The following is a 72,089-nucleotide window of genomic DNA, read 5'->3' on the forward strand; positions in this document are numbered from 1 at the left end:
AACATGTAACATAATTGGTTTTCTAGTGTCATCCTGTCATAGCACCACTGCAAATGTGCATTTTTCCACACTGAAAATACAGTATGCCCTCTGGCTTGCCTTACATGGATTTGATCCTATACGTAAAGCTTTCTGCGGAGAACTGCATATAGGAAAGGGCCACAGTAATCTGTTAATGACCCCCTTTCTCACTACCAAACAATAGTTCACTTTTCTTCAGTGAAAACACCATTAGTGGCTAGGACATGGGCGGAATGTGAGGGTGACCAACTTATTCCTCTCTCAAATATTCCCCAGGAGATCTATGCAGGGAATCCATAGATCTGTGCTGCTGCTTGCTAGTGAAGTGTTTTAATGTTTTAGCTTCACAATTTAACAGCTTCATGGAAGTTTCCACTTGGACAGTGCATTACTAATCTATGAGTTGATTTGTTTTTTTCAAGCATTCATGCCAGGGCAATGGCAGAGGTACACTGGAGAATACAAGATGACACTACTATACACAAGGCAAAACACACACAGTCATGCATTTCACACACAAAAAAATGGCACAGTTGAAAAGTCAAGGCAGTTCCATCTACACAAAATGGGGGAAATGGCAGAGGGTAGCATGGCTACCTTCTTTTTCTGTTTGACTTCTCAAAAGAAAAGGTCTTGCCTGTTACCATGATGTTGTAATGTCACAAAGCCACAATAGAACAAAAAAACTCAAACACCAATTTTGAAGTAAAAGGTGGGATAAGGGAGGAGGCTATGACACCAGGACTGTGGAAGAGAAATCCATTTGTTAAGCATGCTGATGGTGAGATTACTCCAGAAAGGTAGCAAGGTCTAGTACAGTTCATCTACAATCAGCAACCCTGCCACAAATGACTATTTTTCTACATTGAATCCAGGTAAAACAGAGGTACTTGTAATAGGGACTCTAATCCGGGAATGGAGTTAGGTCAGCCAGTTCTGGATGGGGTCACATTTCCCCTTAAAGAGCAGTTTGGAGGTGCTCCTTGACTCATCTCTTCAGCTGACAGCTCAGGTAGATGCGACAGTAAGGAGCACTTGCTTTCAGCTTCGGCTGATACACCAGCTACTCCCCTTCCTGGAGCAGGGAGACCTTGAAACAGTAGTACATGCACTGGTAACCTCTCAACTCAGCTTCTGTAACATGCTCTACATGGGGCTACCCTCATGCCAAGTTACTTCAGTTGGTACAAAATATGGCAGCCAGGCTTGTCACAGGCACATCCAGAACTGCCCGTATTACACTGGTTCTAAAATCTCTCCACTGGCTGCCTATCAGTTTCTGGGCAAGGAACAAAGTGTTGATTCTAACCTTTAAAGCCCTACATGGCTTGGGTCCTGACTACTTGTGGGAGCGCCTACTTCCACACAATCCACCCCACACACTTCTGTCCTCTGGGAAGAATCTGCTACAACCTAAGAAGACCAGACGTTCAGCGGTGACTCAGAGGACCTTCTCATCAGCCTCTCCCAGGATCTGGAACAACCTGCCAGATGAGATCTGCCATATTACCACTTTGGAAGCCTTTATAAAGGCTATTAAGACTGCTCTCTTCCAGCAGTCCTTTCCAGACTAGGTTAGATTCATTAGATCCATTAGACTTGCCTCTCCCTCTATTGATACTGATATAAAAATTGATTGATACCATCGCCCCATCCCCCCCTCCTCTAGAGGAAGACTCATTTCTAGCACTAATCTGCCAAAAATTTTAGTGTATTCGTATTGGACAGTTTTAAATTTTTTGATGTTTAATCTTTTGTTTAGGGATTGATCACTGTTTTTATGATTGGAGGAGGGTTGGGGTTTTTAAATTGTAATTTTTAATTGTTTGATGTTTTAATTATACTGTTGGAATCTGCTTCAATTCATTTGTGAAAAAGCGGAATACAACAACAACAACAACAACAATAATATCTGACCTCACTATTAGCAGTAGCTCTTTAAGTGCCTTCTGACCTGGGAGTCTCATCTTCTGGCAACATCTCTTGTTTCATTTTGGATTGTCTGATCATAGGATTTTCAAGGTAGACAGCTTCAGGAGTGATTGTTCTATTGCCTCCTTCAATAGTACACTAACAAGTGTTAGATATGGTGCCACTGCCATTATTTCTAAGAGGTCCTCTGCCAGTGCCACCTTGCACTACTCCTGTTGCCTAGTAGCAGTTTGGCATGTTGAGTCTGGCTCCCCAGCAAATGTCTGTCTGACATGGAAGAGTCTACCAGCAGCCCTTCTACTGTCAACATAATGTCTTGCCTCACAGGAACATGTAATCCTACCACCTTTTTGATAGTTGCTTACGGAAGACTTCCCATTTAACTCAATGAGCAGGTAATGGAGCATTAATCAGATATGTAACCCAGAGTCCAATGATAACTCTGGAGGAGCTCAAGAAATATTTAGATGGAATGGGGGAAATCATCCATAAACGTTCCATAAAGCTGGACATGGCAGAATGGTGAGAGGAAAGCCATTGCTAAATCTGATAAAAATCGAAAAGCAGATCTTTAACACACTCTAGATGAGAGAATCAAAGCTTAAGGGATACTACAAATAACACATTGTCTGAAGTTTTTAAAACTTGCTGTTAGCCCTATAAATGAAAGGAACCTCCTACGTTCCACATTCTCTGTGTGCCAAGGAATTAAGGAGATTAAAAATCAATGTCATCATTATACAACTGATGTCAGAGTTCATGCGTCAATTACAGATACAGTAAAATGCTTACGCCTTAAATAAGAAAACCCACAGGGGTCCTTTCTTTTCTTTCCAAATTGCATAATTTTAATCAGCTATGAATAATTGGATTGGTGCAGGTTTGATCTAAAATGTAAGTAGAACTTGGACATTTTTTAAAATGGCAAATAGTTATGGTCACATCACTTCCAAAAATGACAAGTCAATGCACAGTCATAAATATCAACAAATTGTTTGTCATTAACTTCAATGTGATAGAGATTGCAACTGTTACTCTTTATTGGAGAACCAGTGTAGTGTAGAAGTTTGAGTGGTGCACTGTCACTCTGGAGATCAGGGTTCGAATCCTTGCTGAGCTGTGGAAAACCACTGGGTCTTAGAAGAAAGCAAAGGCAAACACCCTCTGAATAAATCTTGCCAAGAAAACCTCATAATAGGTTTGCCTTGGGATCACCATAAACTGGCAATGATTTGAAGGCAAAGAACAACAACAAAATTAACGTAAATGCAAGATAAATTCCTCAAAAAGTGCAGCCAAGGGCCATTGATTGCCTCTTGAAAACATTATAAAAATGAAATGCTCTTCCTGTGCAGATTGAACAACAGGACCTTGGTTTGTAACTGATTCTGATTTTAAAGTAAAATTTTACAAACTAAGTAACACTTTCCCAATCACAGGCTATTTCTGGTCTGGGTTCTGCTGAGCAACGATAAAGCTAAATTAATGACATACTCACTTTTCTTAGCAATTTATTGCCACACTTGCTGAGCAGAAATACCCTCTGTGATATACATACCAGACTGACTAGCATGTTTGCATTTTTAAAAGCTTTGGACATTACAAATGCTTCAATTAATTAATACATTTTATGATTGTGGGCTGGCATTAACTGGACAATTACTGATCCCACGCATTGGCTCAGATGCAGCAGCCTTCACCACTGTTCCATTTAAACGGCTGGAAAGATAAAAAGATGTTGATGCAATTAGAAAATGTCTATTCTGTTTATGCTTAGCAAATTAATGGAACACTAAATATTATGTACAATATGACAGCTTTGAACAATGCAGCTCTTTAATTATTTATATTCAGAGACTTGGTTTGATGCTGTGGTCCTTTTTTTGACAATTTTCCAGTAATGCAGAAATGTTGGAAAATTTTTCTTGGCTAATATTTTGTTTCAAAAAACATATTAAACAACTACAAAGCCAACCAGTCTGATCAGTTCTTCTCTTGCTTGCTTTTCTGTCTCTGCCATGCAATGACCACCCATAATTTAAATCTCTGTTGTTTAACATTTTGAGATTAATCTGTTTTCTGGGTGTCCCCTTACCTCCCACTTTAAATTATATTTAATTTGCATTCATATGCAAATGTTTCCATGTCCTCTAGGTAATTCTAGAATATGGTTTTGTGTTTTGGTTTTAGGGGTAACCTGTGATCCAATTAACCTTTCAGAAAAAGCCTACTGTGAATCATAGAATGGGACAGAAAATCAATTCAACAAAACTAAATTTAAGTATGGTAATGCAGTTGTATTCCATTAGCATTATATGTGTGTGTGTGTGTGTGTGTGTGTGTATGGGTTTCAATTATGTCAATGCACAATTTCCAGCAGTAGCATTCCAGGAAAGATGTTTCCTTAATTAAAGCAATTCAGGAAAGCCCTAAATGGGACAGCATGATTAACAGCCTGATGCTCCTCACTTTTCATTCTTAAAAAGGATGTTTCCTGAACCTGGGAATTTCTTAAAGGAAACATGAAACCCCAACTGAAGGAAAGTTAATCAGACATCATACCTCCTGGTTCCATTTTGCATCACTCATACCTCCATTACAACTCCATTGCTGGTAAACATAGTGGCTGGCACCTAGGTCAGTAGTTATGAGATCATAAACCAGACTAAGGCTTCATCTCACGAGCCAACATGACCTAGTGATCTCAGTGTTGGATTACAACTCTAGAGACGGGCCATGAAATGAAGTGGGTGATCTTGGACAAGTCAATGCTTTCAATCTCAGGGAAAGACAATGGGAAACTTCCTCTAAACAATTCTTACCAAGAAAACCCATGATAGGGTCGCCATAAAGTGGAAACAACCTGAAGGCATACAACAACAAAAATGCTGCATCTGCACTGCAGCAATAATGCAATTTGATACTGCTTTAAGTGCCATGGTTCAAAGCTAAGGGATATTGTGATTTGTGGTTTGTTGTGGCACCAGAGCTCTCTGTCAGAGAAGGCTAAATATCAGAATTCCATAGCATTGAGCCATGGCAGTTAAAGGTGCCCTAGTCGTTAAAGCTGTGTCGAACTGACTTAATTTTGCAGTGAAGATGCAGCCTAAGTCACAAATGTGAACACACTTTCCACAATCAAAATGTCATCCCAGGCTACTTTCCTGGGCTTCAAATGCATGGGGAGAAGGAGGTCCATCTTGCTGATCAGGGAATGGTTGTTTCCCTCAGGTTTGGGGGAAGGGATTGGGCCAGAAGAGATTACCTACTTAGTACATACCTAACAAAGCAGCTGATATAGAATATTTTATTATTTGTTAGAGCTGTTTTTTATTATTTGAATTATATGCTCTGAACAACTGTGGCTAATGCTTAATGCATCATGCTTAATGACATCACAGACACACCTTTTGTGATATCACAGACCACATCCCTAAACTTCAGGTCTGGTCTCTGAAATCTCAGGATCCTGGCCTGATAGCTTCCATCATTTTTGATAGATGTGAATGAGTGAGTTAGTGTTTCATGCAAAGAATAGGTAATGTGTGTGTGTACCATCAAGTCACCTGTTGATTTATGGTGACCCCATAGATTTCAAATGGTTTTCTTTGGCAAGTGAACCAGCATGGTGTGGTGATTTGAGCACTGGATTATGACTCTGGAAAACAGGGTTCAAATCCCCACTTGGCCAAGAAAACACACTGAGTGACCTTAGGCAGGTCACACCCTCTCAAGCTCAGAGGATGGCAATAGTAAATCCCCTCTGAAGAAACTTGCCAAGAAAACCCTGTGATGGGTTCACCTTAGGGTCATCATAAGTCAGAAATGACTTGAAGGCACATGGCACACAAACATTTCTTAGGCAAGGAATACTCGGAGGAAGTTTTGCCAGTTCTTGCCTCTGAAATATAGCCTACAGCACCAGTCTCCCATTCAACTAGTAACCAGGGCTGATCCTGTTTAGCTTTCAAAATCAGACAGGATCTAGTGCCTTTAGGATATTTCGGCTTACACTGAGATAAACCAGCTGTCCTAATACAAAGGGAAGAATGTAGCTGGGAGAGGCATTTTTAGAACTGAAAAGCAGGTCATAAATTCCATTCCGTTTATAATTGTTCATATGGCAGCTACATTTTAAAAAGGAGGTGACATTACCAAAGCACAGGATCACAGGAAGCTGTATTATTACAAGACAGACTTTAGGGCCCATCTGTTTCAGTTTTATTGACACAGAAGGTTGGCTGCTCTCCATGATTTAGATGATGTTTGCCTCTCCCTTTATACTACCAGGGGATGTCGATGACTGAACCTGCATCATTTTTTACATTCAAGATAGAATCTCTGCCAATGAACTGTAGGCTTGGACCACAATGACTGCTGCATATTTTTCTTTAGATAAGCCCTTTGGTTTAGACAGAGAGACTGAGGCCACAATAACATCTATTTGCACAATCAAAATTCTTCTTCAGGTCCTGCCCAGCTTTCGACCTGGGATGCATTATACAGGAATGAGCTAACAAGTACGCCTAACAAGTAATCTGGTCCTGTTTGACATTATGTAAAGCTTAATTGGTATAGCTGAGTTCAATTATAGCTACTAAATGTACGAGTCACCCTCTGACCTATAAGCTTTAATCCAGGTTTCTCTGTGTTCTGCCACTGAAGTAGGTTACACCAATGCCATTAATTCTTGGAAGTTGCTCTTAATGCCCATTGAGTGGTGACCCAATCATCTCTATCAAATGGATCAAGGTAGTGTTGCTATTGGTCTGTGTGCTTTGTATATATACAGTCTCAGTTAATGCCACGCTGAGAGCTCCAGTGAAAAACTGCAAAGTGTTGTGAATGAAACTTGGAAAGTGCTCCTGTTGCTTAAAAGAGGGAATTTCAGCAAGTCTTCCTTGTCATGCAGCCAGGTAACAAACAACACCTTCTGAAATTCCCTCTTCTGCACAACCATTAAAAGTAAAGGAGTCCTCTCCAGTTTTCATTCTGGTATCCTAAGCTGTGGGTATGTCTAATCCTCTTCTCAACCCTAATTTTTCCATCAGTGTCCTTTTGTAAAGACTCCTTTGGAATCCTTGAGCTCATCTTTTTTCTAAAAGCACTTGTTAATTTTTAAATTTTAAAAAACTCCCTAGACTATTAATGCTAAGATAAGGAAGGAAGGAAGGAAGGAAGGAAGGAAGGAAGGAAGGAAATCCCTTGCTGTGTCCCTTTCATACTACACAAGTATAGAGCTATATTCTACTTTGACTGCCATGGCAACTTTATGGGATCCTGAGGTTTGTAGTTTCTGAGGCACCAAATCTGTCAGATTTCTAAATATCCCATCCTAAACTGGAAACCCTAAGATTCCAATGGATGGAAACTGAAGTGGAATCATAGTACTAGAACTGAATAGTGTGAAAGAGATCTCTTAGTGCTTCTACTTCAGCCTGTTCCCCACCATGCCCTTACCCCCTCTCATATAGCTAACTTGGGATTCTCCCCACCTCTAATATCTCTTTGTTTTTGTTTTTTTAAAAAAAACACTCCATATTAAGTTTTTTGTGGGTTTTTCGGGCTGTGTGGCCATGTTCTAGAAGAGTTTCTTCCTGACATTTCACCAGCATCTGTGGCTGGCACCTTCAGAGAATACTGGAATGGAAAAGAGAGAGAGAGAGAGAGAGAGAGAGAGAGAGAGAGAGAGAGAGAGAGTGTATACACACACACACACACACACACACACACACACACACACACACTATGTGACCCTGGGTAGGGAGGAGTGATTCCCATATTAATCTGTGTATTGTTCTGTTGTTGATGGCAGGGCCTCAGGGTAGAAGGATATGCAAAAGAGAATTAGTATCTGCTAATTGGTGATCATTGTCTGCTGGCAAAGCCCCTGACCCTGGGTGGTTTCTCATTTGCATTTGTTGAGTGCTGAGTTTGCTATTTTGCAGAACTGGTAACCAAACTTTGTTTACTTTAAGGTTTTTTTCTTTCTTGTTGAAGTTGTCCAAATGTTTGTGGATTTCGATGGCTTCCCTGTGCATTCTGACCTGATAGTTGTTGGCATGGTCCAGACTTTCAGTGTCTTCAAACAGCATTTTATGCCCAGGATGGTTTATAACTTCTTCTGCTACTGCTGATATTTCTGGCTGACCCGGAAACGTCAGGAAGAAACTCTTCTAGAACATGGCCACACTGCCTGAAAAACCCACAAAAAACTATGGATGCCAGCCACGAAAGCCTTCGACTTCACACTTCATATTAACACTAGATCACTAAGCAGAAATGATGAGATGGTAAAACATTGGCCATGTCCACATTGATAGGAAAACCTGGTTTACTGTTGGGATATGCAGGGAGAGTGAGCTGTCCACACAACTGGCACCCACAACAGACAACAACAGCACTGTACATACATTCCCCTGCATCAGTAAGTTACCCAGCCCAGGGTGCCTGCTCTTGACCTCTTCTGCCCACCTGACACTTCACCCAAACCCTGCACTGACATGCAGTCCACACAGCCAGAGTTTTGGGCCTGATTTGGAGCAAACGGGTGACTCTTTTTACTCTGAAGAATTGCCTTGGAGTGCTGATTGGACCCATATCCCACCCATTTTGGTTCCGTGCATTGTCTAAACAGGTCAGTGCAGGAACAGGTCAAGAATATTTCTTTTCCTCCATGCAGAAATAGCCAGGGAAATGGGAGGGAGGGAGCAGAGCTTGTGATCTAGTGCTTACTATCAAGGGTCCTAATCTGGGGCTGGAGGTATGTCAGCCAGTTCTGGGTGGGGTTACACTTGCCCTGAATGACTGTGTTAGCAGTTTGGGAATGCTCTTGAGTACTTCCCTCCAAATGTCAGCTCAGATAGATGTGATGGTCAGGAGTACTTGTCAGTTTTGGCTAACACACCAACTGCACCCCTTTCTAGGATCGGAGAACCTAAAGATGGGAATGCATTCACTGGTAACCTCAAGGCTAGACTTCTGCAATGTGCTCTACACTGAACTACTTTTGAACTAAGTCCAGAACCTCCACCTGGTTCAGAATATGGCAGCCAGACTGATTACAGGTACATCTAGGCGTGATCATATCACACCGATCTTAAAATCACTCCACTGGATGCCTTTTAGTCTCCGGGCAAAGTATAAAGTGGGTTCAGGTGGGTCCAAGTTACCTACAGGATTGCCTTCTCTCATACATTCCACCCTATAAACTGAGGTCCCTTGGGAAATATTTGTTCTAACCAGCATGGGCTAGACTGGCAATGGTTTACTAAGGGACTTTTTCATTTGCTGCCCCCAGACTGTGGAATGACCTGCCTGAAAAGATATGACAGCTGAAAATGCTGACTACTTTTAAAACAACATTAAAGACATATTTCTTCTGGCAGGCCTATCCAGTCAATTTTAAAATCATAACTTTTTAAATGTATATGTACTCTGAGTGGATTTTAATGATTTTATAGTGTTGCATTTTGACTGTGGGTTTATGTGTTGTTAATTGTGTTTTGTATTTTCATATGATGTAACCCACCTCAAGCCTTGAGGAAAGACAATAAATAAATAAATAATATAGAGAGGAGATTTTTAAAAAGAAGAAGCTATATTGGGAAACATTGATGGCAGTATGAGTGGAAACATGAGCAAGGAAACAAGTATAAACAGTGGTGTCCCCTTTCCTCGTTTCACTGTTTCACCATTTCATGATTTTAGCTTGCTGATTTAGCACAATACATATAATATTTAAAGAAGAGCCAATGGTGAGGGGATGCACAGCATCTGAGGTTTTAACAAAATTCGGAGGGGGGGGGATGTAGCAGCATTCGGAAGAGGAAGTAACAAGAACTGGCAACATAAAATGTCAGAGAAGAGTGCAGCAAAAATAATTCAAAATGACCCCATCTGGATGAACAGTGCCTTCAACCACAGGATTGTGTCAAGACCAGTCAGGCAAGGAAAATGCGATGAGTGCCATCAGAAATGAACTGTAAAGAGAAAATAGTGCATGTGTTAATGTTTTGCCAATTAATCAACTGTAACATTAATTTGCGCTTGCTGCCATTGGGGGAGTTGTCCACTGACCTTAAAATGGGAAATCAGTATCAGTCATAATCTTGTGAAGCAGCACTTGAAATGTCAGCTGAGGACAAATGAATTCTATGAACAGCTGGTCTGTGAACGCTACACTAGTCGCTTATTACTAGCGCTAAACCCTCAGAGCTTTTCTACTTTCCTTTTGGTGTGTTTTAGTGGCACGTGCCTTGGGCAATGGCTTGTTGCTGAAAAACAAACTCAAACAGCGTGAGAGCTGATTTAATCTGGATAGATTTCATCCCACAACAAATCATTACATTCTAATGGCATAGCTCTGTAGATGAAAAATCTCATTTCTATCATACCCAGATGGATTGATTATTTTCCTGCGTTTTTTGGACATTGTAATTGTCATCTTCCTTTTGTGTGTGTGTGGTTGTTCTTTCATAAGGAAAGGAATATAGAAAAGATTAGTAATCGGTGGGATCTTTGCCAGAAAATGTAAAACCTATTATTACTAATAGAATGATTATCAGACTGTGTCATAATGAGACATCATCTCCCTTTTGTATTGAAAACCAGCCTATGCTATATGCTCACCTCAGAACTCTATTTATTTCGGATATCACACCACACTGTTATAGCATTGTTATTCCACTTTTACTACTATGGCTGCCTCCTGTGAAATCCTAGGATTTGCAGTTTAGGGAAGGGCATTTAGAATTATCAGCCAGAGGGCTCTTGGTGGTTTTAGGGTTGCCGTAAATCAGAAACAACCAGAAGGCACACAACAACAAAAATGTAGAGAGATCTTGTAGCACTTTTGAGACTAACTAAAAGAAAGAAGTTGGCAGTATGGGCTTTTGTAGACTAAAGTCTACTTCATCAGATATATTTGGACCTACTGAGGAAGTAGACTTTAGTCTGCGAAAGCTCAAGCTGCCAACTTCTTTCTTTCAGTTAGTCTCAAAGGTGCAACAAGATCTCTCTGCATACTGATTCTACAGACTAAAATGGCTATATCTTTGAATTCAACAACAACAACTATTATTAGTAACTTTAGTAGGATTATTTAGTAATTCTGTAATGGTAGAACAATGTTTTTTTCCTTTTCCTTTTCATTACAGTAAGGACTGAGAGGTCAGAGCCCAACTGTGTATTGGTTGCATTCATTTATTCTTCTTTTTCTCTTTTTCTTCTTTCTGTTTTTAAATCTTTGATTATATATTACTTTGATTGTAAATTAGATTTTTCATGCCAAAAATTAATTAAAAATAATATTTTTTAAAAGGGAGGACTCTTTATTGTATGTTTGCTTGGTTTTTTAAAATTTTACAATCGTGAAGGCACACAACATACACATACACAAAGCTAAATGGATTATGGTCTTTTTTTCAGATGGAGAAGAGAAATAAAGAATTAGTAATATTTAGAGTGTATTGGAAAGCTTGCTTTTCTTTCTTTAAAATGTCTTTGCAAGCTAAAATCTAAACTCAGTGGGAAAGCAACTTTAGACAAAAGGCCCTGTAGCCACATCTCCTGCTCTTTGTGCTTGGACTACTTAGCTTCAACCCTCCTGCTGCAGTCCTATAGAAAAACAACCACCTGATTCACTGCTATACATAGCTGCCTCCAGGAGTAAATTACTACTTAGGAAAAGCTGTTCAAATAATAATTCAGCTTTCAAATCTCAGGAACAAAATGCCCCTTTGGCATGCTCTGGAGTAGAAGGAGAAATTATTTTTAGTTTATGTTTATGTTTATTTTTAGGTTATTAACTGGGATGGCTCATTGTGCAAGGAAGTACCAGATATCTCCTTCCAACATGATCACAAAAAGACATCCACTGGCATAATTATGCCAGCACATGTCATCAGGATTCAAATCTGTAGTAGCCTGGACAGTGTGGTGCAGTTGTGCTTCTGCCAATTCATAGGCATCGATGTTACTGATCCAGGCCTGAATAACACTGGGCAAAGTATCCTCTGCCTCCAATGCCACCCTGTACCTCCTTCCCATAAGAGTGAAAGACCAGACCTCCTCTGTCACATACTTCCCTCCAGAGCTGGAAGGAATAAGTTGCAAGTAATTGAATCCTTTGTACTCAATTTGGGGGTAAATTAAATTGCAGCAAAGCCACATTTCAAAGGTCACTTTATTTAACAAGGGGGTATACAGATGGGTGGCATGCAGCCACACCCTGGATCGGTGCCACTGCGACCACACACAGTTGCACCGATCCACTTCCTGCAAGGAGCAAAAAGAAGCTGCCTTAAGAAGCTCCCTGGAAGGATTGTCATAAGCACTGTGGCATGCCATGATGATGCCCCCTCCGTGCTGCACAGTTTGGGTACTGTGCTGGAGGTGCATCATTATGGCGTGCACCATGTAAATGGTCACATGCTAAAATGGTGCCCCGCAGGCAGTGGTAGGGCTTGGAGCATGCAGATGCTCAGCCCTCATCCCGGGCACAGACTGGCACAAAGTGCTAATCTGTATAGCCACAATGTTACTTTATTAATGTAATGAAATGATTAATGGTATCTAGTTGTTTTTTTTCAAAAGTTACTTTTAAAGGGCATTTTCACATAAATTTTTCAAGCTTTATGCCATCTTCTAAATCCTAAGGGTTTCAGTCCACCTCAGAAAAATAATAAAAAAGAATGGAAAAGGAATGAGTAGAGCAACACGTAATGTTACAAGCTAGTTGTTTTAATTATTGCAATGAATAAGAGCATGGACTTATATTTTAAAAAACAAATACAGCAGGCCGTCCGTATCCACAGATTCTGCACTCATGGATTCAACCATCCACAGCTCAAAAATATTCCAAAAGATATAAAATCCAAAAAGTAAACCTTGATTTCATCATTTTATTTCAAGGACACCATGTTACTATGCCTTTGTATATAATGGGACGTGAGCATCCATGGATTTTGGTATCCATGGGGGTCCTGGAACCAAACCCCAGAGGATACCAAGGGCCCACTGTAGTGGAAAAAGTTGTTGTTGTTGACATTACATATACTTATGTCCCATTTTCCTCCTAAAACCAGGAATCAAGGTGGCTTTTAAAAAATAACTTGCCAATATCTGATTCCCACCAGTGGAAGCCATGTCCAGTTAATCATAGTCACCTCACCACTGTCCACTACTGGGAAATAGACTGGGGTTTCTGTAAAAAGGCATCTGAAGAATTCACACTGTCCTTCAAAGCCAACCTAGGTTCATGTTTACATAAGGATATAATTAGCTGTAACCTTTTAAATCAACAGAAGAGCTGAGGGAAGCAACATTTCATGATGGCTCCATTTTACAAAACTGAGTTATACTATTCTGTGTGGGTGATGAGGGAGTAAATTAACAAAAGGATGGATATCCATGCCTATAGTGGCTACACTACCTCTCATATGTTTTTCCTAAGGTGTCAAATCCTCAACTCCTGGACTGTCAAGTCCCTTGCTTCCAGTGGTGTAGCAGTAAATTTTGAAGTGCTGGAACACTCACAATCCCCACAGCTATTCCCCCAAGAAGAATCCATAAATTCAGGCAGTATTGTTGTTGGTGTTTTTAACTTTAGTTATACCTCACATTGCCCCCCCCAAAAAAAAGGGACTCAAAGAAGTGTGCAGATTAAAAGGAGTACAGTATAGATAAAAATGTGCAAAAGATCCACATTAAAATAGAATAATAGGCGCGTTACAGACCGCCCCTTTGGGGCGGCCTGTAGGTGCGCCTTTCCCCGGTGTATTGGGGCCTCAGCTGCCAGACTGGCAGCCTCCGAGGCCCTGATCCGCCGCTTTGCAGGCTGCGGGGAAGCGGCAAAAGGCCGCTTCCCCGCAGCCTGGAAAGGGGTGTGCTTGGGGCTTCAAGCCCCAAGGACACCCCGCGGCGGCGGGGAGGAGGAGAAAGGGGCCACTTGGCCCCTTTCTCCCTTGTGTTGCTGGGCACAGCCGTCTGAAGGCTGCGCCCAGCGACGCAAACTAGGAAGAGCTCCAAAACGGAGCTCCTTCCTGCTCCGCGCAAAGGGCGCATTAAGCGCCCTCGAGTGGAGCGATGGCGGCGCGTTCGTCACGCCATCATGGCGGCGGCCGTGTGGAATGGCTGCCGCCATTTTGTACGTGCAGAGCACGTACTAGGGTTGGGGGGGTGCGGAAGCACCGCCCCTTCCTAACCCTAGTACGTGCTCTGCGCGTACTTTCATGGCGGTCTGTAACCCGCCATACTAAACATTGGAACAATTTAAAATATACAATTGAAAGTAATAGAAAAACAATTTCAAAACAGTACAGTTAAAGGAATACCACCTTCTCTTAAAAGCCCTTTCTTTGAAAACCTTCATTTTTAAAATCCTGTTAGAATTGAGATGGCTTGTATGTTCCTGCTGATAAAATGATAGCAAAGAAGGTACATTTTGATCTATTTGGGAAGTATGTTCCTGAGGCTAGGAGCAGCCACCAGGAAGGCCCTGTATTGTATCCCCACACCAGTGGATTTGAAAGTGGTGGAATTCATAGAAGGGCCTCATCTGAGGATTTCATGGCCTAGGCAGACACGTCTGGGGTGATATGGTCTGCCAGAGAGTCTGGACCTACATAACCAGCACTTTGAATTGTGCCCAGAAACAGAGCAGCAGCCATTGGAGCTGTTGTAGAGGTGAGTAGTATAGTCCCTGTAAAGAGCCCCAGTTAACACTCTGGCTGCAGTTCTTTCTACCAACAAATTGAATTTTTAGGAACTCCATCAAGATCCGGTCTTTTATAAAGCTACTGTGTCTTAATTGCCTGTTCAAGATCAAGCCACCCTAGAATACTTTGGATCACAACAGAGATGGGCCAAAACAATGGCCAGAATCCTATTGGTGACACAGGCAGATGTAATTTCAAGTTCTGTCTGTGTGTGCAGATGCGCACATACCAGCACCTTCAATTTGCTTGTTGACCTATGGTGATTCCATGAATTTCATAGGGGGTTTAGAGAAAAAATACTCAGAGGTGGTTTTCCTGGTTCCTCTGCTATGTTCCTTTTTTGGTTACCGCAGATGAAAGTATTAAATACCTCAATCTGGGAGCCCCTGCTTATCTGCTGTTTGGGTGCAATCCCCATACCATTTAGTGGCTGGGAAAAGGCAGGGATAGTCAAGTGGCACCTAATTGTGTTTCTATGCTTCTACTGCTGGGTGTGCAAACAAACAGGCATCCCCCCTAGACCTTCCAGAGTCTGCAAAGCACCCCTAAGAAGTCCAAGAGGAAGATATCATCTTTGTGCAGGAACAATGCCTGATGTAGCTTGAACATCTCTGTCTTCTCACACCCATGGAATGGTTGAAGGAAGGTGTTGCACACAGACAGTAGGGAGAGAGGTGGTCCACCCCTGGAACAGAGAGAGCAGAACTATACCTGATGGAGTTTTATACTCTACTAGGGTCATTCACACTACAGAATTATAGTGCTGCTATTCCACTTTAACAGCCATGGTACCATCCTATGGAGGGCTGAGCTGATTGCTTGTAGACATCTTTTAAAAGTATATAAGAAACACTATAATAATACTTATTTATTTATACCCAGCTCTTCAGCCAAGGCTATCAGAGAGGCTTACAGTTTTGTTAATTAGACATTTCCCTGCCCTCAGGCTTGTTTTCCAGCCCTGGATTAAACTATTCCATGAGGAACAGATCAGTTAATAGCTATCAGTTATAGTTTGTTTGTATGTTGGTTTACTAACTTTTCTTTCAGTGAGCTCTATGCCTCTCAACCTCTATGAAGTTGGTAGGTTAAGCTGCAAGAGAGAGAGAGAGAGAGAGAGAGAGACTGGTCCAAAGTCAACAATGATTTTCTCAATTTATAAATTTCAATCTGCTCTATGGAAATAATCCAAGTTGCAGACGGACCATTTAGTGAACACACTAATCTCAGCATGTTCAGTAAATGGTCCTTCTGAATTCAGGACAGAGCTTGAAAAAATTACTTTTTGGTACTACAACTTCCAGGATCACTACTTGCTTTGGGGCTCTGGCCTCATCCACCATTAGCTTCAACCTCACCTGCTGCCAGCATGCACCTGCTCTAACCCCAGAACATGTGTCCGATTTCTGCTGCAGCCACTTTAAAAGCCTTTTCCATCAGGATATCCAGAACAAACCTTAGAGGTCAATTTCAGAATGGGACGAAGGACAAGTGTTTTACAATCTCAACTCTTTGGCTAAAAATGTTGGCAGAACTGCATGATTATTCAGGCATGAAATTAAACATCTGCAGGTGTGTTTATGTCCCTGTATCTTGGATTATAAAGTGACGAATGATAGGTGATGCCTCTCAAGGGCAGACCCAAGACAGTGCATCCACACATGAAAGAAAATCTTCATTAAAATGATGTGGTGAAAGCTTGTATGGATCATCCCCTTTTTTCTCTCCAGTGTCTTTAATGAAATCATCATTAACTCTACTGTTTTGCACCACTTCATTCTTGGAAAAATGGGGTCGGAAAAGTACCAAATTTCACTAAGCAAGGAGCACTGTGAAAGTGAACTCTAGGTTACTTTGGAGTTTCCACCTGAAGAAAAATACCAGTTTCTAGTATCCAGAGTTTGGAAAATCACTTTTTTGGACTATAACACCTAGAATATTCCAGCCATCATAGGCAGTGCCTATGGTAGCTGGGGTACTCTGAGACTTCCCCAAAAGTAACTTTTCCAAGCTCAGGGAAAGGTTGCAGGCAATGGTTCTGTATTTTGAAACCCCAAATGTTTTTGGTCCACGATGCCCAGAATCCCTGATGGTTGACCATCCTGTTTAGAGCAGCTGGAACTTGTAATGCAGCAACATCTGGGAACCCATGATTGGGAGCCACTGGGTTAGAGAGAATGTGTATAGGCTGCATTGTCTGGCCCAATGTAAACTTGTGGGAGGAAAGGAAGGATGCTTGGACTCTCATACTAGAACTGGATAAATACTGAGTTAACTTTTGATCAGTAAAGTAGTAGATTTCTGAGAGGAGCAGTGCTACAGAGATAGTGAAGGAGGCTGGTGGTACCTGTCCCCATCACCATGAACACCTCATTAAACCATGTAGTCCCTGTCTGAATATTGCTAGCCAACTATTAGTCTCAAAAAGCAAGCAATCAAAGCAAGTTGCTATTTTTACATACACAACAATGTTACTACAGTTGTTCATGAGAATGCAAGAGATTGTCTTCTTGTTTCCCCTGCCCCCCTGCTTTCTGTCAGGGAAAAGCTTCAGACAATAAATAATTGTTCTATGGAATGATTTGATTTCTAGGCGATTGAACATTTCCTATTGTCCTCATCCTCCACCCCCAACTCTTTCCCTTTGGGGATTGTAGTACATTTCGCTTGATAAACAATTTGTTTTCATTTTCAAATACCAGCTCTTCTCAGGGGCAAACTGAGGTCAGTGCTGTCAAGCAAATAACACTTGAGTCTTCTTTCTGAACTGACCAGGCTCTCAGGAAATCAGGAGCTCATCCATGTATATCTAGATGCCCAAGGTGAAATGGTTATGCCTGTCTCATGAGAGCAATTTTAAAAGTCAATTGATTTGTGTGCATCTTTTAAGCTTAGCACATTGATGAATGCTGGAGCAGAGTAGTCTTCATGCCACTGCTGATCACCTGGTAGAAATGCATTTCTGCACAGTAAATCTGTATTTCCCCCCTTCCTCTCTTAAATATGCATATCTTGTCTCAATGCAGATAACAAGTCAAATGCACTGCGTATTTTTGGTGCTTACTTCTAAGGACATCCATTCAACAGCAAGAGTGCTGTTGTAATGTAATGAAGTATGTAAGCAGAAGTGGGAGGAATGAGTACTAGTACAGGAACAACTGTAAGCTGCAACAGTCTTGAAGCTTACTCTGTATTAATTTTTAAAATCTATTGATGGCATTTGTATGCTGTCCCATAAAGTAGAGTTCTCTGAGCAGTTACGTAGCAGGCTATTTTCTAGTGCGGTTAAGCTTGATAGGAGGGTAATGACTGATGATGATTAACACAGAGAATAAAGGTGATGAAATGTCCATGCAGCTGAGTATGGGCCCATTAATACTCAATAACCAAGTGAAGGATAGGACATGATGCTGATTTTAAATGTGGGCATTTTAAAGAAGCAGAGGCTAACAGGGCCAACCCAAGATATTTTTCTTTCTGATCTCACAGAATCCTAGAATGACAGAGTTGGAAGAGACCACTAGGGTCATATAGTCCAAACCCCTGCCATGCAGGAACCCACAATCAAAACACTCCTGACAGCCTCTGTTTAAAAAACTCCAGAGAGGGAGATTCAACCACTATGGAGATGTGGACTGTGTTCTATATCTGGCATAGCAAATGTTCCCCTACCCCCAAAGTCAAAGTGCCAACTATGCAAAGCAGGCGAAATTACTTTTGAGCCAGGGCAGTTGAAGAGGTCTCAAACTAGGTTATTTCTGCAGTGTATTTTGGACTTATGCCTCTGGAGACCAGGGTCAGAATTCCCACTCAGCCTTGGAAACTCATTGAGAGGCCTTAGAAAAACCACACTCTCTCACCCTCAGAAAAGCACAAAGGCAAATGCCCTCTGAACAAATCTTGCCAAGAAAATGCAGTGGTAAATTCACCTTAGGGTCACCAGAGGTCAGAAACGACTTGAAGGCACACAGCTGCAGGTTGGAAAGTGCTCCTTCCAGTGCAATTCCTTGGCTTATTTTGGCAAGTTAAGTGTCTTTGTAGGCCATGTGCTGACCAACCTCTTGGTAAGTTAGATACTTCCTTCCTGTACTGTTAAATACTGTCTCAAAAACAAAGAGAAAACAAACCAAGTAAGATTATGGTCTTTGCCCTGGACTTTTTCTGTTTTGGCATAACTACACAAGTAGAAGATTAGTGACTGATTACTCTGTAAATTATGAGTTTGGGAGTCATAGTGAAGGTCAGTGATAGCTATGATTTAGAAGGAGCGGAAGGAGCAACTCTGATGATACCACTGCAAAGCAGTTCTCTTTTGCCTATTACTAGTTGGAGCCAGCTCTGGTTAGTTACCAATGGTGCAGAACCAGGTGGAAGTAATTACTTGGCAGAATTCCCCCCCCCCCCCCCTCAGAAATACTGTGTTCTTTTAACGATTCAAGAAAAAGAGGAAAAGAATAGGCACAGATAATCTTTTTTATTGGCTCAGATACAGTTATTTGAAAGGAAGCTGCAAGTTCCATGCCGCAAAAATTCAGTTGTAACTAAGATATGTCTAACCCATGCCCATACTATGCACTCTCAGCAGAAAGCAAATACAGCAGGTTGCAAACAGCAAAACAACCAACTCAAGTGAGGCAAAAGGGGCAACCAGAGGCCACCTCTTCCTCCCTCGGATTGTTGCCGCAGCAACCACATGGTGTGGCAACGATCTGCTCCAAAAAGGAGCCATGAAATGCAGCTTCTCTGTGCGCCACTAAAGAGGCACCATTAGCGCCCTGGAATGGCATGGTGATATCTCTTGTGTGCCGAACCATTTGCACATGGCATATGACGCACATCATCATCACACACACGTTCTGAACGGACCTGCACCAAGATGGCACCCGGACAGTGCAGTAGGGCTCGGGAGCGTGTGGATGCTCTGCTCTCTTGAGCCCTAAAATGTATCGGGCCATAGTCTCCAAGTATCCTGCTTTGGCAGGGTCAGTTCCAATTATTCTTCTATCGTCCCATTTTTCAGCTGCTTTTAAAAAGTCTCAGTTTCCCTCACATTTTCCACCCTTTGTCTTCAGCTGACTTCAATTGCTGCAAACCAAGTTCAAATTCCAGAAGTACTTCAACCTCCGTTAACTCAGTGGGGTAGGGAGAGAGAGGACAAAAGAAAATATAGTCTTACCTTTCCCTGTAAACTAGAGGTGAGTAACTGTGGAAGGCTAGGTGGCTACATTGGTTCTGCAGGAAATCTTGGAGATCTGCAAACTCCATTGTGCCTACCTCCACAAAAAAGAAAGAAAGATGCCTTTGCCCCCAAATGTCATCTAGCAGGCATAGGGAGGGTTTTCATTATGTTTGGGGCCTTCTTGGACAATTTTGCTTCCTGTTTCAAAGAAGAAAGGCTTGTCTGGTGCTTCAATTGGTCCAGGGTGTCCCCCCAGACATGGTGGAAATGCTCCCATGCCCCCTAGAGGGCATCTGGGGAGAGGTAATTCTTTGGGAAATTTCACAAAATCTTTTTTACTCAGGGGGGGAGGGGGCAACGGGCTTCCAAATGTGATAGAAATGCTCTCTGCACCCTCTAGAGCTCACATGGGGGCATTTGGGAGGGGAAAAAGAATTTGACCCTTGGGGTGCAAAGGTTGCATGCAGTCTATGGGGCACATTTTGCCTACCCTGCTTGTAGATTCTGGGGCTGTACAGACTGCCCCAAGGGGCAGACTGCAGCCGCCTCTTTCTTTGCCAGATTAGAGCTGCGGCAACTGCACATTGTGCCCCCTCTCTGGCCTTTCTGCACTCTGGAAAGGGTGCCATAGCTGCCGGCTCAGCAGCCTTTCTGCACTCCTTTGGCACTGTGTCATCTGGACACAGCACCTGAGAAGCACCGTGACACCGCCTGCCATGTGGTGGGGCATGCAATGGGGGTGTGCTGGCATGGGGTGGAGTTGGGGCATGCGGTGTGTGGACACCATGCCCCCACTCTGCCCCCATGCTAGCCTTCTATGCCAGTCTATACAGCCCCTCAGGTAGCTTTTGTCCCAGTTTTCATCTGTCGAAGAGTGGAGAGTTATGCCTGCTGTGAGCATAAAAATGAGGAGAAAATGACTGCTATGAGATCAGCTTCATGTCACTGTATTTTTTGGATTTTCATATCACACTTACAAGATTTAGAATATCAATTATGTCTAGCTTTAAGGATAGGGCAATCGAGGTTATCAGTCTCTGAAATATCCACAGTGGGACTATACTGAAGAAAGATGATACAAACCCAGAGAACATGAAGACATTTTCGGCTTGGAAGTGCCAGTTGATAGATTCTGGGAATCGTAGTCCCATCAAGTTTTTTTATTTCCAAGCTCTGGGTTTGTATATTTTTCTTCCCCACCAGTATATTATGTAACTTCCACTGCACATATTATAGAGACAGATCAGGAGATACATACATGGCTTGCATATCCATTGTTGTATTCCTTTTGGCCCGTTCTGCACGGGCATAAAGTATGTGCAGAGCACGTACTAGGGTTACAAAGGGGCATCCTTTCCAGATGCCCCTAACCCTAGTACGTACTCGGTGCATACAAAATGGCGGCACCCGTTCTACACAGGCACCACCATCTTGATATCGCAGATGCATAGCATCCGCATGTCCCGCGACGGAAGTGACGTCACAAGTGCGCCATTGGCCAATTGTGGTGCCACTTTTGGGGCCTTCCAGAGTTTGACCGCTGCGGTTCCGGGACACAGCAACCAGCACTGCCGGCAGAGCGCCCTTCTTGGGCGCTCTGTAACAATTCACTGAATCCCCAGCCAGCATATTGGCTGGAGATGCTAGCTGGAGGATCTGAAAAGCTGTAATTCAGAAAAGTAAATTCCAAGCTCTGTGCAAATCTTCAACTTTTCAATGACTCAAAGAAAGGAAGAGAAAATGACTGGTTTGTACTTCCTAATCCATCCACTGCAGCATGTGACATCAAAAGCTAGTCTCAATCAATTTAGGGCAAAGCTACTGAATACCAAGCATGCTGATAAAAGTCTTACTGCTGGCAAAAAAGGAAAGGGGTATCTCAGTTTTAATTTTTTTTTTAAATCCTGAAAGGTTTGTGTAGGATCTTTTATTCCTGATTCTTCTAATGTCTGCTCATACAGTATAATACTTCATATTTGAAAGCAATCTTTCTCATACAACAGTAACATTTCTTAATCCTTCAGTGGTCAGTTGCCCTGGGAACCTGCTGAACAGTGTGGGCAGATGTACAAGGAAATACATGATTTTGTTTAGTGTAATAACATCATTGTTAATGAGTGATTCTTTTGTTGAGTTACCATTCTGCATGAGGTGGAGGTTTTGCTTGAGAAGATGTAGGAAGATGTGGATGCCAGGGCTGTGAATTCTATGTGTTAGCAGATGGAACCATTTTCCTTGGCATTGTTCAGTTGCATATTTTTCTAGATGTCATATCCAACATTCCCATTGATTTTGGACTGTCTGAACATAACAGCTCATGATTAAAAGTGATAGTGGTATGGGACTGAGTTATCTGAGAAACTCAGATATTTTAAAAGCAGTTGAAAAAATGGGAGACAGAGGAATAATGCAGACTGTCCCTGACAAATTGGGACAGTTGGAGGGTATTATTATTATTATTATTATTATTATTATTATTATTATTATTAGCTTTATATATAAAGTGCCGTAAATGTACACGGCGCTGTACAAAAACCAAATAAAATCAAGAATATATATATTGGGTATGTACTTTAAATGCTAGCAACACATAATCTGAGCAAGTTCTCCTTTAACTATGTGTTGCCACTGGTCATGAGATTATTTAGGTGAGTTTAGGTAACCCATTCATTCTCTCAGCTTTAGTCTTTCTCCCTAGGTACAATTAAAACAATTGTTGCTAAGCTAGCTCAAGACTGATACGCATGAGGTAGACCTATATAGGACCCGACTCAGACTTCACAAGAGGTCCTCTTGAGTCAGGCCTTATGTAGACCTGTCTTATATTTTACTCAGCTCAGTTGCCTGTCTCCCAGCACCACCACTGCATTTAGTTTGTAATTTTGTTGTGTAGAGTTAGGTCTGTTGTGAGCATAGCTGGTGCCCATTCTTGTCATTCATAGTTCTTGGTGCCTAGGCAATTAAGATCAGTAACATGTCAGACAGGTTTATATAAGGCCTTATACAAGATGGTTTGGCATGGCATGCCAGGCAGTCTTATATAAGGCACAGTTCAGGAAGGCTTCTCACAAGAGTCCTGTTGACTAGAGGTCTAACCGCCAAAGATTGACACAGGCTGGAGAAGAGTACCACCACACCAGCAGTAATCCCATCAGACTGACTACTAGCATTTGGCCTGATTGCTGCATACCAAATTGTTGGGTATTGGTCAGTTGGAAGTGATGTTGCCCGCTGTTTTTGACATTTCGGGGGCAGGATTTGAATGGATCCATATGGCCCAGATATAGGATCAGACTTCAAACCCACAAATATGTGATGCCCCATGTAAAATGGAATGCCTGTGAACCTTATCTGCATCACCTGTGCAGGGTCCTTTTAATGACTACAGTAATAAGGATTGTAGGGATTGTTGTTATTATAAGGATTATTAATGGACAATAAGGAGCACACTGAGCATCTGAAAGCAATACATACATATTAAATAAATATAATGTTATACAACTGTGGGCAATTGCTGGAACTATATTTATTCAACAATTGCTACCCCTTCCAGGAGGGATTATGAGCCATTAAGCACTTTTACCCAGACATGTTTTCAAAGCAGCAAAAAACAGCATTCTCTTGGATTTACTCTGCAGAAAATTTCTTCCTTGTCTGGCAAAGGATGTGCTGCCATTGTACTCACAGTGACCAACAAAGGCTTGGCAGTTACCAAATATAGCAAGTTCAAAGACCGATCAAGAGATAAATAAAAAAGATAAGCTAAGAACAAAAGAAACTATCACAGAAAGGAAAACAATAGTAAGTCTGTTTGACAAAGTTACATCCAATTCTGGCACCAGGAGCTAACAAGAATTTTCAAGACTAGAGAAAACACTGTATTCCAGAAGTTGAAAGTATATTTTGGACTGTGATCCAGAGCCATAGGGTAAAGCTCTTTTAGCACAGGGTGAGTTAGCAAGATCTATTCTTTAAGGGTTTTGCATTATAGTGACTTCCATTACTGCTGAATGTGCTTACTGTACTAGTTGACTGCATACAGCAGAAATTGCAATGCAGCCATTTGCCATGGCAAGTCATTAAGGTTACACTTTATATTGCTCATCTGAGAATATAAGTGTATCCCACATGTATGGTACTGGTAGCCATGCTCCAGGCATAAGGATACCTGATTTGGCCCCTGCAGGATGAGCTCCTCCTGGTCAGATCACAGGCTAATGGCAATGTGTGATGTGAAACATTTTTGGCATGGAACAATGGTAAATTTGGTTAGGATTGGGAAGGATAGCTGTGAAAGAAATTGACAAAATCCTAAAGTATAAAGATATAATTTTGAACACTAAAGAACACTAAAGAAAGCCATTGTATTCCCATTCATCATGTACTGGAAAATGAGAGCTGGAAAGTAAAGAAAGCTGATAGAAAGAAAATCAACTCATTTGAGAAGTGGTGCTGGAAAAGAATGCTGAGGATATCATGGACAGCCAGTAAGACACCCCCCAAAAAAGGGGGGGTCTAGAACAGACCAAGCCAAACTCTCCCTGGAAGCCAGATGATTAAGTTGAGTCTGTCATATTTTGGCCACATCATGAGAAGGCATGAATCATTAGAAAAGACAATAATGCTAGGAAAGGCAGAAGACAGTAGAAAGAGAGGGATACATGCCAGATGGATAGACTCACCCAGAGGGCATGGGCCTAAACCTTCAAGATCTGAGCAGTGGAGGACAGGAAGTCTTGGAGATGTCTCACCTATAGGAGTGCCTTGAGTCAAGATCAACTCGAGAGCAGTTAACAATAACATTAGTTAGTATTCATTTGTCCAAGAAAGTAGATTTCAATTTGTGCCACATGGTGTAATGCTGACAGCTACAAAGCTCTCCTACTGACCCTAAATGCCGGAATCCTATTGGTCAGTCTCAACTAGAGTAGACCAAATCAATCAATTATTGAATAGTGAGTCCACATGTAGGTAAAATAAATTGATTCAAAGAGCCTGCTCTCATCAGGACTCACAATAAAATTTAGGCCAGAATGAGGATTTAGACCAAGACTCTCCACAACTGTGAACTCCACTTCTTGGAAGATGAACTGAAGCACTTGGACCAGGTTGTACAGGCTAATGATTATTCCATCTCAGACATCAGAAGGGCTGCCAGGCCCAGGAAAATCCAGAGAAGTGAAGACAAGCAGCCACCCAAAAGGAAGGTATTTTTACCATACATCAAAGAAGTCACAGACAGAATAGGCAAAGTGGTGAGGAATCACAACCTTCAAATGGTTTACAAACCAACAAAGAAAATCCAGCAAATGCTTCGCTCAGCCAAGGACCAGAGATGCCCTCTCTCACAGCCACAGGAGTTTATCGGATACCATGCAGCTGCGGACAAGTCTACATAGGGATCACCAAACGCAGTTTGCAAACAAGAATCAAGGAACACGAGAGACACTGCAGATCAGCCAGAAAAATCAGCAGTAGCAGAACATGCCACAAACCATCCTGGGCATAAAATACTGTTTGAAAACACTGAAATTCTGGACCATGCCAATCACTACCATGTCAGGATGCACAGGGAAGCCATTGAAATCCACAAACATCTGGATAATTTCAACAGGAAAGAAGAAACCCTTAAAGTGAACAAAATTTTGCTACCAGTCCTGAGGAATAGCAAAATGAGGACTCAGCAAACGCAAATGGGAAACCACTCAGAGTCAGGGGCTTTCCCATCAAATAATGATCACCAGTTAGCAAACACTAATCCTCTTTTGCATTAGCCTCCCAGCCTGAGGCCTGCCATCAGCACAGAACAATACATATGCAAATCACTCCTGCATTCCCAGGCTCACACAGTATATATATATACCCACTTTTTCCAGGCAAGCATTCTCTGAAGTTGCCAGCCACAGATGCTGGCAAAATGTCAGGAAGAAACTCTTCTAGAACATGGCCACATAGCCTGGAAAACCTACAAAAAACTATGGATGCAGGCCATGAAAGCCTTCGACTTTACACTCGCAAAAGGATTTACACCTTAGGAGGTATGTATAAGATTGTGTTGGTAATCTATTAACTATAAATATGTTGCATTTTGTTAAAAAAAAACCTAGGTGTTTATGAGAAGTAAAGGGTTTTCATATTTGGGATTAGTAATAATAATTTTAAAAATGTATTTTTTCTGTGATCTCAGTTGGCACTGGCCATGTTACCAATAACTGAATGTAATTTTTTTCCCATTATATGTAACTAAGGCCAGAATTCTGGATGATTCCTAAGGAATGTATCCCAGTGGATCTAGTGGAATATATCTTTGAGTGGAATATAAACCGATATATTTCACTTTGACCAACAGATACAACCACAACGGCTTTTCCTAAGTCTTGAAATACAGCTAAAGTGGACAAATCTGTCAGTTTTGCATTGTCTCACATCCAAACTTTGTGATATTAGGAAAATTCTGATCAAAAATTAACTGAAAGAAAGTTCTAACCATTCCTATGAGATGGACAAATTTGTCATTTTCTTCTCTTCCACACTCAGAGTTTGCAAACTTTGGTACATTTTGATCAAAAACAAATTGAGGCAAGACTCCCTAGTGACAGTGCAGTAAAGACAGACAGAACAATTGTCTTAACTTGGCCATTCTATGAACAAGAGGTCACTTTGATGTCTTCATGTATTTCTAGTCAGAGGAAATGTGAATATGAAAAGGATTCCTACAGCTTTCACAGAAAGTGTTTTGGGTCTCCAAAGGTTTGTTTACATTTTTTAAAAACCCTGAAAAATAAACTCTGCATGTCTGAGAAGCAAACAAATCTGTAGATGAATGAGATTTTATTCAACTAGGTTGCACTGGCATGTTCTCTATACTTGAATTGATTTCCGTGAATTCATTGCATATCCAATTTAAAGCAAGAACATCAGTGTTACATTGTCAATATTTTTAGAACTTAATAAAAATTTCTTCAGGGACAATGACTTATGCCAATCATCATTGTTTCTTTGAAAAAAATATCATTGTATAGTGGCTGTTGAACTGTTGGAAAATGTAGAAATATTATATCCTGTTATCTCAGAAAAGTAGCCAAATGTTTAGAACTCTAGTTAAGTCACAATGGATGCTTTGAACATTGCCTTATGAACCTGCCCATTTATCATTCTGTGGGAATAATGTGCCTCTCCAGTTATGCTTGGACTGCATCTCCCAGCACTCCTAATTATTAGCTGTGATGGTTAGGGTTGATTAGAGTTGCAGTCCCAAAACGTCTACAAGGATGCTTGTTTCCCACTCTGATCTAGTAAGCAAAAGAAGGCTTTGAAAAGATGTCACATGAACATACAGTTTAGTGGCAAATCGTGCTATCTAAAATAAGCACAACATTGAGATCAGTGGCCCAGCTTGGATTCTGCTAACTATGCAGTAGCCAGGCACCTAAAGGAAAAGCTTCACTGAAAAGTTCCACTGTTTCCATTGCTGGCTTGTTTTCAACAAGATCCCTCCCCCTTTAGTAGTATTGTTTAGTAGCAGAAGCTGATGATCTCTCAGCCAGCTGACCTACAAATTATTGTCTATTTAGTGCACATTTTTGCATTCTCGTGCAAAAGTAAGCCCCAGTGAGATCAATGGGGCTTACTTCAAGTCATAAGTGTCAAGAGCCTTCCCCAAGATTATATCCAACAGATGTATTGCCTACATTTCACCTTATACTGAGTCAGGACTCCAGTGCTGGTCTGTAGGATTGCATTCTAAATATATGCATCAATTTTCTTCAAACCCTTGCAAGGCAATTGACAACCAACATTCCAACCAAGGTGATATCTCTTCTCTTGTAAATTAAATCCACAGAGCAGCAGAAAACAACCTTGCTCCATCTTCTACATTACTCTTGATGACATCCCTTCAGGTATTTAAATATTGCTATCATCACATCTCATCTTCTTTTCTCCAAGCTAAACATACCCAGTTCCCCAAATCATTCCTCATAGGGCTTATTTCCAGACATATTACCATCCTGGTCACCCTCCTCTGAACATGTGCCAGCTTCTCAATATCCTTCCTGAACTGTGGTGCCCAGAACTGATTTATTCACCCACTGTCTCTGCTCTTCAGCTGAACAGAAGATTAATAATGGATACCTGTTCTTTCAAATCCTACTCAGCCTTGAAGTTTCTGGATCGCCTTGGGTCCATCAATTTCTTTCAAGCTAATATCCATGCTAGAGTCTATGTAAGTTAAATAACCCTATCTGTATTGAGCTTACATTTGGAATGTATTACAAAAATTTGACAAAGATTGTTGACGTGGATGGAGTCTTAGCTCCCATATTTCCAGTATAGGAATATGTACATGAACCTCTTTGTAAAATATATAATTTTGCCTGTTGGGTAGTATACACTGATCAGATATAGTGTGTGTGTGTGCGCGCATACACTGTCATTTCCATTATTGTTGTATACTTTCAAGTCATTTCTGACTTATAGTGACCCTTAGGCAAATCCCATTTTGAGAGAAAGGTGGAATATAAATCCAATAAATAAATATAAATGAAACCTATCACAGTATTTTCATGGAAAGGCCTTGAAAAGGAGAGGGGGGGTTGCCTTTGCTTTCTCTAAGGTGGAGAAAGTTTGACTGTTCCAAGGTCACCCAGTGGGTTTCCATGGTTCAGTGGGGATTTGAACCTGGGTCTCCAGAATCAAAGTCCAGCACTCAAATTACTATACTTCAGAGTCATAGTCCAGCACTCATTTCTATATATATAGCAAAATTGATTCTTATGCAATTATTGTATATGACAATGCCTGGATATATGTAATAGCTGAATCAGAGCTTGAGGTTTTTCCTTTTTTGAACAACTGCTTCTAGAATCTTACCAGTGTGACAATGAGAACTGGGGGATTCTGCAAGGTGTCTTCCAAGCTTTTCTCAGCTCTGGCCTGAATGCTTCCTGGTCAAAATAAATGAAGAGAGAGAGAGAGGGAAGACATCACGAAACCTGGCTTGGCAGGGTCTCGTTGTTATCACAAGCAGAATACAGTTGGCCCTTGGGACTCGTGGGGAATTGGTTCCGGACACCCCTGCAAGTTCCAAAACTCATGCATATTCAATCCCCATAGACTTGAATGGGCCATGTACATGCGGGGCGCGTGCCATAGGCACACCCTCATTGTCGTTAATGGCACTCAGATCTCAGCAGATTTTCAAGTCCACAGATCTCAAGTCTGAAGACTTGGAGGGGCAACTGTACGTGTTATTTTTTATCAACTATATGACAGTGGTGAGAACAGCATGTTCATCTTCTGCTGAATAATCATTAAAAACACTCTGGGGCTGGAATTCACACCAAAACAAGATGATTCAGTTCTATGCCCAAGAGATACATCTGGGAAGAATAGTTTCAAACCCCCTAAATATAGATTAATATGCTTGGTTATTTAACTTGTTATGAAATTAATTGGTGAACAGTTTGTTGTAGACCGTAAACTGCATGGGTATGCCATATCTGAACAAGAACTTTGCATTTAAATTTTGGATAAAAGATGGCAATTTATTGACTTTATTTATTGATTTGTTATATTTACCTCCCATCTGAAACTCCTCACCCCTTTTGTCCTCATAACAGCTCTGTAAGGTAGGTCATGCTGAAAGCGGATGACTGGTCCAAAATGCCCAGGGAGTTTCATAGTCCAGTGGGGACTAAAACCTAGAATGCCCAAGTCCATGTCCAATGCCATTACATCATCCTAGCACTCAGACATTTTGGTTATATGTTTGACTTTTTTTGCCAGCACAACAGCAAGGAACGCTTTCCTCTTTTGTCCTCAGCTTACTTCAGTAGCTGCAAACTGAATTCAAAATGCAAAAGTAGTTTGCCCTCAGTTAACTCAGCAGGAGGGAGAGGAGAGGATAAGACAGCATCTTGTCTTTCCAGTAGGCTCAGGCAAAAGCAAACTGCTGCACCCTCTCCAACTTGTGTACTCCTCCTCATTATTATCTTTTGCCATTATGACCACACTATGGAGTTGCTTGCCAACACATGTCCCAGTTTACATCTGTGGAATGTTGGAGGGTGTGGAGTTACCCATATTTTCTTTAGGAACATGGTTGCTTCTGTGAGTACAAAGATGTGTGGTCATTGATTTCTTCTTTCTCTAGACCTTATGTTTCTGTCCTTTGATTAAAAATCATTCCCTCCAGCCATTTAGTATGCTGAGGTTTAACCACTTTTAAATGCAGCAGCATTATTGTTTATGCAGGGGAATCCTGCAGCAGTGGGAATTGTCAAAGACATTTTTTAGCTGAAGCAAGATGTTCCCTGCGCCAGAATCCCTCTAGGGGATGAGAATGTCAAAGTAGGAGCTTCACTGTTGTATCACAGGAGAAGCAGAGCCATACTTATATGAGCAGAGACATTCCAGTACCCCTGACACTCAGAACTCCATGCTACTGTGAATAAAAGCCATAACCCAGCCTCTGTCACACTTTGTTTGAAGAGATGCTTTGACATGTACTACATATACAGTTTGTGATTTGAGCTGCATTGCATTCTGCCTGGCCAGATAACAAACTAGAATTAGGATTCATTGAATAGAAAGTGTGCAACAGTAGCAGAATAAAAGAAGACATTGTGCAAATAGATCATCCTTTTCCTCTCATCACATCCACAGTCAGCCTGTAGATCACATTGACCTAGTTAACTGTGGATTTTGCTTGGTTATATGTCAATGTACCCTGAAGCTAAGTGTTCTCTTGACATGTCTGTGTCCCCTATTAAAAATGCATGGAAACTGTGGCTGCTTCATAAACCATGCACTGTTGAACAGTCCCAGCTCTTCAGTGCCTGCAGAATTATAACCCTATCATAGGACTAAAAGAAATCCAAGAATCAGACCTAAACCCTCTGCCATGATCTACATCCATCCTACACATAATTATTTCATTTCTGATGTCAGGCATTCTGGGTGTGGATGAGCAAAACGGGAAGCTAGAAGCTTTACTCTAAATTGCAATGTAATAGAGCCATCATGAGAGAATGCAAGGGCTTTTGTACCTCTCTTCACCATTATCTTTATTTTGCAGTACAAACCTAGGTATCTTTACTCAGAAGTGAATCTCAATTAAATGTGTGCTTATGATTGTGACCTGGCAGCACATCCATCCTACATGTGTTTAATCAATGAGCTCAGCAGGAGTTACTCTGAGGTAAGTGTGTATAGGTTTGCAGCTAAAGACTGGCATAACCATGGTTTACACTTGTACCTGTAAATACTTTTTTCATTGTTGTGCAAATAGATATCCAATAACTCCTTATGCAACCCTTTTCCCCAGCCTTCACAGTGGCAGCTAGATTGTGCTAGGGGCAGCCCCCTGATTCAAATATTCACTCCCAAATAGAGAGCATCCTTGCACCATTGTCCATTTGCTACTTTCACCTTCCCAGACCTCCCATTTAAATATGCTGGTGGAGCTTCACAGTCCACTAGCACAGTCCACCAGCATCCAATAAGATCTCAGCCAGATTCACAGACTTAGCATTCACAGTTTTGATTATTGTTAGCCTGGATGGCTGTACAGAGCTAAGTTTAGGAAAATAACCTAACATAAGGACTGAGTGGGTCCTGGATAGAACTAACTATTGTTCTCGAGAGTACTAAAGTAAACTCTAACTATAACAAAGTGAAACCAAGAAAATAAGACATGAAATAACAAGTATATAAAACATCTCAACAAGTGAAATATTGTCAAACTGCTGTTTAAATAAAATTTTTGTTGTTCAAAAAAGCCTCATCTGGAGCTTGAATATGTACCATGCAACTAACAGTTCAAACAAAGACAAATAAAGGTGGCAGTAACACAAGTTAAACAGAAGAGCAATTACAAGTAAAGTCAACTTAACCCAAACAGTAATTTTATTGCCCGCCATTCTTCAGGCATGAGAAGAATTATTCTGTCATTTCACATTCCTAGGTACCAGGCTCTCTATTTTGTTTTGTTTTAAATGGATGGATGGATGGATGGATGCCTTCGATAATGGAACAAAAGTCAAGTTTATCAAGTTTGCAGATCACACAAAGTTACCTAATCCCCCAGCAAGTATAGTGCAGTGGTTTGGATGGTAGACCAGGACTCTGAGAGACCAAGGTTTGAATCCCCATTCAGCCATGACAATCCACTGGTGACCTTGGCCAAGTTACACTCTGTCATTTCCTTTGAGGAAGGCAATAGAAAGAGCCATCTGAACAAATCTTGCCATGAAAACCCAATGACAAGGTAGTCATAAGTCAGAGTTGGCTTGAAGTCACCTTACAACAACAACAGCTAATATCACAGAGGACCAGACCAGAATGCAAAATGACCTTAACAGATTGGACAGCTGAAGTAGAATTAACAAGATGTATTTCAGCACTGATAAATGTACAAATGTGGGATGAGTGATACTTGGCTTGGTAACAGTGCACCTGAAAAGTATCTAGACATCTTAGTAGACCACAAACTAAACATCCGTCAACGTTGTGATATAGTGTTCAAAAAACCATATGTAAATTGAGGCTGAATCAACATGGTTCTATGATTCTAAGAAAATGTGTGTGTGTGTGTGTGTGTGAGAGAGAGAGAGAGAGAGAGAGGATTCAGTTTCATTTTCTCAGGGAGTTCCCTATACAGATGGTTTCTTCCAGATAACTGGTCAAATCAATGTCCTTTCAACAGACTGGCTGCAGCTTCTATGCTGGCAGATTTATTCAACCTTCTGCAAACAGAGAGCATTCTTCTAGTGGTGGGACTGAAATAGCTATTGGATTTGATGCCAAAATATATAGTTAGAACTGAATTATTCAACAAGAGGGAAACATTATCATTTTTCAGCATTTATGTGTTCCTGAGAATTATCATTTGTAGTGCTAATGATTTTTTTAAAATGAAAGGGGGGAAGGAATCTAGCAGGACCTTTGAGATGAACTGGTTTGTTAAAGCATGTTATCCAGTTATAGACTTTCCCCATATGAAACCTGAACAGCTCATCCAGGGATTTTGAGTGAAGTGTCATCAGTATCCTGATGATTCCCAGCTTATGCAGCATTTTCTTTAGAAGGGACATGTTCATGGTGGCAATTTTTCTGTCTTTTAGGTGCTATGCAAGAGCTTTTTGATCTTATCAGACATTGTCAAATATGTTATTTTAAAAAGTATTTTTGATAATCATAAGCTTTTTTTGCGTGCACTCATTGTTGCTTTTAATTGCATAATAATGTTATGAAAAGACAGCTAGTTATAAATGATGGAGGCCAAGGCTGGAAGGTCTATTTTCTCTAGCAAAGCCACTGGTGGAGGACTAGAGAGGTCTTGCTGCTTTCCCCGTGAAAATAGTTCCCTTTCCCTAGTGTAGGCTATTCCATTAGGCTATCATTTGTTGCATAATTGATACAGAACCTCTGGATGAAAGTCATTTGCTGGTTATTGGCGATCATAATGAATACTGGCAGAAGAATCGAGGTGGCCAATAATTAGATCTATGACCTTGCAAATGTTTGACCCAATGTTAACTCTGTTGGTTCCCTGTGAAACTTCCTCTTAAAATGGCAGTGTTTCTCTTGATTCTCCTTTCCATTACCTAGGATGAACATTACTGGAAAAATTAAAGGAAGTTAGCTTAGAGCATGCTTAAAGTGTACTTCACTAAATAATGGTTAGGGTTTTAAATGAATTTAGGAGAACTTGTAACTTATCTTTCATCTCATTTTGGTTCCTAAGTCAAAATTGCCCTGGAGGTAACATGCGACCCACATGGGCTGCCCTTTACCCTATCTAGGCTAGATGGTAATATTTGCATTAAAAGAAGTTTATTGTGCCACTGATACGAGGACACATTTTGTCATGGGAAAATGGGAAGGGTAGCAACTCTGAACTGAAGGAATGAGAGGCATTTGTTTTTTATTCGTTTTTTGATCTCAGCTTCTCTATTAACATTTCTAACAAAACAGAGAGAATGGGTGAGGGAAACAGTAGTTAAATCACTCTGTGTAGGTTAGTTTTTTAAAAAAAAAAATACTGAGCTACAGCATGTTTAACAAGTGTATGACTCTGCAATGAAATGTGTGTGTGAATGCATGCTTTCAACTTGTTTGTCAGTTTATGATTATCGCATGAATTCCATAGAGTTTTCCAAGACAAGGAATACTCAGAGGTGGTTTTGCCAGTACCTTCCTCTGAAATGTAGCCAACAGAACCTGGTATTCATTGACATTCTCCCATCCAAGTACTAACCAGGGCTGATCCTGCTTAGATTCCAAGACCAGATGAGATTTTGTGCCTTATGTAGCACAGTATTAATTGGAGTCATCAGACATTATTATTATTAACCTTTATTTATAAAGCGCTGTAAGTTTACACAGCGCTGTACATAAATTTTTTAGTCAGACGGTTCCCTGCCCTCAGGCTTACAATCTAAAAGACACGACACAAAAGGAGAAGGGAGTGGTGGTGGGGAATAGGATCAGGTCCAGCAGATCTTCTCCACCTCCGAGGCCTGAATATAGTTGAATGTAAGACTTTAGTTTTGATCGTATGTGTACTACTAATGTATTATGTTTGAAATACATAGATTCTGACTAAGTACAAATCCCATATACTTTAGCATAGCATAAACATATGTTAGCATAAATATATGGTGCAACTGGTACTAAAGCTTTGAGTTCTTGAATTCACAGTAGATGAATAGTTCCCAGTCTAAAAAGTCAAAAGTGAGAGGGGATGATATTCTGCTCCTCTCCCCCTCCCCCCGACTCTTGACAACATTCTGAGAATATGCTCAGTCCTCATCGACCATGGGATTGTCAGCAACTCATCTGAGCCCGGTAGCCAATGCTGGCATACGGCAGAGTAAACTGGCAAATTCAGAAACATGGTTCTCAGTCCTCAGTTGAGATAACAGCAGCTGGATGTCTTCCAGGAACTGAAGAAATGCAGAAACCTCCAGGGACTCTCAGCAACCAATGCCAGGCTTCAGCTGATAAATGACCAGACAAGCCAAGTCTCCCGAAGTGCTTTATTTACAGTGCTATAATACAGATCACAAACGAATACCAACTCCTACTACAACCCACAAGTAATCACTGGAAGCTCCTGAGTTTATATAGCCTTCAGACCATGTGGTCTCCCAAACCCAGTGACTTTCTGTGTTACATTCTAAAGTGTCCCCCTGTGCAATCCAGCTAGATGTTTCATCATCCAGGCTTAGTGCATGCAGGCACCAGAGTGTCCTTGAGGCTATGAGCATCAGCTGTGCTGGATCGGCCTTGTCCTTCCAGTGCTGGATGCTCATGGTCAGACACATACACATCTAAGCATTTCCCAGTGTGCTGACTTTAACCCCTGACAGGGATTCCCCCTTAGACATTTCTGTTTTTTAAATTTCTACAAACCTTATATGTCTTAGGTTACATTGTTTTATGCATACCCACCTCTTACACAAAAGGACTCAAGGTGGCTTGTGAATAAGAAAGAAATACAAGTGAAAGATTCTCCTAAGCATGTTGACATTTCCCTCTTACTTGCCTGTAGCGCTGTTTTGGATACATATCTACCAGCATCCACAAGGTAAGTTTTCTGTAATACTAATACTGGAGATTATCACATGGGGATAAGAAATGGGAGAAAAGCGCTGTGCTTTCACCATGTTCACGCAATTGCAGGAAGATTTTCACATGACATCGTGTACATACTGTACTTGTCCTGTCATAGAAGTGTCATGCTAGTACAACTTCTCATTAATGACAAAAATGTGTTAATGTTAATGGCTTGCCAATAGTACTTCTTTCATGCTATCGCAAACATGTGAAAGCCAATCACATTTCAATAGCATAATTGAGAACCCATCATTAAGCCTTGCAGAAATAAATTGAAACCCCCCCCCCCCAGTACCCCAGTGTACCATTTGCAGAATTACTTCCAGTGTCACACTTGTGAGTCACAGGAGATTTCCTTAGCAGTGAGAGATTACCCATTTTTTTTTCTTCGATCACAACCCCTTCTTTCAACATGTGGAATGTAAAAGCACTATTTTACTGTTCGTGAATCATTAATCACACCACCCTAGTGATGCTACTGGATGTAGGCCTGATGCTGGACCATAACCAACCCATTGGCTGCCTTTCTCCTACCCAGCTGGGTCACAACTCCCTCTTTCCTCCTGTACCCTTAGCAGCACCCACATATTCAAGGTTTTTTTTTTTTACATTTCTCCTCTTCAGAGTTCAGTCACACAGACATCTTCCTCTCAGCACATATATGAGCTATATGAGCACTATCCCCTTTTTAGAAAAAAAGAAGGAGGAGGAAGAATAGGGTCCCTCTTGGCACATGAACACAAATTCATAGTGGAGTGCGGTGTGTACAAACAAGTCAGAGAATTATAACTAAATAATCTGACTTGTGAATCACATGCCCAAAAAGAAAGCCACAAAAAAACCTCACTCTCTGGCAGCTTTTATTATGCAACCAAAAAATACCTCTCCATGTGATGTAACAGCGACATGCCTAAGTAATTTACATATCATTGCAAGAACAAAACCCTTAGAAGCTCCTCTATATAAGGAAACAATAATGCCTCCTTCTGTCTTCCTCCCTCCCCCTCTGGAGAGTCTTAACACTGTCATGTCCTACACTAAAACCCAGCAGGGAATTACCGTGCTAGGAATTCCTCATCTGACCTTGGCCAAGAGGAGTGTTAAAGCCTTAAGGACTGCAGAAGAGACAGAGACAGACAAACAGACACACATGGTTACCCTTTGTAATTATTTCTGTTTAGGCAAACAGGAATAAAACCTGCAGTGGTACCTTCAAGTTAGGATTTTGACCCCAGGCCCCACTTGGCAGAATGAGTAGGGTGGTTGTTGACTGCTACATTTTGAAAGTAAAGTGAAGTAACACTGATCTAAAGGAGCACACTCTTCACTCCTCCACTTCCCCACATCACCTGGTAGGACTTTGGTTGTGAAAGAGTTTTGAAGGGGAAAGAAAGCACTAGAAAATGAAACTCTTCAAATTACTTCAGTGCCCTGGGGGAGATGAGAGGTTAATATATAGGATAAAACTTTCCTTAAGATAAGGAGAACCTAAAGCCATAGTTGGAGGATGTGTGGCCTTCCAACAGTTGTTGGAATCCCAGTCCCAGCATCCCCAGTCATGATCACTGGTCAGGAATGGTGGGACATGTAGCACAATGGCTTTGGCAAGAGGGGAGGGAACTCACTTATGCCATCATAATTCACCAGTGGGATGCCAGCCAAAGGCTTAAGGAATGCAATCCTGCATCCACTTACCAAGAAAAAAAATCATTTAATTCAATGGGACTTATTTCAAACTAGATATGCATAGGATTGCACTAGTTATAAAGGTCAAAAGTTTGGGACTTATTCCACACATGAGTAGCCTTTTTGTGATTTCTGTTTACGTTACTACTGCAGCCTGTCTTAGTTAAAACTATAGCTGCTGTGTTCTGGATTAATTGAAGATAAGAAGTATGTAAATGTCTTCAAAGGCAGCTCCACACAGAGCACATTACTGTAATCTAATCTTGAGGTTACTGTAGCATGGATTATGTGTGATTGTGAAGACCAGGTGTCAGTCCAATGACATGGGGTGATGTGGGCAACTGGAGTACCATGATGATTTAAATAAAGATGGGAAATAAATAGCTGCCTCCTGGAAACCTGGGAGCAACGCTACATCTATGAGAAACCTATAAGTGAGGAACTGCTCCTTTAGAGAACATGCAGCATATCTCCCACTAATGTAAGCCTTTCACTGAGTTTGGAAAAGTAGCCCTACTGGCTAGACAGTTCTAGAGTCCACAAATATAACTTTTCCAGGCTGTTCCCATTTATTTATCTTTTTAGCTAGATTCACATTTTCTACCACATCTTTCAACTACAGATTTTCAGTTTACTGGCCCTGAGCCAAACCTGGGCTGATATTAGCAATTTTTCTGTGCCACAGAGATTTGAGGGAAGGAAGAGAGCGAACAGAGGTAAAAAGATGGTTCTATGTCCTCTTGATACTTTTTCTCCCAGAGGTTTTATATAAATGTTCCAAAACAATTCAGTCCTCCAGGATCACCTTCTGAAATACAGCTAGCAAATAAAAATAGAAAGCATTTATGGTGAGGACATGAAGGAGGTCCGTCTCAGAGGCTGCTTCTATGCTGTGGAATTCCCTTTCACAGGAAGGCAGCCCCCCCTCCCCCCCGCTCCACTTTCTCCAAAAAGCAAACACCTTTCCATTCAGATAGGAATTTAACGAGTAAATGGCTTCAGGGAGTCATTTTTATGGGGCGGTTTTCTAGTTGTTGTTGTTGTTGTGTGACTTCAAATCATTTTCAACTTAATGGTGCCCCTAAGGCAAGCCTACCATGGGATTTCCTTGGCAAGAAGTTTTCAGAAGAGGTTTGCTATTGCCTTCCCCTGAACTGAGAGAATGTGACTTGCTCAAGATCACCCAGTAGGTTTCATGGTTGAACTGGGAATCCAGAATCATAGTCATGTTAAAGATGGATTTTAAAAAATTGTGTTCCACCAGAAAAACTGCACAAATGACCATACCATCTACATAATATCCCATGGTGTCACTGTACTCCATTTTCTGTCCATCTTCAAATGTGTACCTGATTCAGCCTAGAGATATTCTTATTTTTTATTAACAGAAAAGGTAAATCTTGCTGCTGACCCTAAATTCTATGCAAGATTACTCAGAATTAAATGCCACTGTGTTCACATGGGCCTAAACTCAGAGAAAGTGTGCATAAGACTGTACTGCCTAATGGTCACACTTCAAGTTTCTTTTCCTTTAAAAAAAAGTCAAGTCTCAGATGTACATATGTATGTAATTAATTTTTCTTTTACCTAGAAGTTCTACTTTTATCTGCTGTCAAAACAGTATAAACAATATTGTATGATTGCTGTTTGGTCCAGTTTATTCCATGATGGAACTCAAGCTGGAAAAAATCCTTCTTGGATATTAAAATCTCTCCATTCTTCATTTGCTAATGATAATCATATTCCAAGCCTGCAATGTCACTAAAATAGGTAACTATTTTAATTTTTCAAGAACTTCTCCTTCCCAGATCTTGTAAACAATACTTTTTGGGATTACATTTACCAGATCCTGTCCAGCCAGCATAGACACTAATCATGCTGTCTGGGGAATTCTTAAAGATGTAGAGCATTTTAAAAAAAAACTTTCCCAAGCTCTACCCCTTCCCAAATCCCTGTTCTCCATTAATGCTCAATTTGATTTTCGTAAACATAAAATCTTAGATAAGAAACAGCTCCATCATGAGGCAAGAACATGCAAACAGCAGGCTAACACATGTAGTCTATGAGTTCATAAGAGACTACAGTAGATTTCCTCAGCCTGACACCTTTCACCATCCCTAGTCAGCATGACCTGAAAGCACCAGATTTAAGAAATCTTTTGTGGAGATTCTGCTTCTAGTTGTGTTGTTTCTAACAGCACATTGGGATGAAGATTCTTTGTACATTTTCCCTGTCTAATTCACAGAACTTTATCAAGCTATGGCTTATTAACCATCCACAAATTTACAGTCTGCATCATGTTTCCTAGTCATCTTAGAAAATGTTGTTTGTTTATAGCATGGCTTGTCATGACATCAAAACATACAACCATGGCTTGTTCTTGGCTTGTTTCCCCAGCTGCTTACCCTGAAACAAATCTAACAAAAAGGGTATGAGAAAAACAATCCAGAAATGGGGAAAACATGTTTGGTCATTTTTAGTGCCATTTGTGCCTTAAGCAAAAACCAGGATTGTGATGTGTGCAAATGCACCCAATGCCTTTGGGCTGGAGGCTTCCATCTGAGAATACTGAATAAAATTGCCTGAGATGCAGTGAATGCATATCTGCCTGGAGAAACACATAAAAGACATTTTAGGTCAAGTGGGAAGGGAGAGACAGTGATAGGAAACGATCGCATATAAGCTCCCTGGGTTGTCTTCCAGAAATTCAGTTATTTTAAAAAAAATTGAGCTAGGCGATGCTTGTAGTGCCTTTACACTTCACCTTTTTAAACTTTCCATCCCTTGGCACCAGAGTAAGCCTCAGTCTCATTTGAGTGAACTTAATCTCATTTGTTTGCCATTTAGAATATTAAAAAAGCAATCACTTAAATGGAAAACATGAAAGACAAGCTCTTGAATTGGCCTCCATTTGGGATAATTGCAGCAGTAACTAACTTTGCACGCTCTCCTTACTGGGTGGTTTCCTTGGTGTGTATTATTCCCCATGCTTTTAAAGAAAACATTAACAGACTTGGCTTGTTTTACAATTTTGTGTCACATGGCAGAAAGCTTCTGTCTTTGCCATGGCTTGAAGGTCACTGGGAACTTGTTAAAAATCAATATTCCGCTCAGGTGCTTGTCACTCACTGACTCCCTCATAATCACAGCCAGGAAAGGCTGGACTTTGCTCCCACATGACTTGTTCAGCTATATGAGAAAGTTAGGAACACAGCACCGCTGTGAAAATCAATAGGTTGCAAACTCCCAAACCATTTGCCACACTCATTGTTGTGTATGGATAGAATACTGAACTTGAATGCAGGGCTGCCCAATGTATTTTGTTCTGCACCTGTGCCACTTTCCCCACACCTCTCTCTCTCTCTCTCTCTGTGGAGAACAACTGGGGTAATTTGGCCCAGATCCAGTGGAGCTTTGTGTGCTACACTGCCAATCGTGGCCCTCCAAAACTACTCTTCTTTTGGAGATGGGATGTAGGATACTATCACATCACCAGTGTTGAGAGTAAAATTGAATTCCCAGTCCAGCTGACTTCTGCATATGAAGCATCTTATCCTTTGGCCCAAGCAGTAAAATGTCTTGAACTTTTAAATTGCTTTTACCACCTCCACTGCCCATCTACCACTGTTGTGGACCCATGTTTACCTATAAAACACAGATCTGATAACTTCTGGTGAAGGAAGCAGTGAAGGACTTGTAGTTCAGGGGATTAGTGGCTAGCAGTTAACATCCTCCTGTCCTGCCCTTTCCCTACTGCAAAGTTCCTTAACTTGAGGACACTGTATGAGGGAGAAGAGGCTGTCAAGTGAAGCTGCATTTATTTGCACCAGCAGTTGTGATCACTAGAAAAGCCTGGCATCAGCAATATCTGCTGATAGTGGGCTGACATAGACTGGCCAGCATGGTGTAGTGGTTTGAGAACTGGACTATTACTCTGGAGACCAGGGTTTGAATCCCGGCTTAGCCATGGAAACCCACTGGTGACCTTGGGCAAGTCATATGCTCTCAGGCTCAAAGGATGGCAATAGCAAACCCCCTCTGAAGAAACCTGCCAAGAAACCCCATGATAGGTTCACCTTAGGGTTGCCATAATTCAGAAACAACTCTAAGGCACACAGCAACAACATGGATAAAATAGGATAGGCCATATGGACACTGGTCTATTGGGAGGACTGGATCGCTTTTGTGGTCTCTTCCAATTCTATGATACTTGCCAGTCAGTGAGTCTGTGATGCAGAAGTGCAACAAGGGTCCTGCTTTTCACTGATGCAGCTCATCTTCCATGACAGTAGATTGGACCCCTTCTCTTGCTGCAGCTGATGCCCGGTAAAGTAGGTGGAGAGGGGGCTATGTAGCTATGTAGGGGTCATGAATCCAGATGAGTTATGTAACTCTAGATTATGAATCTTAAGTATGGCCCTTTCCAGATGGGCCGTTTCGTATGTACTCCGTATGTACTAGGGTTGCCTGGGGGCATCTCTTTCAGACGCCCCAACCCTAGTATGTACAGAGTACGTACAAAATGGCGGCGCCCATTCTACACGGGTGCCGCCATTACAATATCATGGTGGTGTGGACGTGATGTCCTGGTGCTGTGGAAGGGTGCCTGTGGCGCCCTTTCGGCAGTGCCGGAAGGAGCACCATTTTGGAGCTCCTTTCTGGTTTTGTGTCACTGGCGCAGCCTTTACACAGCTGCGCCAGCGACGCAAAGGAGAAAAGGCCCAAGCGGCTCCTTTCTCCCTTTCCCTGTCGCTGTCGCGGTGTCCTTGGGGCTTGAAGCCCCAAGGACACCCCTTTCCAGGCCACGGGGAAGCGGCCTTTTGCCGCTTCCCCACGGCCTGGAAAAGCAGCAGATTGGGGCTGCCGCTGTGGCAGCTGAGGCCCTGATCCATTGGGGAAAGGGGCGGGTACAGGCCACTCCAAAGGGGCAGTCTGTAAACCGCCATTGATATTGAATTCTGACCAGTCTTTATTTGCTAAAACCCCCAACACATTTCAGTGGAGCTTTTCTTTACAAATAAATACCATCTTTTTAGAATCCTTTATCTATGGGATGCCCTCCACTTTTTAGAAAGGTTTTTTTTTAATTGTCTTTTACTTTTTGGAAGCACACTTCCTATACACATAGAAAATGGACAACAGAGGTGTCTTATTTGTGAAGATTTTTCCCTGTTAAGTACCACAGAAAAGGCCAGGAACATTTTAGATTTCCTTAGTTTGATGTTCTGACTGAAACTAAACATAGGCTGGTCATTGCAAAGTAAGGCAGGTCCGTGTTGTATATGAGCTCTTGTACAAACCTCCTCCTAACTTTGGCCTTGCTGTCCAGCTACATTGTTCTACAAAGGGTATCTTATCAATACATTAAAGTAGCATGCTCAGGCCGAGCACTAATAAATGTCACTTTCCCAAATGAAAACATCAAATGAAGCTACATTATGCTCCCTAATGTCTTACGAAATTACTTGATTAAATTACTGAAGTGTACCAGGGAACCCTTAAGGATAAAAATGAGCTCATTGTGAAATGTGCAATTTACTTCTGAAGGGCACAGTCTCAGTTGGATGCTTGGAAATGACTACAAAGGTAAATCCAGGCTGTTCTCCTTCCTGGGTTGTATAACACCTCTTTGCCAAGAAACCATATTGCATATTGCTGACGCTGCAGAAAAGGTAGGTAAAACTGTTTACTGACACAGAAGATGCATCTACACTGTAGAAATAATGCAGTTTCACAGCACTTTAATTGCCATTGCTCCATCCCACAGAATCCTGGAATTTGTAGTTTTGTAAATTTCTTTGCCAGAGAAGGCAAAAGACCTTGTAAAACTATAAATCCCAGGATTCCATAGGATGGATCTACAGAAGTTAAAGTGGTGTCAAACTGCATTATTCCTACAGTATAGATGCATCCAGAGTTTTCTTGGGAAGCAACTGGAATTACTTGTGAGTGGCTTGCAATTTATACCTCATGGCTGACAATGCAATCCTATGTATGTGTACTCTGAAATAAATCCTACAGAGCAGAATGGGGATAACTCCTGGGTATGTAACACACTTTTCAAAATCTGTCATGCACATTGTTTGCACTCTAATTATAACTCTCATCATCCATCACCTTACAGTTTGATCCAAAAGGGCAGTTTAAGTCCAAACCATCCTAAAAGCACCTGGGCAGAGAAAGTCTGACTACAGGCTATCCTCCATCTCAGTTTTTGGTGTAACTCATGAAATGTCATGGACTCGTTCTCGAAACAAGTACAGTGGACCCTTGTTATATGCTGGGGTTTGGTTCCAAGATCCCAGTGTATAACAAAATCCGTGTATGCTCAAGTCCCATTACATATAATGACATAGCAAAATGGTGTCCCTTATAAAAATGGAAAATCAAGGTAAATTTATACTTTTTTGGAACATTTTCAAACCGTGTATGCTTAAATCCGTGTATAAAAAATCCGTGTATAAGAAGGGCCAACTGTACTTCAGACATTACTTGACTATAAAAGTTAATGTGCATGGCAGTTAAGACACTCACTCTAATGATCGCAAGCCAATCCAGCATTCAAAGGGGCGGCATGAAGCCACCCCTTCAGGGCCATCTGCTTTGGCTCTAACTAAAAGATAGACATTGGTAGCATGAGCTTTCATAGACTTGTGCCTACTTCTTCAGATACATTTAAAAATTATTTCAAGGCATCTTGATAAAGTGACTTTGATTCTTCTGCATAAAAAGGAGAAAAGGAGGAGCACAGGGGAAATGAATGTCGCAGCACTTTTAAGACTAATTTGTTTTTATTTTAGCATGAATTTTTGTGGATATAAACCCACTTCTACATATGTAATACAAAGTGATATTAAAGCCTCAGGTTATAAAGCATATTTATATGATTGTAGGAGTAGGATAGACTATACAGTGGATCCTTGTTATCATCTGGGGTTTGGTTCCAGGACTCCCTGTGGATAACAAAATCCATCAAAGCTCAAGTCCCATTAAATACATTGTCATAGCAAAATGGTGCCCCTTATATAAAATGGAAAATCAAGGTTTTCTATTTCAAATTTACTTTTTAAAAAATATTTTCGAGTCGTGGATGTTTGAATCTGTGGATAAAAAAATCTGTGGATAAAAAATCTGTGGACAAGAAAGGCTGATTGTAATAGGTTTCAGAAAGATGCTAGTCATGTCCCTTGCCCTAAATTTTGAAAGGGCAGGGCATGATGATACAGGTCTTTCAGATCTTCACAGTAGCCAGTTAGTGTTGATGTGTGAAAACAATAAATCTGCTTAGCAAAAGTCAAATTCCCTGGGTTCTCTCTGAGAAAATTCCTGCGTTTAACATGGGCACGGCATACACGGCTTTCAGCATATTCTGAAAGCCACGTCGGAAAAGCCACTCACGCATCTGGGAAGAAATAATGGGGCGTGCACCCATGGTGCCACAGGCGCAAGACCCATTACTTCTAATGGGGATCTTCCCCTTATGCAGAGGGATCCGAAACAGAGCCTCACGTAAGGGGAGGGCCCACTGTATGTGGTGGTTACAAAACTTCTGAAACTTTGTTACACTCTTTATACTAAGGAGATTATCACATGCCTCTTTTTGCCCAATCTCAGCACAGGCTGGGCATGGGCTTAAACGAATCTTATCACACATCTCCCTGCCCAACTTGGCCACATCGTGTACCTGATCTGTACTCCTGCCATACTTTTCTAAGAATGGGAAAGTATCATGCTTCGAAAAGTACTCCAGGAGTCTGGTTTGGGTACACGATGTGGCCAAGTTGGGCATGGAGGCATGCGATAATATCCGTTTTCACTCGTTTAAGAATGTGCTCAGCCTGTACATGGATCAAACAAAAAGAGGCATGCAATAATCTCCTAAGAAAGGGAACTTGTTGCAGGTAACTACAGCCATAATTCTCTTGGCTGGAATCACTACACCAACTTAGGTGGCATAGTCTGTGACAGGGGCAAAATGACTGTGGGAGACATAGTGGTAGGAAGGATGATATAGAACAGCCCTATCAAGAGAAAAAGCAGCATTCCCAGCTCCCTAGCTGCTTGGGAGTTGGCAGAACAGCCTTCTCTGATGACAGAGATGCTTTTCTCTTTCATCTGCCCACTGCCACTGCACACAACATCAAACAGTGTGCTGGCATAATTGAGTTTTGTGCTGGCATAAGTCATCAAGAACATTGTGACCTACATTACAACTTGTTAGTTTCAAGTGGTGGTGCCAACAGTTTAGACGGATGGATGGACAGAAGGAGACACACATTCTAATCACTCTGAAGTCCTGCACACACAAGCTCTTCCTCCCTCTGTGTCAAATATTGAGAATCAGGTTGTGTTGCCACTCTCAAGAATCCAGTCTCACCCATTTCCCCTTACAGATAATGAAAACATCTAGTAGAGTTTAGGTCAGATTTATGCAGAGGCACTACACAGAGAAACTAGTTCGGACAGAAATTGAGAAATCTCCACTACAATCTGCTTATCGTCCAAATAATAAGAAACTACACAAAGAGAAGAAGATGGGAGACTACAGAAGGAGGCCGAGAGAAGTATTTCCTTCAGGCACTACTGGTGGATTTCTGGGAAGTATCTGGTGAACAGAGCTAGGATAAGTTAATTTTTGGAGTACTGTACAACTCTGAGAATCTGCTGATCACCATAGTCATGGTGAGAAGGGAATTATGTGAGCATTAGCCTTAATTGTTATGGGCTTTGACTTTTTTACAATGTGAAGAGAAACATGTTGTGTACTGTTGCCCTGCCCCACTCTATTCTGTGTGTTTGTCCTTTCTTTTGGAGAGGTGAGAGGGGAAGGAACTGTGTCAGTATAACAGTAATGAAAGAAGTTCATCATTCTAACAATGAACATCCTCCCTCTTCAAATTGGATACCCTCCACCATTTCACAATTGAGAACTGGAACATCTGTGGCCAAGCAACATCTGAGTGTGGTCAAGATGGCAAAGGTTATTAATAAGGAAGTGCAGACTAGCTAGGAATGTATATAGCAGTTTGGTTTTGCCTGAGTCTACAGGAAGGATAAGTTTATACACATCTTCTCCCTCCCCCTCCCTGAGTTAATTAAGTGCAAACTACTTTTGAATGAATGAATGAATGAATCTTTATTTGTATACCGCTATTCCAATGATCACAGCGGTTTACAATCAGTTAAAATATGACAACAGCAAATCCAATAAAAGAAATCCCCCCACATTAAGCAATAAAATACAACAATAAAAATATCCATCATTCAATCACCTTTTAAAACCATTACTAATAACAGCAATAACCCCAAAGACATCCATTACATTACAATTACAACAGCATAAAGGAGAAGAGTGGAATTAAAGGACATGGGGGAAAGCAAGGCGTAAAAAATGAGTCTTTAGGTTTTTTCTAAAAGACTCTAGGGAGGGGGCTGAGCGGAGCTCAACAGGGAGAGAGTTCCAAGCCTGCGGGGCCGAAGCAGAAAAAGCCCTATGTGCAGACATCACATATCTCGTGTCAGGAACTCTCAAAAGCTGTTTCCCACCCGACCGGAGAGTGCGGGACGGATTGTATGGGGAGAGGCGGTCCTCCAAGTACCCTGGGCCCAAGCCATTTAGGGCTTTATAGGTTATAACCAACACCTTGTATTGCGCCCGGAAGCAAATTGGCAGCCAGTGTAGGTCCTCCAGTACCGGTGTTATATGACTGGCTCTGGAGGTACCCGTAACCAGTTTAGCCGCCATGTTCTGAACCAATTGAAGCTTCCGAGTTTGGTACAAGGGTTGCCCCATGTAGAGCGCATTACAGAAATCGAGTTGAGAGGTTACCAGTGCATGTACCACTGTTTCAAGGTCCCTCCGGCCCAGGTAGGGTCGCAGCTGGCGTATCAGCCGAAGCTGATAACAGGCGCCTCTGACTGTCGCATCCACCTGAGAAGTTAGGTGGAGCGACGAGTCCAGAAGCACCCCCAGACTACGAACAGTGTCCTTTACAGGGAGCGTGACCCCGTTCAGGCCAGGTGGAAAAATTTCCATCCCTGGACCAGGGGAGCCTATCACAAGTACTTCCGTTTTCTCTGGATTCAGGCTGAGTCTGTTTTCCCTCATCCAGCCCATTACTGACTCCAAGCAGGCGTTGAGCGGAGAGATGCCATCCCTAGTCACTGCATCAGTCGGGGACACAGCGAAGACTATTTGGGTGTCATCAGCGTACTGATAACACCGCGCCCCGTGTCTCCGGATGATCTCTCCCAGCGGTTTCATGTAAATGTTAAATAGCATAGGGGACAGAATCGCTCCCTGAGGGACCCCAGATGTGAGGGCCCTCTTATCGGAGCGACAGTCCCCCAGCTCCACCATCTGGAATCTACCCGAGAGGTAGGAACGGAACCACTGCAGAGCAGTGCCCCCGATACCCAACGCCCCCAGGCGCTCCAGAAGGATACCATGGTCGATGGTATCGAAGGCCGCAGAGATGTCCAAGAGCACTAACAGGGACACGCTACCCCTGTCCATGCCCAGACAGAGATCATCGACTAAGGCGACCATGGCAGTCTCAACCCCATAGCCCGCCCGGAAGCCAGTTTGAAATGGGTCCAGATAATCCGTATCCTCCAAGACCCTCTGCAGCTGGGAGGCAACCGCCCTCTCGATCACCTTCCCTAAGAATGGCAGCAGTGACACAGGCCAATAGTTATTTCGAATTAGGGGGTCAAGGGAGGGCTTCTTTAATAAAGGTTTTACAATGGCCGTCTTTAAATTAGATGGAAAACGGCCCTCCCTGAATGATGAATTGACAATACGACGCAACATTTCTGTTGATGCCGTTCCCCCTTGGACTGCCAGCCATGAAGGACAGGGATCGAGGGAGCAGGTCGTCTTCCTAATGCTGCCGAGGATCCTGTCCACATCCTCGGTACTAACAGACTCAAACTGATCCAGTATAACTGAGTCCACGGAAGCTCTGGACGCCTCTACTCTCGATTCTGAACCAATAACAGCGTCAAGATCAGCCCTTAGCCGAGAGATTTTATCCGCGAAGAAGTTGTTAAACTCGTCGCAGCAGGCTTTAGATGGCTCCAATAGTGGGTTCAGGGGGGGAGCCAGTTGGGTAAGCTCTCTCACCACCCTGAACAGCTCTGTTGGACGCGACTCCACGGACGCAATTCGTGCAGCATAGAACGAATTCTTAGCTGCACCAATTGCCACTCCATAGGCCTTCAAAAGAGACTCTAGGAGTGTCTTGTCGGATAAGTGCTGGTGTTTCTGCCATTTACACTCTAGTCGTTGCGCAGTCCGCTTCCTTGCCCTGAGATCTTCCGTATACCAGGGCTTTTTATTGGAAGCGGGCCGGAAAGGACACTTGGGAGCGATACTGTATATAGCCCTGGAGAGATCAATATCCCAGGTGTTGGTCAGGGCATCAACAGAATCGCTGTCAGTTCCAACCAGGTAGCCCTCTAGGGCTTCCTGGAAGCTTTTGGGTTCCATCAGCCTTCGAGGGTGGACCATTCTAATAGGTCCGCCACCCCCGGGGGGGATCTGGGTTGTCACCTTGATACTAGCCTCGACCAGAAAATGATCCGTCCATGACAGGGCAGAGATATTCGTTACCTCTGCCCACGGAGACTCCATGTCCGTACAGAAAACAACATCTAGTGTATTACCAGCAGAATGCGTGGGCCCTGAGACCAGTTGGGACAGGCCCATGGCAGTCATGGTAGCCATGAACTCCCGAGCCGCACCAGTTAGAGCATGACTAGCCTCGAAGGGGATGTTGAGGTCCCCCAGGACAAGAAGCCTAGGGGACTCCAGCATCAGCTCCGAGACCAGCTGTGTCAGCTCGGCCAGGGAGTCTGTTAGCGCACGGGGTGGCCTGTAGACTAACAGAATCCCTAAACTGTCCCTAGCCTTCAGGGTCAGGTAAATACACTCAATGTAATTAGTCTGTCGAACATGGTTCCTGGTCAAGGAGAAGGTGTTTTTATAGATCAAGGCAACTCCCCCCCCCCCGCCCACTTACCCTGATCTGGTCCTTAACCGAGTACCCAGCAGGGAGGGCCTGTGCCCACACCGCTTCACTCTCAGGCCCAAGCCAGGTCTCGGTAATGCAAGCCAGGTCGCAGTTCTTATCCTCCACAAGATCGTATATTATGTGGGTCTTATTCCTAACAGACCTGGCATTGCATAGGAGCAGAGACAGGGTTTGTGGTACAGTTGGACTGACCCACAGGCCTCTTTGGCTAGAAGAGTGGATGGAAGGAGAGATGGATATTACACATCGATCCCGCCTTCCCTTACGATATGTCTCCACCCTCCTACCGCTCTGGACTCAGTTTGCAGCAATTGAAATAAGCTGAGGACAAAGAGAGAAACTCATTTGTGTATCCTTCAATGATACTGGGGGAGTGAGATTTACATCCCCATCACACTGGACACCCAGCCTGACATAAATTTCAACCCCCTCCCCCCCCCCCCCAGTATCATTGAAGGATACACAAAGGACATGGGTGATCTCTCCCAATGTGGTCACCTTCAGGAAGATAAAAAAAACCAAGAATTTGTTGCTTGCAGTACGTGCCCAGTGTCTTATTGTCCCTGTTGCTGTTGCTGCTTTACTATGTGCCTTCAAGTCAACTTTGGCTTATGGTGACCCTATCCTAGGGTTTTCTTGGCAAAATTTATTCAGATGACATTTGTCACTGCCGTCCTCGAAGATTGAAAAAGGGTGGCTTGCCAAATGTCACCCAGTGGATTTCTGTGTCTGAGTGGGGATATGAACGCTGGTCTTCTGGATTCCTCAGCAACACCAAACTACTGTACCATGCTGGCTCTGTTCTCCACCCCCATGCCTATCTGTTATTAAAACAGACCTGTCATTTCGTACCAGTCTTTCTTTTCTTTTCTTTTCCTTTTTGCAAGCCATGTGGCCAGTAGAAAAGCAAGAAATGCCACCATTATCCAAGAGGTGCTTATAGGACCCAAATGAGTACAGCAGCTGTGTGGTAGGAGAATGCTAAAAGCACATGTAAAATATTGCTGCTTTCAGAAATGGTACCAACTTTGGGCCAAGCCTCACATGGTAATAAGTGCATGTAATATACCAAATTTTATTGCTTAAATGCTAGCTATGATAGCAATAGCAAGTACATTTCTATACCACTTATCAGTGCACTTACGCTCTCCCTAAGTGGTTTACAAAGTGTAAGCTAATTGCCCCCAACAAGCTGGGTACTCATTTCAGCGACCTCAGAAGGATGCTAGGCTGAGTCGACCCTGAGCCCCTGGCTGGTATTGAACTCGCAACATTGTGGTTTGTGAATGAGTGGCTGCAGTACACGCATTTAACCACTGCACTATCAGGGCTCTTCAAGGATGGATGGGTAGGATCATGATTGACATGCACAGGGTAGGGGAGAGCCTTCTGCTGTGTCCCACTGAAAATCCTCCACCTACCCAAGATATATATCATCCACAACAGAAGAAAACCTTTCTTCTTTGCTTCCAAGATGTCATTCAAATGTCAATAGAGACAGAGCCAAACTAATAACTGGAGGAAAATATATGAAAAACTCTTTTCTCTGTTTCCCTAATGGCTACATTTGGAAACCAAATAGTCTGGCCTTTTCCTAACAATGGCCTAGAGTATGGACAAGTTAGGTTTGTGGCACAGTACATGGTGTTGGTTATAACCTTTAAAGCCCTACATGGCTTGGGCCCAACGTATTTGAGGGATCACCTACTCCCACATAATCTGCCCCGCACACTCAGGTCCTCTGGGAGGAATCTATTGCAGCCTTTAAAAACCAGACTAACTGCTACCTCCCAGAGGGCCTTCTCTGCAATTGCTCCCAAACTATGTAATGGCCTGCCGGACGAGATCCATCAAATTGCTAGCTTAGACAGCTTTTAATAAGCTGTCAAAACGGATCTCTTCCGGCAAGCCTTTCCTGAATAAAAGTGCCCGGCCACAGAATGACTGCCCCCGCATCATGTATTAGCCCACCACTCTGTCCTCATTGTATTTTTTATTGTGTTTTTAATAGATATTTTAATTGTAACATGTTTAATCCTGTTTTAAGGGAGGAATTTGGGACATAATTTTGTAAATGTGGATTTTAATGTGTTGTGAGCAACTTTGATTGTCTCGTCACAGAAAAGTGGGATGCAAATAAAAGTTTTATTTTATTCATTTATTAAAACTCCGAGAATCCCCCAGCCAGTAAGACCACTATGTCCCAAACAAAAAGGAGCTTTCACAGCCTGTGTAATGACCAATGTCCAGCCTCATCATTTTATGAATGAGGCCTAGCTGTAATCACAGTGAGTGATTCAACCACTTCTCCACCAACAAATCTTGTTTTCCTGCCAATAAAGAAGTATGTTGTTTGGCTCTGGAAATGTTTTGACAGGGAAAAACCAAGAAGAAGAAGAAGGAAGCTGTTTGGGATAAAGAATAACAATCAAGGTTAAAACTTAACTGAGTTTTGTTCTCATTCATTAACTTGTTACATAGCATTCTCCCACACACAGAGACAGACATACACAGAGAGGTCTAGCTTGTAGATTTTTGAGCTGCTGCAAGCAAGAACTGAAACCAGATGGAAGATTGGTTAGAGGTAGCTACATGATAAATTGAGAAACTATGAGTGAAGTCACACTGCAGGTTTTCTCTGGGGAATGACTGCAGTGCAGTCTCATAAGAGATCGATCACCAGTTTTTTCCACTACTAGATTACTAGCAACAATGCAACTGCTGATGTTTCACTGAGCAGGAAGCAAGGCTAGGAATGGGGAAATAGCACTTGGATTCTAAAGGGAAATCAGGAAAGCTACTCAGATTTAGATTTTTGTGCACAGGATGAACCTGAGCCAATTTTCAGATTAGCACAAGAGAGTTCTGCCTGGAGACAAATGCCTATGTGAAGAAAGCCTACAGTGTAGACTTAGTTGGATTGTGCTTCCTTGACTTATTTATGGGCAGCTGCTATCACTCAGTGAATTCAAAATAGTCTGGGCTAGAGAGGATTCCCAATTACATTTTCTTGATATGAAGGAAGCTACTATTAGCTTGCTTTGTCCTGTGAACAATCGAGACACATATTTCTGTGTAGGTACCTTCGAGTTGATTGTCAGCTTATGGTGACGCCATGAATTTCAGAGGGTTTTCTAAGGCAAAGAATACTCAGAGGTGGTTTGCCAGTTCCTTCCTCTAAAATATAACCCACAACACCTGGTATTCATCCATGGTCTCCCATCCAAGTAAACCAAGGCATAGTCCAGTATAAAGGCCTGTTACAGACAGCCAAAATAAAGCTGCTTCGAGTCACAGTGGAGGTATGATGTTTCAATGATGCATGAGTCCTAAGAGTCCAGAAGTCGCACCAAAGCCATGCTCCAGCCCTAAGGACTGGAGCGTGGCTTTGGTGTGGCTTCTGGACTCTTAGGATGCATGCATCATTGAAACACCATACCTCCACTGTGACTCGAAGCAGCTTTATTTTGGCTGTCTGTAACAGGCCATAGTTTCTTTTACTTCTCTTTCCTGGGCATGGCCCACTGATCAGGCTGAGCTGTATGGGAGGCAAAGGAGCCATCCAAAAGCTTCAAGTTAACGTTTCATTCAATTTTAAGATAAGGAAGTGAGAGAAATATGACTAAGCCAAAAGCATAAACAGTCTTCTTGTCCCACTCACAGAGAAGGGGCAGCTAAACCTATTTTGTTGTCTGAAGCAAAGAACAAGATGGTGCCAGCAGCAGAAAAATGCTTCCATATCAGTTGAGTGGTCAACATATTCCAGGCTTTAATTTAAATTCTAAACAAGGTGTCAGAAGAGCTTCAATACCACCACCACCCATCAGATACCTCTGATAGTTCATTGAAAGACTAAAACACAGTGTTGATTCACCACCCCACTGATATGGAAGCCTCCAGCTGCCCCTAGATTATAGTTCCCCACCCTTTGCTGACTGGACTGATGAGTGATTATGGCTGCATCCACACTACAGAAGTAATCCAGTATGACACGACTTTAACTGCCGTGGCTCAATGCTATGGAATCCTGGGATTTGTAGTTTTGTGAGAGACTTAGCCTTCTCTGTCAGAGAGCTTTGATGCCACAGTGAACTACAAATCTCAGAATTCCATAGCACTGAACCATGGCAGTTAAAGTGGTGTCAAACTGGATTATTTCTGAAGTACAGGTGCAGCCTATGTCTTAAATACCCTGGGCATGTACCTAGTACAACCTGAAGCAAGCAACAACTGACAAGCAAGAGTGATCCAGATCTTGGAGTACAACACTGGATAAAACTGCCAGTCATGGATATATGGAACACTTTGTACTCTTTAAACTCTTTTGCCATTAAGTTTTTCTGCTACAATTAGTCAATTTTCACCAGGAGAGCCTCGTTTTATAATGAAGGGAAGATCTAAATGTCCTGGTGCAAAATAACTGCACTGACCTGATACCTGTCATTACTGTTCCCCCTCATTTATCAGGGACAGGTCCACAAAAAACAACCCACCCATGACCATTACTTTCTCTGTTCGGTTTCTGAAAGCATTTCTGTCCAGCCAGCCTATTGATTTCAAATGGGGGGTGAGTCAGATTATTTCTGCTAATTATTGTTGGGTTTTGCAGACCAAAAATGGAATGGGTTTTGAAAGAAATAACAGTAAAACTAGAACAGACTTCCGGGAAAGTCACTGCAGATTTAGAGGAAGCTATTAGGCTCAGTTACCTAATTATGTTTTATATGTGCTCTTTGCCTGAGGCCCTCTATTTGTGGCTATAAAAATAAAGGGAGAACTTTTAGAAAAACAAAGGAAGGGTGTGGAATTTTTCTGCAGGAGGCCAATGGGGTGGATTTTTTTATTGTTGTTGAAAAAGGAAATAAATAAAACTACATTGTCTAGAAGACAAAATAAAGAAAAAAGATCTTAAAATACATTGTAGTAACTACATTGTTACCTCCTGACTCTGCAACTATCAGGATCCCCCTCCTCGATTTTAAAGAAATACTGTAGTTGTAAGCACAGTTATTAGCTGAACTCCACCATCTAGTGGCTCCAAGGAGAATATTCCTAACGGAAAAATTACATTCTAACATGGAAAAATTACATCCATTAAAATTATAGGGGAATGAGTGGTGGTGGGAGTAGAAGATTATTGTTTTTGTATGTTTAAGAAACTGTGAAAATGACTTTATTTTTATTTATTTTTAAAAAATCAATAAATAATATTTTCTTTTAAAATATGGTTATTTATTTATTATGATGCAATACTGTTCTTGTGTCGATATTTGCCTTCAGGTCATCTGCTGATGTATGGAGACTCCATCGAGGTTTTCTTAGGCAAGGAATATACAGAAGTGGTTTTGCCCGTTCCTTCCTCTGAAATATAGCGTACAGCACTGGGTATTCATTGACAGTCTCTCATCCAACACTAACTAGAGCTGATCGTAGTGAGCTTCCACAATCAGATGGGATCTGATGTCTTTAAGTATTTAGGCTGCTAATCCTGTTCTTACAGCACGGTAAAAGTAGGTAAAAAATAAATGAACAACATACTTCACAAACCTAGAATTGAGCCAGATCAGCTTAGCAGGAAAGAGAAAGAAGTGCTAACCCTTCTCCAGCTAAACTGTCATTCATGTTCATCTTCTTCACTGTCCAACCACAATCTGAGATTACCCAACAACTGCACAGTCATTGCTTCTGATTTTATAATGGTTTACTTCATCCTTGGAGGAGGCCCCTGTACTGAGGATACTGTTCTGGCCAAATCTTGGCAGCCTTCAAGGACAGCCTTGAATGGTTCCCCGTTTCCCTCTGCCCAGAAGTGGGGAAAAGATTCTTTGTTTTCTCCATAACAACTCTTTAAGAAGCAAGGATGGTGTAATGATTTCAGTGTTGGACTACAGCTCTGGAGATAAAAGTTCAGTTCCCCACTCAGCCATGGAAACCCACTGGGTGACCTTGGATGAGTCTATGGAGATTATCAGATGGGGAAAAAAACTGGGAGTAAAAGGCATACTCCCGAGAAAGTGGTGTGATTGTGCTGAAGACTTTCAGACACATTGCTCTGATCTAGGACTTCTCCTGGGAAGAACCAGGAATGTTCCAGCAGCAAACCATTCACGGGGAAGTACCATGAATGGTTTGCTGCTGGAGCATTCCTGGTTCTTCCTGGGATAAGTCCTGGATCAACATGATGCCATCTGAAAATCGTCAGTGAAATCGCACAACTTTGCCAGGAGTATGCCTTTTATTCCCGGCTTTTTTCCCCGTTTGAAAATCTCCATAATCTCTCATATCCAGAAAAACCCATGATAGGTTCACTTTAGGATCACTATAGGGTAAAGGCACATAAGAAGATGATGATGAAGAAGAAGGACTACTACTACTACTTCTCTTCAGGTGCAGTCAACACGAAAAAGGGTTTTGATAGGGCTGGCCATACCATTAGGCAGAATGATACAGCCACCTGAAGCAGCTATTTTTTTCAGGTCACAAAATGCCAGTAAATGGTTATTTATTTAATTTATTTATTTCACTGCCAAGAATGGGATACCTATGGGATTTTGGACCTCATCTGCCAAAATAATTTGGTGGTTGTTTGATGCTATGGACTTTGGCTGGGGTGGGTGCTATGGGAAGTGGCATTTTTTGCTCTGTCCTAGGCAACAGCATGCCTTGGCTTAGTCCTGAATGTTGTCATTAGGAGAGAGGATGGAAACATCTATTAACATATTCCTCCTCCTTCTGGATGTTTTTCCTCTGCATCTCCATCTCCATCCCTTTCCCTTTAATTTTTTTAAAAACCTGTTCCCATCTTCTTTACTTCCATCCCCACATTCATCTCCATATTTGCCACCAAGCCCCCTCTACCATTTTTATTCATGTATTTAGAAGTACATTTACAACGACTATGTACTTGGACTGAAATGAGCCTCAAAATGTTTTTCAGATTTCCACTGGAAATCATTGTGCTGCCAACTGTAATTTTGAGGGAGATAATAAAGCAATTCTGTTTTTCACCACACCATTGCTGAAATGAGGAAGTTATTTCCTCTGGAAATGAGGAAGTTGTAGATAAATATAGCTTCTGAAGATGTATTGTGGAGATAATAAAATGAACATAAAGTATGAAAAAGTGATAACTGTTGTGAAGCCCCATTGGCATTGCCAGCAGGATGGAGTGAGGAGGAGAGCAACAGTGAGATAGAGACCAGGACACAAACATAAAGATTATAATAATGGATCATAAAATGGTTCGTACCAAAGATTTCCCACTTCCCATATCTGATTTATCACAGCAACGATAACAGATTTTCCATTGCTTCAATCAACCTTGGGAACAGTTATTCATAATAGTCTTTGATAAAATGATTTAATGTAGTTAAAGCCATAGTTTATTCCTTTGGAGCTCTAGGGCTTGATGTACACAGTTTCAGAGCTCTGTTTTTGATCATTCTAGATCTCTTTTTTAGGGTACTCCTGTTGCCCTCCTTAAAAGGTTATGACTATTGGCTGTGGTCCTACATTGGGTTTGTGTGGCATATATCTCTGCATGCTGAGCTGCACACTGATGGTGTTATATGGCCCTTGTGTTGAAAGCACAGTAACGAAAGGTATACCTTGGCTCAGCATGTTGCAATAACATTTTTGCTTCTATGGCCCTGTAATATCTCTGCTTTCATGAACTGAATGCTGATGTTCCACACAGGGAACTGTATAGGGGTAATTATTAAGGTGTATGACCCACAAGATTTGAGGATTATTTCCAAAGTCTTGGATCTAGTATTTCCAGAAGTGGATAAAAATCAGCTTTCCACCCCTTCTAAATAGCAACCTCTTCCATAAATGGAAGAAGCACACCTATTTGCAAAGACAATTCTATATGTCAAAGTAGAGGAAAATACATATTCCCAACATTTAATTTGCTTCCCCTTTGATTAAGGAATTTCCTCAGAGTTACATGCTTCAGCAATCAGACTTGCAAAGCAAGTACATTTTACATTCCAATGACCATTCACAAAACAAAGCATGCTAAATACAAGAGGCAGTTAAACAAAGCATGGTAAATCGCATGCTATGATAAACAGACATTTTTCACCACTTGAGGCAGTACCTCTTCTAAAAAAATACAGGCTAAGTATGGGCCCAGACAGACCACCCGAAAATGGTTCTTTTGGTGACACCTGGGTTATGTGCAGTCATGAAATGGTGCACATCGCTTATGTAAAGATGGAAGCTCCTGTCTGGATGGGAGGCTGCCATTAGGCTGCCAACCATATGTACTAGGGTTCTGGAGCATGCAGTTGTTGCACGCTCCAGAACCCTAGTTTCAGCAGCAAGACAGCGCTTTTGGCCCATCTGTCTTGGGCCTATATTTGTTCCTAATGACTTGGGTTTTGGCTTTGTATTATCATAAGAACCTGTTCATGCATTGAAAACCTCAGAGGAGATCCTTCTTTCAGTTCCTCTGCTCTTAGAGGCACATCTGATGGGGAAAAGAGTTCGATTTTAGCCTGGCAGTTTAATGCTGCAAAAAGATATGCAGCTGAGAACGTAACAGGAGAGCAAACTTTTCTTTTAGCAAACTGCTTGTACAGTTGTCATAGCTACTAGGAAAGGAGATGGGTCATATCTGTGTATATTGATTTCAATTAGGAATATAATCTTTGGGAATCTATCTTCCACTGTCCTCATGGAGGGCGGGTTTACTACAACTTTAGGGACCTTATTTAGCCAGCCATGGGGGAGTGCTGGACATAGGATAGTCTCAGTATAAGGGCCCTATTCTACCACTTAGAATCATAGAGCTGAAAGACACCACAAGGGCAACTCCCTGCTATTCAGGAAGACACAGTCAAAGCACTCCTAACAGATGGCCATCCAACTTCTGTTTAAAAAGCTTTTAAAAAAAAAAGATGTCACCATTCCCTGAGTTAGCATAATCCACTGTGAAACAGCTCTTATTGTCAGGAAGTTCTTCCTAATGTTTAGGCGGAATCTCTTTTCCTGTAGCTTGAAAACATTGCTTTGTGTCCCACTTAGTGCAGGGGGAAACTGGACAACATCATCTAAGGGACTGTGATGCTTTCCTCTGTTAGATTACTTGCTGTATCACTTATCACAAAAAAGCTTATCTTATAAAAATGATGTATATCAGTTTTCAGTATCAAACAAAGGCTTGGGGAGGCTTGTAATTACAGACAATTCCAGTTCAGAATAGGTAAGTGCCATCACAGAGAAAGCTGGTTGCAATCATGTTGCCCAATGGACGTACAGAAACAGCCAAGAGGACAGAAGTAATGGTAGGTAAGGACAGAAAAAGGAAGACAATCTTTCAGGTTTATTATGACAATAAATGAGATGATTTGTAGCCAAATGGTTCTTTGCTCAAACACAAGCATCTCCACCTTGTTAATTGGCAGTTAAATAAATCCACCTGCGTCATCCTATAGTTCCCTTGTTTCTTCTGCCACTAGGAAGAGAAGGGGACCCCTTGGGAGAAAACAGTATTTGTGCTTTGTTATCTAATTTGTTTCACATACCTGGGCTTTGATTCAGCTGGGAATGAGGACTTACAATAGGCTCATACTTATGCAGATAAATGTATCAGGAAGGAGATGAAACAGAGGAGGACAAAAGTTTTAGCAAATATTTTGTGTGTGTGTGTAATTTACAATATGCATAATTATGAAAATTTGCTGTGCAGCTACAAATAAAGCAACAATCTAGCTTCATCAAGATACAATACACATTTAGAAGGATGTATTTGATGCTTTGGTGTTTGTTTCTTCCACTTAAAATAAAGCCTTGCCATGTACTCTTCTTCCAGCATGTATTAAACATTTATTTACAGTATTTCTACCCTGTCTAATAGTATAATATTTCTGGGAGGCTTACAATAAAACCAGTTGAACAACTTTAGCATAGGACAATAAGACAACAAAATTTGCAACCATAAAAATAATGTAAACATTCTTAAACAATTAAAAATTAAACAATGAAAATTTTCCCCAAAATTTTCTGTATTTTGTCATCCCTATACTATTCATATGTTTATCACCAGTGTGCATAATATGGCCTATTCCCAGAAAAGCAGCATATAGGATTGTAGCCTTAGTTTATTAATTGGCAAAAAATGCTGCAATATTTATGTACTCTCCCATCTGCAAGATTTTCCCTACTCATGTCAGTGCAGAGAGAATCTCTATGTACACAAACAAGCTGTTTTAAAAGATTTAGATCCAAAACACACTGCAGAAATAATTCAGTTTGGGATTGCTTCAACTGCCCTGGCTCAGTGCTAAGGAATTCTGGGAACTGTAGTTTTGTCACAAATTCAGCATTCGCTGTCAGAGAGCTCTGGTACCACAATAAATTTTAGTTCCCAGGGTTCCCTAGCACTGAGCCAGGGTAGTTAAAGCAGTCTCAGACTGGATTATTTCTGCAGTGTGTTTCGAACCTTAGGTTCAACATTCTCTAGTTTTCTCAGATGTTATGTACCTTTTCAGGGTTCCAGTAAATTATTGCAATATGCTAGTATAGGTGAGATATACACCTGTGTGATCCAAATGATTTCCCTGTCTCTCAATGCTTCCCTTGCCTTCATTCCAAAAGGCCATGTTTACTGCTACATGCTCTTCAGTCATCAATCACTAGAATGTTAACACTTGCTCCTTTTAGAAACTCACTACACCACACTCCTTCATTCTTTGATTTTTGGGGGGTGGGGTGGGGTATAAAAGAGTATGAGAAGAAGTCTTGAATCCATGTCTCAGATCCAACATAGTTCGATGGGATTTGGCTGTTGTCCAGATGGTAGCACAAAAAAGACAGCATACACTTTGCCACCGGGTGGTATAGAAATTATTATTATTATTATTATTATTATTATTATTACACATGCAGTCTGCATTACAGAACTGACTGTGCAACAGAAAAATGAAGGACCATGCTCCCAATATAAGCCTGTCTGTGTTTTATGATCCTTTCTTACAAGCTTTCTCTCAGTTCTACCATCATCACATGCACATTTGGTAAGCACACAGGAGGGAGCCTTCTCGGTGGCTGCTTTAAGACTATAGAATTCCCTCCAATGAAAGCTAGGCTGGTGGCCACTTTGTTCTCTTACTGCTAGGTAAAAATTGTTGTTGTTTCTTACATACCTCTCTCCATGGATCAAGGTTGGAAACAGATAGTCCTTTCTGCTTTCCCAGGCTTTTGAATGTTAACTGTCCCTTCTAGAAGTTCTTTAAATGGACTGGATATTTATCATCATCATCATCATCATCATCATCATCATCATCATCATCATCACCACCACCACCTTTTCATGACCTGCTATAAACTGTGTTTTATTGTTAAGTTGTTTGTTTAACTTATATTTTCTGTTGTTCTAACTTAATTTAATTAATTTTGTTTTATTTATATACCACTATTCCAAAGATCATAGCGGTGAACAGCAAGTAAGCTAATTAGCAGGTAAGCTAATTAGCCCCCAACAGTCTGGGTACTCATTTTAGCGACCTCGGAAGGATGCAAGCCTGAGTCGAGCTTGGGCCCTTTTGCTGGTCTTGAACTCGCAACCTTGTGGTTTTGAGTGAGTGGCTGCAGTACAGGCATTTAACCACTGCGCCACCACTAACTTTATTTTTTATGAGTTGCCTTAGGTTCCACACTAAAAGAAAGATAAGTTTAAAATAAAATAAAATAGATCCTTCTCTTATACTCAAAGGAAATGAACTTCTGCTAGTAGTCTAATGCAATAAAATTTCAGTTAGCACAATTACACTGTTAGATCCAGTATTAAGATGTTGATGATTTATGCATAATGATCAAGATGCAAAAAAAGTACACCATCTAATGATGTTCCCAGGAGAACCCCCTTCCTGGATTTGGCTTTAGCTTTGGCAGGCAAGGAGAGAGAGAGCAAAGGGATGGGCATGATCTGCCCCCTGCACATTAAGCCCTGCCTTCCTGTGCTCCGAATTGAACTGACAGCAAGTTCCCATTGGCGGCTGGTAAAAAAAGACCAGTTCTTTGAAAAGATGTGCTGAAATCTCTGTTTTCAAAAGAACAGGGTTAATGGGGATTTGCGCTGCCCCCCCCACCCCCCCCCACCCAGAATTCAAGTTGGGAAAAACCAGTGCAAGTCTGAATGACCCCCCTTTAAACTGGCTTGCAAACCAATTTATAAGGTAGTGTGAAGAACCCCCTAGATGAAACTGGTTATCCAGACCCATTTTAATACGGCTTCAGGAGTGGCTATGAGACAGAGATGGCTTTGATTGCCTTGGTAGATGACATACACAGGAGACGCCTTAGGCAGAGAAGTGGATGAAGTAGTCCATTTCTAAGACACAGAAAAGGCCTTTTCTCTCTGTAGATACAACAACTGCTCTGCTGCTCTTCGGATGTGGAAACCAAGCCTTTTCCTCAGGTGTATATTTATACTCCCAGATAAACTGAACAGACATGCCTTTCAGTGTATGGACAGTAGGGGAAAGCCTGCCACCCAATGTTCATATTTTACATACAGCTGGTTACAAGAAAGTCTAAAGTATCAAAGGACAGCAGATAGGATAGCATTAGAGGCCAGGAGTAGAAATGAATTAGCCTCTCTATATTGCATTTTGGGTGTGTACAGACAGGTGCCTTGCGCCAGCCTGGGTCAGAAGTAGGGTTGTACAGGGGCTTCGTGTTTACACACTCAGAAACCCTACTGTGCACCCTGGCCACCATCATGGCATGCACCCATCCATATGGGGCACGCCATGATGATGAACATGCGGCACAGCGCCCAAACAGCATGCCAATGGCACCCCATGCATGGCCTAAAAAGAGCCCACCGAGAAGTGGGTCCTTTCTAGGCCTCCCAGAGGCCATGGTGTTTGGTTGCCACAGTCTCCATCCAGGGCAGTAAGGGCTTCACTGCCCTTTTCTGCCAATCTGTCCAGCCCCGTTGAAACTAGAATCCTACAAGGAGCTGAATGTTGAAGGGCTGAATATAGACATATCATAACAAAATGCCAGCTTAATTTCAGTTTCACATTAAAAAATCTATACTTTTGAAATCTGACTATCATTATCCAAAACTGTATTGTTTTAGGCACCAGGTTAAAATGTTTCTGTTTGCCTGGGCATTTTAAGCTTGTTTGCAGTTAGTGTGACAGTATTTTTAGCTTCTTGATGAATTTAAATTCCTCTTAGGTTTATGGAATGATGTTTTATGTTGTTTTTATTCTATTATATGTGTAATGTTATAATGTTTGTATACTGCCATAGAAGACACGCTGGTGAGTGAAGGATGTTCTAGAAATTTTTCACAAGTATGTAGGGTTGCCATTTCACGGCGGTGGGCGGGACTTTCCCGCCTCCTGGGGAGCGTGCCCAGTCCCGCCCCGCCCTCCCCCCATTCCCAGGTGGCTGCCCGACTCTGAGCTCCCAGGGTTGCTGCCTCCCTTTGCTACAGTGCTGAGCAAAAGGGCTGGAGCAGCAGCACGACTGAAGCTAGCAGGGGGCGGGATCTGCTGCTCTGCCCTGCCCCTATTGGCCAGCCCTCTGCTTCCTTATTTGGCATGCTCCAACGTCCAAGACTCCAAGCAGAGAGGGCTTTGCACTCAGGCAAGCTGCTTTCCCCTCTTTCTCTTTCTCTTTCTCTTTCCACTCCTTCTCCTTGTTATTCCGTTTTTTTTCTTCTCCTCCTCTTCCCCTCCTCTTCCTCCTCTCCTTTTTCTTCCTTTCTTCCCCCTCCTCATCTTCTTTTGTTCCTATGTTCCTATTCTTCTTCTTTCTCCTCCTTTTCTTCTTTCTCCTCCTCCCCCTTCCTCCTCTGCTGTTGTTGGCATTGTTGTTATTGTGTGCCCAACTCTTTTCTGACTTATGGCAACCCCGCCTCTAGCCCCCTCTCTCTAAGCCCCCCTCCTCTTCTTCTCAGGGGTCCAGGGCTTCTCAAGGCTTTGCCCCCATTAGAAAAGAAAAAAGACTTTGCAAGGGATTTGACCCATAAATCCCCCCTAAGTTGAGACATACCTGGGGGAAAAGAGGGGGTGAGGGGTTTTTTGGGGGGGTTGGAGGGGGCAAGGAAAAGGAGGAAGGGGGAAATTGCTAAGAAGGCTTGGGAGTGGGACATGTAGTTTGCAGTGGCACAAGAGACTGCCTGTGGTCTTGCAAATGCTATGCCTGCTTGGGAGTGGGAAATGTAGTTTGCAGTGGCACAAGGGACTGCCTGTGGTCTTTAAATGCTATGCCTGATTGGGAGTGGGAAATGTAGTTTGCAGTGGTACAAGGGACTGCCTGTGATCTTTAAATGCTATGCCTGATTGGGAGTGGGAAATGTAGTTTGCAGTGGCACAAGGGACTGCCTGTGATCTTGCAAATGCTATGCCTGCTTGGGAATGGGAAATGTTCTTGTAGAATTGGGCGGTGGGGGGGTGTTTGGCCAGAAAGAGAAGTACATTTCAGCCTTCTGTCTAGGAATAATGCCAAAATGCCCTCCATTTTGAGCATGCCTAAGAAACATGCATTTATATTAACATTTTAAAAAAAAATATTAATTTTTTCATGTGTCCTCCATTTTTAAAAAACGTGTCCTACATTTGAAAATGTGGTCCTACATTTGTCCTACATTTGTCCCGGTTTGGAGGTCCTGACTTATGGCAACCCTATAAGTATGTACATAAATACAAACATAAATAAGTTACATTTATAATGAAAATCAAGCACTGAAACACATTGCTTCTCCTAGATTTATTTTAAGATTTTTTTATTATAAAAAACATATGATCATGAAGAAAACTGGATACCATCCAATGAAATGTATGTATTCAGAGCCTATCTAGTTCTTGGCAACTTTAGTTCTGGGATTTTGATTCTTCTGGGCTTTGGTGATACGTCACAGTAACCTTGGCTACAGAGCAGCTATTGATTCAGAACACAAAGCATGTATGAGAGAATATCTCTGCACAATTGAGTAATTGTGACCATTACAAGCAACTACTGTTGCTGAACAATTCTAGAACTTTCAGCACTCAGTAGATAGTTATAAACCTAGCAGGAGTTCTTCCTGTACAGAATCAAATTCCTGGTTACTAATGCTATCTCACTTTGTCAATAAGAGTTGTCTTGTTTTTGTTTTAACTACTTAATGTTAACTACTTAACATTGCCATCTTTTCTATTAGTTTTAGTTTTAGTTTTATTTGCCATGGTTATATTTAGTTGTTTTCATGGTTTTATTGTAAATCATCTTGAAAGTACATTCCGCCTTGTCTTACACGGGGGATCTGTTCCGGATGTAAGGCAAAAAGCACATATGCTCAAGCCCCATTAGATATATGGTGCGGCTATTCGCATGCACCATGGGCATGCAAGCCATTCTCCCGTTCTCCTGGCAGCTTCTGCTTAAGCTGGAAGCCGCCTATAATGAACCCGTGTATAATATAATATAGTATGGCGCAATCACACTGTATATTGAATAAACACTGTAATATATGGGTTTCATCCCATGCAGTAACACAACCTTTCTCAGAGGGGAAGCATATTAGGAACAGAAACTAGAGCAGCAGGAAGAAAAAGAGGACAGAGCTCTTGAACCATTTACGTACAATGGTATAGAAGAAGGAATTTCAGCTGAGGCTCTTCTTCCACATTACACAGTGCTGTGAGTTGGTGCGGTGGAAAAACACTCTGTAAAACTCATGTGGAAATTAATGGCATCAGATACCATTAGATGGTCCCAAGACACTTACATTCAGCAAATTTTGGGCCACCATCAGAATGAGGAGTCAGTTACTATTTCTGTAGGGAGAGAACCATGACAAGTCTGTATGTAACTTCCCCTCCTTTGGAATCCTGTGAAATCCTGGGCTTTGTAGTTTGGCTGTTAAAGACATGGAGAACAGCCTGTAGAGTGAGATTTTCTCTTGAAATCTATGCTTACAGTACATTAAAATAAAGTTTTTCATTTTTAAAAATAAAATAAATACTTTTAAAAATATTGGGGGAAGCCATCTCATCCCCTGCAGATAACCTTAAAATACTTCAGTTGTTTAGTAAAAAAAAAATCCAATTACTTAATCCAATTGTAAGTGTTAGCTAGAGAAGACTCACCACAGATCCTATATATATGTGTGTGTGTGTGTGGCTTACTAAACTCCCATTGATTCAGAAGGTCTACTCCAGCTGAGATTAGGAAGTAGATCAAAGTCAATGAGCAAACAGTATTAATCAATGTCTCCTTAATGTATTAGTTTAAATTCTGCAAAAATTAGAAAACTAGTGCCCTTGTCCCTCGTTATCCCAACAGATCAGGTAACATTGTTGCCCAACTATGTTCCTTGCCCTCCTTAAGTTATTTTCCCTGCTTTTGTGTTGTACCAAGAACAATCCAATTGAAAGCTGTGAAGGAATTAGGTATGATCTTTAAATGTAAAGATAAATCACTTGAATATCAAAGTCAGAATCATCCACGACATAGTAATTCCAGTTTCTATGTACATATGTGAGAACTAGACAGTCAAAAGACTGACTAGAAGAAAAACAATTCATTTAAAATATGGTGCTGACAGGGAGCTTTATGGATACCATGGACTACCAGAAAGATGAATAAATGGGTCTGAACTCTTAGTAGAAGGCAACATGGCTAAACAGAAACTATCATAGTACCATGAGACATGACTTTTTGGAAAAGATAATATCGCTTGGTAAAGTTGAAGGCAGTAGGGAGAGAGGAAGGTTGCATTACAGATAGATTGACTCAACCAGGAAAGACATGACCCTGAGTTTGTAAGAATTGAGCAGTACTCTTAATAAGATGGCTTGCTGGAGATCTTTCATTCATGGAGTCACCATAAGTCAAAGCTGACTTGAGAATACTAACAACAGGAACTCAGATATTTCTCCCAAGGTTTCTTGGCATGCCTGTAAACCCTAAGGTTCCCTGGGGGTATGTGCCATTTTGGCTGCATAACCATCAGCATTCAAGGCTACAGTCCTATGTACGCTTTCCAAGCTGTAAGTGCCACTAAAGACAGTGGGACTTTTGAGTAAACAAGCTTAGTAAATATACATATATTTAAAAAGATTGCTCTATAATTAAAACAAGTACAGTACACTAGCTTATAACAAAATGTGTTTGTGAAAAATGAATAATACTATGAATAACATTGATAAATTGTCTAGAAATTAATAGGAGAGAAGCAGAGAAAGTGAAATGCTGGGAAGTACATTCTAAAAATAGGAGCTGAGGACACTGCCAACTTCCACAGCTGTTTGCACATGCCTAAATCCTTTGCAGTAAATGAAGGTCACCTTATATATCATAGACTGCACAAATAAACTTTGGGGGCAGGAGGAGGTCAGTCTTGGCATACTGTGCCTTCTGGTTATATAGCCCTTAAAGAATGGAGGTTTATAAAATGATGACATGCTCCTGCATGCAGAGATATTATTCAGCTATGTGGCAATAAGACTGCCCCTAGAAAAAATATAGTTTTAAGTGATGGGATATATACATGTCTTTAAGTAGTTTCTGACCTGCTTAATGGAGCCCAAACTGCTAACAGGGAACTTTATCTGAATGGTTGCCACCCACAGGAACTAAGCATAACTAACATTATGTTACTTTAACATAACATTTTAATGTGGTCACTTCTCCCTTTTGCTCTGTATCATCACTAGGCCATGCCCCATTTAAATATATTAAATATATTACCACATGCAAATGAATTGTTATTTTTCATGTCTGAGTACAAACATAGTTAAGATTTCCCTATTAGTAATTTATGTCTATTGACATTTTGATAGATACACACATTTTATTTTATTTTTCTATATATGTGCATTTGTTAAGATTAGGGTTGCCATAAGTCAGGACCTCCAAACCAGGACAAATGTAGGACAACATTTTCAAATGTAGGACACAGTTTTAATAAATGGAGGACATGCGAAAAAATTGATGTTTTTTTTTAAATGTTAATATAAATGCATGTTTCTTAGGCATGATCAAAATGGAGGACATTTTGAAATTTGACAGAAGAGGACATGTCCTGGAAAAGGAGGAGGAAGTCTGGTCACCTTGTCTCTGGTCCAAAATACACTGCAGAAATAAAACATAGCTGGACTGAAATGCCCAGAGTTCCTCACCAAAGCTGCATCCACACTGAGGAAAGAATCCAGTTCAAGAGTGACTTAACTGTCCTGGGTTAGTGCTGGGGAATGCTGGGAATTGTAGTACACTGTGGCCCCAGAGCTATCTCTGACAGGGAGTCACATAACGTAGTGTGAACTGCAGTGCCCAGAATGCCTCACCAGGTGCATCCACACTGAGGAAATGGTCCAGTTTAAGCCTGCTCAGCGCTGGGGAATCCTGGGAATTGTAGTCTATTGTGGCCTCAGAGCCATCTCTGACAGAGAAGTCTCAATGTCTCCCAAACACTAGCATTCCCAGGATTCCCCAGCATTGAGTTAAAGCAGTCTCAAAGTGGGTTATTAATCCTGCAGTGTGTGAGAGAGATAAAGGCTAGGGACTGGATTCATTTATTAACTCACAAAAGGAGGATATCTGTGTCCAAAACACACTGCTTTGACTGCCAGGGCTCAGTGCTATGGAATCCTGGGAATTGTAGTTTATTGTGGCACCAGAGCTCTCTGACAGAGAAGGCCAAATGCCTCACAGATACCAGAATTGCAGAGCATTGAGCCCTGGCAGTCAATGTTAGAAAAAATACACAGGGGCAAAATAAATATTGAAAATGGCCACGCACCTCCTCCTCCTCCTCCTCATCATCATCATCATCATCATCATCCTTGCCTTGGTGCCAAAGGAAATGGCCCTCTCCCCCCTGCTGCCTTGGGGACCAAACAGAGGAGGAGCACCTCTTCCTGAGTCTGGCAACCTCCTGTTGCCAACAAGCCTCAAAGATAATTCCCCAAATGTTTGGCCAAAACTCACCAAATCCCCCCCATATCTCACCAAATATTCAGTCAAAATCCCTGAAAAGTCCCCGTAATGTAAATATGGCAATAAAACGGAGCCCTAATTGAATAAAAATAATTGGAACTTATTTCAACTCTCAAAATTACCATTAAAACCAACCACCAAAATCACACCAAAGGCTCTGAAAAGTACCCATTTTGGTGTGAAAGTCACCAGATTGGCAACACTGCGACCCAGGACAAACCTGAGTCAAGGAGAAAACCGTGCAGGGACGCCCCCTAGTAGTGAAAAACCGGGAATGTCCCGCCAGCAGGAGGGTTATGGCAACCCTAGTTAAGATGCTTGTTGACTTATGTGACCACATGGATTTCATAGAGTTTTCTTAGAAATACTCAAGAGTTAGTTTTGCCAGTTTCCACCTTGAAATACAGTCTATAGCACCTATTATGTGTTGGTGATCTCCCATTCAAATATTAACCAGGACTGACCCTGATTAGCTTCCAAGATCAGATGGGCTCTGGTGCCTTATTTTTCCCTCAAATGATATGCTTATAATCTGCAGAATGAGGACCTTACCACATAGGGTTCCTGGTACAGGACGAGAACAGTCCAAAAGGAGCCAGGAAGGGAACAGAACGAGTGGGAGACACATTTTACTGCACATAGAGCTCCCTCACTCATTCTGTTCCCTTCCCTTCTCAATCCGTCCCAGAGGAGGAGATTTTTGAGAACTTTTCTGAACAGTTGTCAAAAATCGCATCCTCTGCGATGGATTGGGAACAGAAGAGAACGGAATGAGTGAGGGACTTCTGTGTGCAGTAAAAGGTTTCCCCCACTTATTCCCCACTTGTTCCCGGCCCCTTCCGTTCCGTTCTCGTCCCATTCTGTGGAGCTCCTGTGTGGTAAGGTTCAGTGTGTGGAATCTGTGACCCTCCAGATTTTCTTGGATTGTAACAGTCAAATATTTTTCAGAGGGCCACATGTATCCTATCTCTGAACTAGGGTCTGGTTAATACATTGCATAGTGCCCACTTTTCTCAGCTGGATGAATCTTGTAAGTATAATAGATGGTCTTGTGGTACAGGGGATATGCACTATCAATGCCTAGAATAGCCACAGCACAAATAACTGTACACACTTATGTATCCAGAACACAATGTGTGCAGATATCCAAATTCACTGTGCATCTGCAATACTGGCACATGAATACTCATTTGCTGCTAACATTGGTAGAACTTGGAATAGAGGCCATTTGCCTGTTCACATTAATGCATAATGAAGTCAATCCAAAATGTGACCCAGATTATTTTTGCAGTGAGTCATTACCGTTCAGTTTTTTAGAAAGACAGCTACTGGGGTTTTTTTAGGGACTGATTAATGATCACAAAGAAAGCCTGGGTCTTTGAATCAATAGAACATTAAAAGGCCACTGACCCAGATGCTGTTCCCAGCATAAACAGACTTCTAACTCTCACATACAGTATTTGCATTGCTACCTGTTCAAAGACACGTACAATCTCAATTAGAGCTCATATAGGATGGCTTTATGGATGGATTAATTAGAGAGTTGGATCCATCTTCTTAAATGAATGCCAAGTTGTTGTTGTTGTTTTTAAAAGTGATTTGCTTGTTTCTTAAACTGCCACTCATAGAAAACCTTTTCATTATTAATAACAACAAGCATTGCCAACACACTCAACAGTGTCAGCCTTGTTTTCAAATTTCAATGGAACAAGATGCCTGAAACTTCAGTTCAGCAACATTAAAAAATGGCAATGGATCAACAAGTTGTAGAGGCAAAATTGTTGTTTCTGTAATTTTGAAGCTTGTTGTGTTCATTACTGGGCTTTTAGTGGCAGTCAACTGAAGATAGTCAGTTTTCAATGTGCATTCAGAATATACTTGCACAGAACTGCTGTTGGTCATAGGACATAGGGCTACCAGAGTGAAAACTGGAGAGGGCTCTTGTACCTTAAATGGCTAGAAGAGGGAATTTCAGCAGGCATTTCATATTACCTGGTTACTTGATAAAATATTGTAATTATGCATATTATTAATTGGTGTTATAATCATGCAACTTAACAGACCAATCTTTGCATTAATTTCTAACATTATGTTTCAACCTTGGCTCCTTTTTTTTTTTTTTTTTTTTGGTAGTAACTTTTCTTCTGAAATAACTAATTGAGAATTGATTGGAGTTCTGGAAACAGAGAAACCCAAGACCAAATCCTTGCTTCATGATGAAATTTACCTTGTGACTATGGGCTATCACTAAGTTAGCAAATCTATTTTAGACGGTTGTTGTGGGGATTAATAGCAGAACAGGAACCATGTAAAGTAAATGTGTACAGTCTGCCCTCCCCATATGTGGGGGATCCGCTCCAGACCTCCCCCCCCCCGCATATGGGGAAAAGAGTGTATGCTCAAGCCCCATAGAAAACAATGGGTTACATGCTCATGGCAGTGCATGGGGCATGTGGTGAGAGTTATTTCTGCTCAAAGCCACGAAAGCTCAAAGCCACGGAAGGCAAGCCCACCTATAAGGAGGGCCAACTGTACTTTAGGAACCATGTAAAGTAATTGTGTACTGTTATGGTAAATAACAACCCTCTTGTCATTGGATGCCTCTGATATAGTAGACATAAGATATTATCACACAAGGTTTTAAATCTGCTATTAAAGCTAAAAAACCAGTGCCTTTCGCAATACTTATCACACAACATTGTCCCCATTTCATCGCTGCTTTGCTATGAGGTGTTGTTGAAGCATCCCTTTTCATTGATATGAAGAATAACTCTACAACTTAGCCAACAGATGGACAATCCAAATAGAAAGATGAAAGGCTTTAAAGTGGAAATGAAGAAAGAACTACAGGATGAGTTCCCCAACACAAGTTCCAGCTAGTCTCCCCCCTCTGACAGCAAGGGTAGCTGGCTGATGGGGTTTTTAATATTGATTTTAATAGTCTTTTGTATTTGTATTATTGTCTTTGATAATTTGCTGTTGTATGTATTGTATTGTTTTGATCTGCTGTTCACCACCCTGATCATGGGAAGGGCGGTATATAAATAAAATTTTTATTATTTATTTATTATTATCTAAAAGAAACCAATCACACAGTAGAAAAGATATCCTTAGAAATCAACAACATGAAAACAAAAATAGATAACTTGGAAGAGAAACAGCTTAATGTACAAGAAGAAATTGAAGAAATTAAACATAAATAAAAGTAGAATGATGAAGATCAACTAATTTGGGAAGTAAAGCTGAGGGGGAAATGCATTAAAATCAGAGGATTAGAAGAACAGGAAGTGGAAGATTTATATTTAAGTTTAATTCTAGATCTGGCAAAATGTTTACAACAAGAGGAATAGCTATGTCTGATGGAGATAGACAGGATGTTCAGGATGTCCATAGTCTATGAAAGCTTGTGCTATCAACTTCTTTCTCTCAGTTAGTCTCAGAGGTACTAGAAGATCCCTTGGCCATCTGCAGGCACTTTGAATGCTACTGTATTGTTATGTACTGTACTGACTGTTAAGTACTGGGAGGTTGTTTTTTGTCATCAGTTTTCTTTCCTTCCCAATACATATCCCTCCTTTCCTCTCTCTTGCTTCACATTATGCCTTCACAATGCCTCCCTCCCTTACTCCATGGCTTCATGTCTCTCCCTTCCTAGTTCATCTTCGCCATTTCCCCTGCCTATTATTATTATTATTATTATTATTATTATTATTATTAACATTTATTTATAGAGCACTGTAAAGTTTGCACAGCACTTTACATAGTAAGAGTCAAATAAAATAAGAAAAAACAAAAACAAAAACTGCCAAGTAGCGTGCAATCCAAAACACCATTACATGATTAAAATATCTCTAAAATAATACTAACAAGTATACAATAAAGACAAAGTAAGCAGCAGATTATTATTATTATTATATTTTCATATATCCCGCCTTTCTCCCAATATAGAAC

Source organism: Sceloporus occidentalis, unplaced genomic scaffold (assembly GCF_023333645.1).
Source record: "Sceloporus occidentalis isolate IW3139 unplaced genomic scaffold, rSceOcc1.0.p SCAF_3, whole genome shotgun sequence".
NCBI lineage: Eukaryota > Metazoa > Chordata > Lepidosauria > Squamata > Phrynosomatidae > Sceloporus > Sceloporus occidentalis.